The 60,948-nt window shown below is 43.5% G+C and overlaps 1 protein-coding gene across 1 annotated transcript; it reads left to right on the plus strand.

Annotated features, from left to right (window-relative positions):
* Positions 1 to 23,828: 23,828 nt before the first annotated feature.
* YOD1 (YOD1 deubiquitinase) lies at positions 23,829 to 37,303 on the plus strand. The gene is made up of 2 exons (XM_075853700.1): positions 23,829 to 24,327; positions 31,819 to 37,303. Exons 1-2 carry the CDS (start codon positions 24,120 to 24,122, stop codon positions 32,511 to 32,513), a joined length of 903 nt encoding a protein of 300 aa, XP_075709815.1. The 5' UTR covers positions 23,829 to 24,119; the 3' UTR covers positions 32,514 to 37,303.
* Positions 37,304 to 60,948: the final 23,645 nt, after the last annotated feature.

The raw sequence follows: 60,948 nt of genomic DNA on the forward strand, positions 1-60,948 counted from the left end.
TTTTTTACAGTTTTCCCCGTGTACTATAAATGACATTTTACTTTATTCTGCGGGTCGGTACGATTACGGCGATACCATATGTATATAGGTTTTTATGTTTTGTGGCGATTGCACAATAAAATCACTTTTCGATAATATTATTAATTTTCTGTGTCCCCATATTCTGAGAGCCATAATTTTTTTATTTTTCAGTCAAAAAAGCGGTGTAAGGGCTTGTTTTTTGCGGGACGGGTTGTAGTTTTTATTGGTACTATTTTGGGGTACATGCGACTTTTTGATCACTTTTTATTCTATATTTTGGGAGGGTTGATGACCAAAAAATAGTGATTCTGACATTGTTATTTAATTATTTTTTTTGCGTTGTTCACGGTGCGGGAAAAATAATTTTATAGTTTGGGTCGTTACGAATGCGGTGATACCAAATATGTGTACTTTTTTTAACATTTTCATTTTTTTCCTATAATAAAATACTTATTATAGGAAAAAAAGCATTTTTTGTTTTTGTAACTTTTATAACTTGTTTTTACACTTTTATAACTTTATTTTTTACTTGTTTTACTTGAATACCTGCAGCACTGATGGCTGCTACAATACATTACACTACCTAGGTAGTGTAACGTATTATAAACTGTCAGTGTGACGCTGAGAGTCACACTGACAGGAAGGCTGCTGTGCATGGCAGACCCGGGGGCCGTTGTATGGCCTCCGGTTCTGCCTTATAACCGATTGCAGCACCTGCAATCGGTCCCCGGGAAAGTTTGTTGTAGCAACAAACTTTCCAGTTCGTTGTAGTAACAAACTTTCCAGTTCATTGCTACAACACACTCTCCCTGCGATCACATGACCGGGACCTGAACTAATCAGGTCCCGATCATATCTCCGGGACCAGAGGTAGGTGATAACAGCGTGATCCGGGTGTCAGCGCTACTCTGAGACACCCGGATCGTGCTTTTAACACCCACCGTGAATTCACGTCGGCACTGCACAGAGCCCAGCAAGCGCCGACGTGAATATACAGTGGGCGGTCGGGAAGCGGTTAAGGTACCTCTTCAGTTCTGAAGTGGCTTTGAGGGGCCTATGTATTAGAAACCCCCATAAAACACCCCATTTTGAAAACTAGACCCCTCAAAGTATTCAAAACAGAATTTACAAAGTTTATTTAACCCTTTAGGCATTTCACAGGAATTAAAGCAAAGTGGAGGTGAAATATGCAAATTTCATTTTTCTTGCTGAATTTCAATTGTATTAATTTTTTTTCTGTAACACAGAAGGTTTTACCAGAGAAACACTACTAAATATGTATTGTCCAGATTCTGCCGCTTTAGAAATGTCCCACATGTGTCTCTAGTGCGCTCGTGGACTAAAGCACAAGCCCCAGAAGCAAAGAAGCACCTATTGAATTTTGAGGCCTCTTTTTTATTAGAATATATTTTAGGCAGCATGCCAGGTTTGAAGAGGTGTTGAGGTGCCAAAACAGTAGGAATCCCCCAAAAGTGACCCCATTTCTGAAACTACACCCCTCAAGGAATTCATTTATGGTTGTTGTTACCATTTAGACCCCACAGTTTTTACACGGAACGTATTTGAATTGGGCTGTAAAATTTAAAAAATGACATTTTTTCCAATAAAATGTAATTTTTCATCAAAATTTCTTATTTTCACAGGGAACAAAATACCTCATTTTGTTGCCCAATTTTTCCTGAATGCAGCAATATCCCATTTGTGGCGATAAACTGCCGTTTGGGCACATGGGAGGCCTCAGAAGGGAAGGAGCGCTGTATGTTCTTTGGAGTGCAGATTTTGCTGGATTGGTTTTTGGGTGCCATGTCGCATTTGCAGAGCCCCAGAGGTATCAAAGCAATGGAAACCCACCAGAAATGACCCCATTTTGGAAACTACACCCCTCAAGGAATTAATTTATGGGTAATGTGACCATTTAGACCCCATAGTTTCTTCACAGAACTTATTTGAATTGGGCTGGGAATTAAAAAATATAAAAAAATTCCCAATAATATGTAGTTTTAGCTCAAAATTTCTTATTTTCACAAGAAATAAAATACTAAATTTTGATGCCCAATTTGTCCTGAGTGCAGAAATACCCCATTTGTGGTGATAAACTGCCGTTTGGGCCCATGGGAGGGCTCAGAATGAAAGGAGCACTATTTGTTCTTTGGAGTCCAGATTTTGCTGGATTGGTTTTCGGGTGCCATGTCGCATTTGCAGAGCCCCAGAGGTATCAAAGCAATGGAAACCCACTAGAAGTGACCCCATTTTGCAAACTACACCCCTCAGGGAATTGATTTATGGTTGTTGTTACCATTTTGACCGCACAGTTTTTTCACAGCACGTATTTGAATTGGGCTATGAAATTTAAAAAATGAAATTTTTTCCAAGATGTCATTTTTTATCAAACTTTCTTATTTTCACAGGGAACAAAATAACCCATTTTGTTGCCCAATTTGTCCTGAGTGCGGCAATACCCCATTTGTGGTGATAAACTTCCGTTTGGGCCCATGGGAGGGCTCAGAAGGAAAGGACCACCATTTGGCCTACTGGGGATTTTCTGGTGCTAAGTCATATATGCAGAAGCCCCTGAGGTACCAGTACAGTTGAAACCCCCGAGAAGTGACCCCGTTTTAAAACTACACCCCTTAAGGCATTCATATAGAGGTGTAGTGAGCATTTTGACTGGAGACATACACCCCATAAACTGTAAAGTGGGTTCTCACGGGTACGGCAATACTCTACATGTGGCTGTTATCAGCTGCCTGGGCACAGAGCAGGGCTCAGAAGGGAAAGATGATGGGGATAAGCTGTGCGGAGTGCATCAGGGTAAGTAAAACTGGCATAGATGAAAAATCAAGGGATGTATGATAAATTTTAAAACACTCTTTCATACAGAGCCTTAGTTTTTCAGGAAACGTGTCACGTTGATATATTGTGTCCTTCCTTATCCCCCTCTTATTACAGACTTTGCACCTCTTTTGACTTTTTCCCTTCTTGCCAGTTAGGGGAACTTCTCCTGGAAAGTGTTGCCCTGGTACGATGCGTGTGGCCTCGCTTCCAGAAGTACTGGGAGCCCCCCCCCCTTCCTGGTCCCTAAAAATTTGTTTCTTGATAACCACCTCTTGAAATTCCAGGAAAGTTTCCCTCTGGCCTGTACATCGACGTAGCACGTACGTATTGTATAATGCCATCTGTATGATGTGCACAGCCAGCTTCTTATACCACAGCGCATGGCGCTGTAGGGCTTCAGGGCTTGATCTGACAAGTCCACCCCTCTCATGTACCTACTGTAGTCCAGGATGCAGTCTGGTTTGGGGGTCTCTGTACTGGTACCTCGTACAGGTACATGGGTACTGGTGTAGCATCTCTCTTGTCTTGTACTTGACACACAATATGTTGCTGCTAGAATGTGCCCTGCTCTCACCCCTTGAGTGTTTGCCCAAGCAGAGTCTTAGGGAGGCCTCTCAGATTTCTTCTAGCAGTGCCGCATGCCGCAGGACTTCTGGAAGCGAGGCAGTTGAAGAGTGGGAAGCTGGTATAAAAATGATCCAGGTAGAGGTGGTAACCCTGGTCCAGCAATGGGTGCACCAAAGCCCACACAATTTTTGCATTAACTCCGAGTAAAGGGGGGGGGAGCATTCTGGGGGCTGAATACTGGTGTTCTTCCCTTCATATATCCTAAATCTGATGCAGTCTCGCACAGCTTATACATCTTCACGCCATACCTTGCCCTCTTACTCGTCAGGTACTGGCGGAATTGAAGCCTCCCTTTATTTATTTTTTAAACTCAGTTTATTGAAGGAGACATATAAATACATTAACACAGTAAACTGCAGGACCCCCGCACAGCGGACATGTCCATAATATAGGCATATACAAAACTGTTCAATATCGCTTTGAAATATTTAACAAGATTCATAACGCTTTTATGAGATAAAACAAAACAAAATAGAGAAAAAAAAAAAAGGAAAAAAAAGGAAAAGAAGAAAGATACATCTCTTTTATCGAATTCTTGCCAGCTACATTTCTGTCCCAATATAATATGCGTATTCCCAAAATAATCAAATAAAGGAGCAAGGAAACAGAGTAACACCCCCTGTAATAACGATCAATCAATTACCCACGACCCCACCTAGATCAGAATAGGTCGGTAATGCTCATGTGTGAATCCCTCTAATAGCCACTGATAGCTCCGTCCCTGAGTAGGACGTAAGATCCGAGTTGCACCAACTATCCCAGATCCAGTTTAATTTTTCAGGTCGGTTTCTATGAAGATACATTATACGTTCATAAGGTATAGCCGTGTTTACCAGTTGGATCCACATTGCTTTGGTAGGGGGTCGAGCATTCATCCATCTGAGTGCTATTGCTTTGCGGGCCATAAACAGAGTCTCACGAAGACACATGCGAAGGTGTGGTGAAATCAATTCCTCCTCAATCAACCCGAATAAGCAGGTACCTGGCTCTACCAATACAGGGATCGACAGCACCCTAGCAAGCAGGGCAGTAACCTCCGTCCAGAATTGGCGAATGTCTGGGCAGTCCCATATCATATGCTGAAAATCGGCAGGGCTAAAGAAACATCTATGACATTGGGGAGAAGACCTTCTACCCATTTTATATAGTCGAATTGGTGTGAGATAACTCTGATGTATTATATATAGCTGTATAAGTTTGTTATTAATGGCAGGGGATACAAATCGATGCGATTCCAAAAGGCTACTTCTGGACTCCTCATCCATGGATGGGATCAGCTCCTGCCACTTATCCAGCGCCGGGAAGTCTGCCCTACTTGCTTTGGCATGGATGAGATATGAGTATATCGAGGAGATCAGCCCCCCCGGTCCCTGGGATCGAACAATGCCTATTAGAGGGTATGAGGAGATATCAATGTCCCTGCCTCTAAACTGGGCCTGTAAAGAGTGCCTGAATTGCAGAAATTTGTAAAATGCTTGTCTCGGAACCTGATACACCTCTTCCATCTGGGTAAAAGAAAATAGTAAATTATTAGCAAAAACATCCCCAACAATGTTGATACCTAGATTAGACCAGAACCCAGCATCCTGTGACGAGCTCAGCTGGCCCATCGTGTCATTATACCACAAGGGGGTCTCTGCCATTATCTGACCGTTCCACGAGACCTGCATCGCGGTTGCCCAGGACTTTTTCGCCACCCTATGAATTGGTAAGGCATTACTGCCAAGTGGCACTAAAGGATCCAGTATTGGCCACAGTTTCCTTAATCCTAGAAATTTTGCCAGACAACTCTCCAATCCCGCCAGTTCCTCATGTGACACCCAGATATTTAAGTTGGCCCGCTAGATAATATACATATAGGTCCGTGAGAGCCATACCTGCCAGGTCTTTAGGCCGTTGTAGTTTGGCTAATTACAACTTAGATCTGGAGGACCCCCATATAAACCTTAAAAACATAGAGTCCATTTCTTTAAAAAACGTCATGGGAATGGGGACAAATAAATGCTGCAGTACATATAAGCACTTAGGTTGAACCACCATTTTAACGAGGTTAATACGGCCCGCCACCGAGAGAGGTAGAGCCGACCAAATTTTGAATTTGTCCTTGAAGATCGCAGGCAAAGGGTCGACATTCAGCTTCAGCATGTCGTTGTCTGATCTAGCTATCTGGATCCCCAAATATTAAAATTTAGATACCACTTGCAATTCGCAAACCTTCTGGCCCTCCACCGAGTTCCGGAGCGGGGAGAGGTACATCAGACAAGATTTGCCCCAGTTAATAGACCAGAATAATCTCCGAATAGTTCAATAATTGACATTGCTCTGTGTAACGACTCCTCCGGATATGACATGTATAATAACGTATCGTGCGCATATAAGGCAATCCGTTCCTCATCCGTGTTTAAGTATGTACCCCGAAATATCTCATCCTGTCGTATCAGGATAGCTAGGGGTTCTATGGCAAGAGCAAACAATAGTGGAGATATTGGGCACCCCTGCCTGGTACCCCTTTCCAAAGTGAAGTATGGGGAAAGCTGCCCATTCAGGGATATGGCCGCCCTGGGATGTAAATATAGGAGGCCTATCCATTGTATAAAGACTGGCCCTAGCCCAATTTTTTGGAGAATATGCAGTAGGTATGGCCATTCAATGGAGTCAAAGGCCTTGGCCGCATCCAATGAGGCCAAGGCCCAGTCCTGTTTTTGCCGTGAGGCTATTTGAGACACGATTTGGGTTCTACGTAGGTTATCTGATGCACTTCTCCCTTTAATAAACCCCGTTTGATCCGGATCTATAATGGATGGCATAATGGTATTCAACCTATTGGCCAACACCTTCGTCAGTATTTTATAATCCACGATAAGAAGTGCTATTGGTCTATATGACGAGCAGTCCAGGGGATCTTTATCTGGCTTCAATATAACCACTATAGTTGCGTCAGAAAATGAGTCTGGTAGGGCCTTTGCCACTAGAGATGCATGATACGTCTTAAGCAACTCAGGGGCTAACTGGTCCTGATACTTCAAGTATACTTCTAGTGGGATGCCATCCGGGCCCGAGGCCTTCCCCTTGGGCATGGTCGATATTGCTTCCACTATCTCCTCCATAGTAATAGGGCTATCAAGATACAGTCTCTGGTCGTTTGTTATTTTAGGACAGCGAACTTGGTCACAATAGTCTAGCAACTCCTCCTTTGATCTATGAGATCTAGAGACGTATAAATCTTTCTAAAAGGCGTAAAACTCCAATAATATATCCGGTGTAGATGTCAGAGTCTTACCCTCCCTAGTGTTGATTTTCAGTATAGCCGGTGACGCATTATTCTGGTGGATAATATGTGCTAGCATGCTACTAGATTGGTTGCCCTGTTCAAAGTACTTCTGGTTATTAAAAAACATTCTGCGCTTGCTTTTCTCAGTAAGATATAGAAGATACTGTCTACCCGCCTGTAACCATGCCAATCTATTAACCTCCGAAGGATCCGAAATATAAGTGGCTTCTAACTGTGTACAAGACTCAGCTAATTCCTTCTCTTTTTTGACCGACTCTCGCTTTATGTAGGAAATGGTAGATTGGAGGCAACCCCTAAGATATGCTTTTTGTGCATCCCAATAGGCTGAGTGATTAGGTGTTAACGAGTTTTCCCCTATGTAAATCTGTAACTGATCCGGTATGCGGTCCTGATGGGTAAACTGTGTTAGCCAAAAGGAATGTATCTTCCTACTCAACGTTCGTGTCCCCCCCCTGAGCCACCTTCAGACGTACCAATATAGGTGAGTGGTCTGAGAACGTGCGGGGTAAATGTTCTGCAGACTGCAAGGCCAAGCAAGTCTGCCCATTCCCACAGATGTAGTCTATGCGGGACATCGAATTCTTCCCGGGGGTAAAGAAGGTAAACTCCCGAACCCCGGGCCACATGTGTCTCCAGAGGTCATGCCACCCAACCTCCTCCAAGAATAGTGCCAATGGCGAAGGCCTACTACCCGACGAGGAATCAGGAACAATGTCACCTCTGAACTTATCCAGAGCAGGGACAGCTAAAGAGTTAAAGTCTCCCATACAGATAATTGTGGCCGAGGGGTAGGCTGATGCGAAGCCCGCCGCCTCGTATAAAACTGCTAAGGCCTGCGTAGGGGGTATGTATACACACATTATTACATAAGGCTGACACTCAATCCACGCATGTATGAAAATGTAACGACCCTCCGGATCTTTTTTGATTACTCCAGGCTCCCACCTAAGGGACTTATGGACTAGCAGGGAAACTCCTCTGGAATAGGTAGAGTAAGTGGCATGTGCCGCCCATTGTATCCATGACCTTCTGAGAAAACGAACCGTTTCTGGTAGTAAATGCGTCTCCTGTAGACATATCATCTGTGTTCCGCTTGCCCGGATTTGGGAAAATACTTGGGTTCGTTTACCTGGGGTCCCCATTCCCCTGACATTCCATGATAATACATTTAGGACTACCATTCACTGGCAGATATAAGACAAAGAGCACCAAAGAAAAAGAAACAGAACTTAGTAACACAACAAAACTAAAGAAACTCCTCAGAATCTGATATGAAACGAGTCAGATCCTACTATGAAGATTATCACGGGGGTAGTCTGTGATGAACGATCTACCTATCACAGACTATTGCCCTGCCCAATCAGCGTCTCCCAGGCTGTATCAGACAATTATGTGCAACAATATAAAGATATACCTGTATTTGCAGTCGATCAATATATAATATCTCTCCAACCCCCCCTATTATGTTGTATATTATCAATCATATACATTGCATTCCTGCTATAAGACTCTTTACTATGCAGTTATCATTTGTATCATTCTGCACAGATATGCGCACATACCCAAAAGATGCAGCAGGGGTGGCTGTATACTTATTTTAAACATAACTAGGTACTACCAGGTATTTAACACAATGGTACACATCTGAGTATTAAAGTATAAGAATAAATCAATCTGCTCTGAAAAAACGGTACTCAGCCTAGCAGTCCATGTGTGCTCTTCTTGCCAGGATCCATGTCCTGCTTCGCAGCAGATGGGCGTTATGATAAACTTCTTGGCGCCGTGGCATTACGGCTATTCAGCCAGTCTTCGGCCTCTGCCGGCGTATTAAAGAAGAGAGACCTGTCCTGATAAACGACTCGAAGTCTTGCAGGGAAAACCATTGAATATGGGATCTGGAGATCTCTCAGGCACTTTTTAATCCCCACAAACGTGGCACGAGCTTTCTGGAGTACAGCAGAGAAATCCGGAAATAGCATTATGGATGCCGTGTTGTAGGTGATGTGACCTTTTTGGCGCGCAGCTCTCAAAATGGCATCCCTATCTTTACTGCTTAGTAATTTAACCAGCATGGGTCTCGGTGCAGTCCCAGGGGGGGGGGGGGGACGAGAGGGGACTCGGTGAGCTCTCTCAACAGCATAGGCCAAAGACAATTTAGCATCCGGCAGAGTATCCTTAATCCACTGCTCCATGAATGTGCTGGGGTCCGGTCCTTCAGCTCGCTCCGGAAGCCCCAGTACACGTACATTGTTCCGCCTTAGGCGGTTCTCAAGATCGTCGGATCTTTGGGACCACATTTCTGCCGCCCTCTCCAAGGCCCCAAGCTGTCTGGCTACTGGCGCAGCGTCATCCTCAATCTGGGATATTCGGGTTTCCGTGTCTTTCACTCTGTCCCGGAGATTATGAATATCCTGGCGTATCAAGCCAATATCAATTTTAACTTCCTCTATTCTAGTGGTCAATGAGGTAGTCGACTCCCTAAGGGTATGTTCACACGTAGTCAACCAAAACGTCTGAAAATCCAGAGCTGTTTTCAAGGGAAAACAGACCCTGCTTTTCAGATGTTTTTTACCAACTCGCATTTTTACCAACTCATTTTTTTACCAACTCGTTTTTGGAGCTGTTTTCATTGGAGTCTATGAGAAAACAGCTCCAAAAACGTCTGAAAGAAGTGTCCTGCACTTCTTTTGACGAGGCTGTATTTTTACGAGTCGTCGTTTGACAGCTGTCAAACGACGACGCGTAAATAACAGGTCGTCTGCACAGTACGTCGGCAAACCCATTCAAATGAATGGCCAGATGTTTGCCGACGTATTGCAGCCCTATTTTCAGACGTAAAACGAGGCATAATACGCCTCGTATACGTCTGAAATTTGGCCGTGTGAACATACCCTTATAGCCGTCAAAAGCTGTGCTGTGACTTCTTTCAAAGTTGGTTCCTTCTCCCCCTCCCCCTCACCTCCACTCTGCTCGTGTCGCACCTCAGGAACATCGGCGCCATGTTGGCCACCCGCCCTTGCAAACTCCCGGAGCTTGTCTGCAGCAGTCGAGTTTCACTCATGGTAAGTGCTCCTCGGTTCCTCCGTCTGGTATACCTGGTCCAAGAAATCTTTGCGGCAGTATTATTTCAGGATTATGAGTGGAGACGCTGAGACATGGACGGAGCTCCTACTGCATGCGACTGCTCGTGGCGGTAGCTAGCCACGCCCCCCCCCCCCCCCGAAGCCTCCCTTTATAATGTACCAAGGACACATCAATAGAAATACACTTCTCGGGGGTGAATGCTTGGGAAAACCGGGCACTGAAACGGTCTAATAGGGGTCTCCGTTTATACAAACGGTCAAAACTGGGGTCATCTCGGGGTGGGCACGGCTCATTATCAGTATAATGTAAGAAGTGAAGTATTGCCTCATTTTTTATTTTTTTGTAGGTTCCAGTTCAGTTCTGAAGTTGCTTTGAGGGGCCCATATATTAGAAATCCCTATGAAACACGCCATTTTAGAAACTAGACCCCTCAAAGTATTCACAACAGCATTTAGAAAGTTTATGAACCCTTTAGGTGTTTCACGGGAATTTAGAGCAAAGTAGAGGTGAAATTTACATTTTTTTTGGTCAGAAAATCCTTTTTATACAATTTTTTTTTTAACACTAAAGGTTTTACCAGAGAAACGCAACTCAATATTTATTGCCCAGATTCTGCAGTTTTGAGAAATATCCCACATGTGGCCCTCGGGCGGTAATGGACTGAAGCACCGGCCTCCGAAGCAAAGGAGCACCTAGTGGATTTTGATGCCTCCTTTTTATTAGGCACCATGTCCGGTTTGAAGAGGTCTTGTGGTGCCAAAACAGTGGAAACCCCCCAAAAGTGACCCCATATTGGAAACTAGACCCCTTGAGGAATTCATTGTAGTTTTCATGGGGTGCATGCGACTTTTTGATCCGTTTTTATTCTATTTTTAAGTGGCGCGGTGGCTAAAAAACAGCAATTCTACTATTGATTTTTCATTCTATTTTTTTTACAGCGTTCACCGTGCGCTATAAATGACATATTCACTTTATTCTGCGTGGCGATACGATTACGGCGATACCAGATGTTTATAGTTTTTTTTATGTCTTGCACAATAAAATACTTTTTGTAAAAAATCATTCACTTTTTGTGTTACCATATTCTGAGAGCCATAACTTTTTATTTTTCCATCAATAAAGTCGTGCGAGGACTTATTTTTTGAGTAACGAACTGTAGTTTCGATCAGTACCATTTTTCGGTACATGCGACTTATTGATCTGTTTTTATTCCATTTTTGGGAGGTGAAGTGACCAAAGAATTGTGATTGTGGTACGGTTTATTATTATTCTCTTTTACGGCGTTCACCGCGCGGGATAAATAACAAAATTATTTTACAGTTCAGGCCGTTACGGACGCGGCGATACCAATTATGTATAGTTTATTTGTTTGTTTATATATTTTTATTAATAATAAAGGACTGATAAGGGAAAAAGGGGGATTTTTACTTTTATTACTTTTAGGGGGGATTCACACGAGTGTGTATTCGGTCCGTGCGGGCCGCATGGTTTTCACGCGCCACGCACAGACCAATACAAGTCTATGGGGCAGTACAGACAGTCCGTGCTTTTTGCGCAGCGTTTGTCAGCTGCGCAAAAAGCGCGACATGTTCAATATCTCCGCGTATTTCGCGCATCACGCACCCATTGAAGTCAATGGGTGCGTGAAAACCACGCAGGTCACACGGAAGCACTTCCGTGCGAACCGACTGAAACAGCGCACCAGCTGTCAAAAGGATGAATGTAACCAGAAAAGCACCACGTGCTTTTCTGTTTCCAAACATCCAAATGGAGTGTCTTTGAGATCAGCGAACCCGGACAATCGAATCGAACTTCACCGGGTTCGGCCGAACTCGGCAAAAAAAATTCCGGTACGCGACGTCAGGAGATAGTCACTGTCCAGGGTGCTGAAAGAGTTTAACTGTTTCAGCACCATGGACAGTGACTACCGATCCCAATAAACATGAACCTGTAAAAAAAAACGAAGTTCTGACTTACCGATAACTCCCGGCTTCTTCCTCCAGTCTGACCTCCCGGGATGACAATTCAGTCCAAGTGACCGCTCCAGCCAATCACAGGCCAAGCACAGGCTGCAGCGGTCACATGGACTGCCGCGTCATCCAGGGAGGTGGGGCCCGATGTCAAGAGAGGCGCGTCACCAAGGCAACGGCCGGGAAGTTCTCGGTAAGTACGAACTTTTTCTTTTTTTTTAACAGGTTGCTGTATATTGTGTTCGGCATTCACTGTCGAGGGTGCTGAAAGAGTTACTGCCGATCAGTTAGCTCTTTCAGCACCTTGGACAGTGACGGGCGTCAACTAGCCTCATCTCTATGATGGCGGCTGCGCGAAAATCACGCAGCCGCGCATCATACACGGATGACACACGCAGCTGTCAAATGTTTTTTGTGAGCGCAAAACGCTGCGTTGTTTGCGCGCGCAAAAACGCAACGTTCGTCTGAATCTGCCCTTAAAACGTTTATTTTCTTATTTATACACATCTTTTTTTAACTTTATTACTTTGTCCCACTAGGGGACTTGAGGGCAGGAGGCCCTGATCGCTATTCTAATACACTGCACTACATGCGTAGTGCAGTGTATTAGAACTGTCAGCTACTCGCTGACAGCAAGCATACTGGGTCCTGACTTTGTCAGGACCCACTAGGCTTCCGTCGATGGCATAGCCGGACGCCATTGTTAGTTGTACGGTTGCCATAGTCACCATCGCCGGCCGCTATCGTGTAGCAGGCCGGCGATTGTAGCTTAACCCCTAAAAAGCCGCGTTCGGTATTGAACGCGGCTTTTAAGGGGTTAATCAGCGGGGACACAGTGATCGGTCCCCGCTGTAGGAGCTGCGGCAGCTGCTGTACAAGACAGCAGCTGTCACAGCTCCTGCATATGTCGGGAAGACGGCCGTTACTCCCGGAATAGTACGTCGCTGAGCACGAAGGGATTAAATATGGAGACACAAAAACAAATAATTTTGAAAAAAAGTGTTTTTACTGTGTAAAAGTAGTAAGACATACAAAAAACCTACATAAATATGGTATCACCGCAATCGTAACGACCTGCTGAATAAAGTTATTATGTTATTTATACCACATGGTAAACGGTGTCAATTTAAGACACAAAAAAGAATGGTGAAATTTCCGTTTTTTTATTTTACTCTACCCCACCAAAAAAGTCAATAAAAAGTTAATCGATAAATTATATGTACCCCAAAATGGTGCTATTAAAAAATATAACTTGTGCAGCAAAAAAAAAAGACCTTATACAGCTAAGTCGACTGAAAAATAAAAATATATAGCTCTTTGAATGCGACGATGGAAAAACGTAAGAAATTGCTCACGATTTGCTTTGCGTGCATGCTATTCCTCAGTGAAAATTGGAGACTAGCATGAACGCAAAGAAAATGGTGCTGCTATGATGTCTCAAGTTCGGTTGTACCTCAGAAGTCACGGGTTTTGAGGCATCCTATTGGTCCACGACCTCCTCAATGTCCGCGCCGTTGGCTCTCTGCTTGTACTTCAATAGCAGCACGATTTTATATATATATATATATATATATATATATATATATATATATAGTGCAATCCGTTGACCGCATCTCTGATAAAGTTTTCACTGACCCATTCACTTTAGCGGGTGAATCGGGTCCGTGAAAACAAAGCCTCCGATCCGTGGAAGATACGACATATCCTATCTTTCCACAGATCACTGACAGGACCCATCTGGTGCACACTATTGTGTGCATGGGGCATTACAGTCTCTAGATCTAAAGAAGAATGTTTCTATTCACTAACAGTAATCAGAGCTTTTGAAAATTGCGAGCAGAGATAAAATGTTCACCAAATCAGCAAATTTCGCCAATTTCCTATCAAGGGACCGTATTTTGACCATTTAACACAATGTAAGCTAAAATAGGAATCTAATAGCACAAAATTACTGAATCTGCAAAATTTTGGGGGGGTTCACCTTATTTCTAACGGCTCATTCACATTAGCGTGAATCTCTTCCATGTGCTGTGCGGCAAAACAACGCACAGCACACGGCCCCATTGATTTCAATGGGGCTATTCACACATGGGGGAGTGAAAACCACAGACAGCACACGGATGAACATCCATGTGCTGTCCGTGTTTTACGCACTAATTACATTGAAAAAAATAAATAAAAAAGCGCTTGCGAGGGCGTGAAAAACACATGCCACTCGCAAGGCACACTGAAGCAAAACGCAACGCACACGGACAGATTTACGCGTGTAAAATCAATCACGCTCGTGTAAACATACCCTAAGGGCGGATTTTCGCGAACGTGATATACGTCCGTGCAACGCGCGTGTTTTTCACGCGCCTCACACGGACCTATATTAGTCTATGGGGCAGTGCAGATGGTCAGTGATTTTTGCGCAGCGTGTGTCCGCTGTGTAAAACTCACGACAGGGTCTATATTTCTGAATTTTTCGCCCATCACGCACCCATTGAAGTCAATAGGTGCGTGAAAATCACGCGCACCACACGGAAGTACTTCCGTGGGACGCTCGTGATTCGCGCAACAGCAGTCAAAAGTATGTTTGCAAACAGAAAAGCACTACGTGCTTTTCTGTTTACAAACATCCAAACGGAGTGTCATAATGATGCCGCTCATCCTATGTGATGCCAAACGGAGCTGTTAAGTGCCTTTTGCGCATGAAAAAAGGCCACAATTTTGCGTGCGCAAAACGTTCACGCTCGTGTAAATCCCCCCTAACAGGGAGGAATTGAAACACGAATGGCCAGTTGTACTAAGGCTGGATTCACACGAGCGTGTGCTTTTTGCGCACGCAAAAAAACGCTGCGTTTTGCCTGCGTAAAAGGCACTTGACAGCTCTGTGTGTCATCACCATATGATGCTCGGCTGCGTGCTTTTCGCGCAGCCGCCATCATTATGACACTCCGTTTGGATGTTTGTAAACAGAAAAGCACGTGGTGCTTTTCTGTTTTCATTCATCCTTTACACAGCTGTTGCGCGAATCACGCTCGTCGCACAGAAGTGCTTCCGTGTGGCATGCGTGGTTTTCACGCACCCATTGACTTCAATGGATGTGTGATGAGCGAAAAACGCTCAAAGAACGGACATGTCGTGACTTTTACGCAGCGGACTCACACTGCGTAAAAATCACGGACAGTCTGCACGGCCCCATAGACTAATATAGATCCGTGCGACGTGCGTGAAAATCACGCGCGTTGCACGGACATATATCCCGTTCGTCTGAATAAGCCCGAAGACTAGTGTGATCGCAATGAGGTCACGTTACGCCTTGATCTCCATGCAGGTTCAAATCAGGTGGTGGGGGGGTGCGAGCTCGGAGAAGCAAAGACACACTGAGACGTTTCTCAAGGCAAAAATACTTCTGACTTTATTTGCAGAGACACAGAGTTTATATAGTAAAAATATCATATAATTACGTGCAGACACATATACATTCTTGTGGTTTCTTTCCTCATTATTCTTATCTCTACGTACATTATTCTTATTCCTTACATCTAGTTTTTAATCCGGTGTTCTACCCATATCTATCTTGGCTGTACGCCCAGAAACAAACCATCCTGCAAACAAACCCCCTAGTTCCTGGTAGTACCCTCATAACATAATGAATTCGCAATTTCCAGTTTCTGCAGAACATCTGCAGATTATTACATTCCATAACCTTTCAATAATACCCAAAATATAGACTCGTTTATCCTTCTACCTTGAAGTAGTACATACATTACACTTATATCATTGATTATAGGTTGTTCTATACCATCACATACCCAACATATATTCTAATACATGTTCTTCTCTTCAGCATTGCACTCATTGAGGTCCCAGATACATTATACATATATTTATTCCATAACAATCCCTCCTTTTGTGATTTTACCAACACCTAAATTCCAATGCTACTTCTATCTCCTGATAGCAAGGCTTCGATCCATTTCTTCACTTGATTCACACAGGTATGTAGGTGGGGTAATCTCACAACACTCTTTCATCATAATGTATAGGCCTCTGATTGAATGCTTCCCTTATTTTGCAAAATGTATAACAATTGAAACATGTAAGCAATATAAACAATATTATGAAACATATCAAGGGTTGGAATAACACATGCAGTATCTTAGTGGCAGTGGGGGAAAATCCTGTAAATATGTCATACCAGTGATGGGCACTAGCATCTTTTATTGCTGACGATAAATTTATTACTTCCTTAGCTGCTATTGTAGCCAATATTTTCACTTTACTTAGAGTTACATTATGGGCTGCTATCAATTTCTTTACGTCTTTAGACTTTTGTAACACTTGTTTTAACTCTTCCAGTGGCAAACTAAAATTTCCATAGGGCAAAGGTTCAGGTACCCATACAGTGGACATTATTTCTTCAAAAATAGGCAGGAACACTATAGTTTGGTTCCCCCAAGTCAAATGCGTCACATTGTATAGACATCCTGAAAATGGTCCTGTGAGATTAAACTGGCTAAGGGTCTGCTTGTCGTTAGTTATTAAGCATACATGCTGTGGACCTACTTCAATATATACCTGTAGGTTAGCTTCTGGGATTATAGTGAGTGCGCATACATTATCCTGGTGCTGCATTAGACAAGGTTCATATATCCCTGACTGTCGATTACATACATATCCATGCTCTGTTAACTGGCACAAATCTATATTCCTTGTCTTATTTTGAGAATCTATGTGTGTTCCTTTCATTTCTGGCATCCAATATTGTCCTAATAATGTCACCGGATCAATCATTACCATTGGCATAACAATAAATTTGCATAATAGAGTAGGATTTTTCACATTAAATGCTATTAGTCTTCCTGCACACCATCTAGGTGTACACTCAGTATACTCAGGCTGTAACAATAACCACGTATCATTTCTCTTTCCTATGGGCAGAATGTCTGTCCATTACCTAACATGACTCTTATATGTGGCTTAAAACTATCTCTTAAAATTGTTATCAAGAATACAAAATATATTCTATTTCTTATTTGGCTATTATTCATACATAATATCATCCCATCAGTTTCTTTTATTACAATCGTAGAGTTGAGCCTCTCCTTGTTGCATCTTTCATAAATCTTATTTATCATTTCGTTTCTATTTTTACTGGTTGTATATTTCTGTAGATACTGTAAATCTGGTTCATAACAACAAAACAACAGCCGTCTCTTCTTGTATGCTAATGTTGGCTGTTTTGTCTATGTGAAGGTACACAGTCCCTCCATGTGGTCCTTTTTTCCAAGTCCCTTCGGTTGTAGTCACATTTGTAGTATAACACGGGGCATTGGCCTTACAGGTGTAGTTACCCTGCTTTCTATCCACTGTGGCATTCGCCCACCCTGTCCTGAACTGTTCCAGTGATTCTGTACTGATTACGTGTACAGGAGTAGCAGTTCTGCCTTTTTGTATAAGAGCACACGCAACAACCGCCGCAACAACCGCAAAGATCTTCATTCTTCTGGCTGAAGAACCTTTTTACAATGACTGGCGTGAATCCAGCTTGCCTTTCCTTCGAGCTTCACTGAGGTGCTTGTAACGAGTAAAACTTGAAAAGGACTTGAAACGGTCCGTCAAATCTTGGGTCTAGACTTTTCCTCACGTGTCTTTTGACAACGACCCAATCTCCTGGTTCTAGCTTATGCGTCCCTTCAACTGAATCAGGATCTGGAATGGAAACAAAAACTTGTGCATGCACCTTGGTCAATTGTTTGTTCAACGTTGATACATAATCTGTTAGTCTACCATACTGCATTTGGAGCACCTGTGGAAAATAACATCCTAATCTGGGAGCCGACCCAAATAAGATCTCATATGGGCTGAGACCTGTTCTTTTTGTGGGCGTGTATCTTACTGAGAACAAGGCTAATGGTAGACACTCGGTCCATGGTTTCCCGGTTTCTACCATTGCTTTTTGGATTTTCAATTTGAGAGTCCCATTTAGTCTCTCAACCTTCCCACTGCTCTGTGGATGGTATGGTGTATGTAGGGCTTGACTTATGCCTAGAGCTGACAACACATGGTTCATGATTTCACCCGTAAAATGAGTTCCTCTGTCGCTCTCGATCATCTCTGGAACTCCATATCTGCACACCACCTCGTTGATCAGTTTCTTTGTTGTGGCTACGGCTGTAGCTTTGGTGACTGGAAAAGCTTCTGGCCATCCTGAAAAGAGATCAATACAAACAAGCACATACTCCTAGGTACCGACTTTTGGTAATTGAATATAGTCTATCTGCAGTCTCTGGAACGGATATATAGGTCTGGGTGTGTGCTTCTGTGGTACTTTTACAGTTCTTCCAATATTATGTGTTGCACAGATCATGCATCCTTGTGTAAAACTGCTGGCCATCACACTAAACCCTGGGGCATACCACACCTTGTTTACCAAGTCCATCATTGCCATTTTTGACTGGTGTGTCTCTCCATGTGTTATTTGGGCCATCATTGGGAACATTGTCTTAGGCAGGCACAGTTTATTCTGGCATTGCCAGAAGCCATCTTTTCGTAGCGTTGCTCCTTGGGCCGTCCACTTGTCTTTTTCTTCTTTTGTTGCTTGTCCTTGAAGTTTTTGCAGTAGTTCCGGGCTTACAGCTGGTCTTGTTTCCTCTGGATCTTTTATCTGACATACGGCTGCTAACACGGGTAGCTTCTGTGCTGCTTGCTTTTGCGGCTTGGTCTGCCAAAGCATTTCCTTTTGTCTCTGGTGAACTCACCTTAGTGTGAGCTTTTAATGTTTACTACTGCTACTTCTGTGGGTAACATCAGGGTCGCCATCAAATATTTTACAAAGTCTGCATTCTTTACAGGTGTACCTGCAGAGGTCAAAAATTGTCTTGCCCTCCATATGGGGCCATAATCGTGTGCAATCCCAAATGCATATCGAGAGTCAGTGTATATATTTGCTGTCTTTCCTTCTGCATGTTGGCATGCTGCTGCCAGGGCCTTAAGCTCCGCTTCTTGTGCTGAGCGGGACGCTGGTAAGGAGGCTGCTTCTAGGACTACATCTTCGGTGGTTACTGCATATCCTGTAAGAAAAGATCCTTCTACACAATACCTTGAACCATCCACAAAGAGTCTTAGGTCTGGGTTTTGGAGTGGGGTATCTTTCATATGTGCAAAGCCCACTGTTTCCTGGGCCATAAGGGCCATACAATCATGTTCATCAGTTTCAGGCAAAAATTGTGACCATACTTTACCTACGTCTTCTCCCCCTTGCTCCAAAGGCAGTAAGGTAGCTGGGTTCAATGTAGTACAGCGGTGTAAAGTAACCTGCTCAGGAAGAAGAAGAGCACAGGTTAATCTCAAATGTCTTGCAGTGGACAAATGCTTAGGTTGTACTTGAGTTAGAATAGCAGTAATATCATGTGGTGGAAATGCCAGGACCAAATCTGAGGCCTTGTTTAACATTGAATTTACAGCAATGATAGCTCTCACACATGATGGGGAACCTCGGGCCACAGGGTCTAGTCTAGCTGAATAATATGCTACCGGGCGCTGCTGTGGTCCATGACTTTGTGTGAGAACCGCAGTGTCATGTCCATTTTGTTCAGTACAGTACAAAGTATATGCTTGCGTAGAGGTACTCCATGGATTGGTGTCACAAGCCGCTACCAAACACAACTCCTCCTCATTCAGCTGATAATCCAGAATACTTTGAGAATCTCACTTTTATCAGGTTCTGCAAATACTTGATTAATACAAAAACAAATAAAAATAAAACATTCCCAAAAACTTTACATCAAATTAACAATGTCCAGACAAGTTTTGTTTTGCCTTCTCCCTCATCTAAATCCATAAAAACTCGTGTGAGTGACGTCACATCGCCTCCTGTGTAACTTTGCTGGAGGGGGATGGTCTCTTACACATAAACCAAAATTGTACCTGATCAGTTCCTTCACCCTTCCCCCCTTTGTGGACTCTGCGAGAGTGATGTAGCAGAGTTCAAAACTACATCTCAACATAACACTAATTTAACCCCCTGTAATGTACAACAGCCTGAAACAAAAATAACTTTTTCCTGACAAACATTTAATCTTTACAATAACATAACTCATGTGTGAAATCAAAAATAAAACAATTGTAGTTAGTTATTCAATAAAACAGAAAATATTATCTCTGATAACATTAATTACTGCAAACCAATAAACAGTATAACGGTGGGGGCACATACATTTTCAAACCCCCGTGTCTCACCGTATCTGTAGTTTAATACATCTGAATTAACATCAAAACACATGAAATCTGATCACATCATAACACATAAATATCGTAACTTTTATAACCAACAGCGCTTGCGCAAAAGAGAAGAAATGTATTTCAGTTTGTACACATTACTGATATATATATATCTCAGCAGTGCATATTGAAATCCCTTGGTCTCATCAGCCCTGCAGACTGCACCCAGTCAGCCCCCCTCCTCCTCCTCCCAAACACAGCACACTTTAGGGGGGAGGGAGGGGGGTCACAAACTCATTTCTCACAACTTCTCACAATCTTAACACTTTCAATGCCGGCAAAACAACATACGTATCTGCAATCATTCATCACACCATTGTATAAGAATTATCTACGTTAATGTTTAACAGTACAATCTGACGGCCACCATCTCTATATTATGATGACGTGTTGTTTCATCAGTGAACTAAAACTGGAACTTCTGTAAATAGAAAAGACACTACAAATGACAAAATTAACAAGGTGATTATTTCATACTGATTTGGTTGGGCCGGGCGTGGCCACATCAGGGGCAGGGGGGGGCAGCCTCTCCCATTTGAAACAGTGCGCAGGGGGTTTCCCACCAACAATGAGGACACACTCAACATGAGGTACGGACGCCATTACCGGGCGTCTGCTGGTCCTGTTCTCTAATACATACAATACATTTCTTATTCCTAACTTCCTCTTCTGCAAATCTCTCTAAAGCACTTTTCATCAACTTTCTACCTTCCAACTTCCCTTTGTTCTCCAGAATACCTTTTGCCCAATCTGCGGCTTGGAGCCGCCCTCCTCTTTTTCCCTCTGCCAGTTTTCATGCCTTGATCAGGGCAAGCAACTCTGCACTCTGTGCAGAATGTATGACAGGATCAAGGGTCTCATAATATAAGACAGAGGTGTCTGGTGGTTTGGCTGTGAAGGACTGCTTATACATTATTACATTTATCACTTTTCCTGATTCAATCTACAAAATGACACAAAGTCATACAAAATATCTATATCAGCATTTAATGTTGTGTCCATTCATTTCAAGAACAAGATTACATTTCTTATCTCACTAGCAGCTGTTCTTCACCTCCCCCTTCTCTTGTCACACTAGTTGATTCTAAATTATATCGTATGGGAATTTACTATAAGGTCATTTGCAACATTAAAACAACTACTACTTCTGACACTTTTCTCCATGCTTCTGCTTTCCCCTGTAACTTTTTATCTTTCAACCATCCACGTTTTGTGTCACAACATTCATTCCATTTTTCTGCGTCTAACCGTCCATGGGATTCTAGACCACATGCTTTCATTATTTATTTTTTTTATTTATTTTTTCTTCGTTCCCTGCGTTGCCTTTTTACCTTCTCTTTCTGCTACTACCTGTTTGGCGGTTTGTCCTTTGGGGTGCTCATCTCATACTCTTGTTACAGATTCTAGCTACTGACAGATGAATTCCATTCTCATCTGTTTTATACAGTTTCTAGTTTCCGTACTTACTCCTGTTACAGATTTTAGCTGACAGACGAATTCCATTCTCATCTGTTTTAGACAGTTTCTAATTTCCGTACTTAATAGGGACACCAGTTCCCCATTGTCTAGTTATAAGTGGTCGCCTATAGGCAGACCCTAAGTTATGTAGGGGGTAGTTTTCCTGATAGGTGAATTTCTGGATTTACGATCCCCTAGTAAGCTTACACCCTTTTAACAGGTGCTTGCTCACCCATATGCCATACCTCAAACTCTCGTTTGCCGTGACTGTTTCCCATAGCCCTGCTATGATGGAGGGGACTCTTACCCTTCTCTCTCAGTTTTTATCTTCACTAACAAACACTATGGCTATTGGCTGTTAGGGAAAGTCCCACACTACCTTTCTCACCTATTTTATACAGTTACTTATCCCCTCAAAACCCTTTTAAACCTTCTTCTACTCTGGCCAGAGAATTAAATTCCTTTTATAACTAGCTTACTTTCTTCTTATTCACTTTAAACACCACTCAAGGAGATATCCTCCACACCATACCAGTAATATGACAAATATTCCTGATCCAAATAATAAGGCAAACGTAAAATCAAGCTGTTCATTTGACATGCCGGATTATCGGATTGCAGAAAATTCTGGAATTTTGAGCTGAAAATCAGTGCATGATAATCCCCGCAAGTACCTCAATGCTGTACACACATTTTCGGCATTTTTCCGGATTATCAGATTGCACAAAATTTTCGATTTCCGGGCTTAAATTTAGCCTATCATAATCCCCGTAGTCACCTGAAGCATGTACACATGTTTCTGGTAATTTGCCGGATTATCGGAAGTTTTTTCCAAAAACAATTTCCTTATTCTAAAATGCATTTGTGACACAAAACTGGGTTTCTACAACATTCATACAAATACTGTCATGGAGATCAGGCACTTTATCCTGAGGGTAGGATTACATATAGACTTGACCAGATTTTTACACTAAAAATACCCTCATGTGGCCCCTCTATTCCTCAGGAGTACTACCGGGAAGGTGACCTACCAGACAGGAAGGTGCAGAGCAGAGTTTGTAAGAATTAAGTCTTCTTACCTTGCTGCAGCAGTGGTCTGCACGTTCCTTAGTCTGGAGAGTCGCCACTCTAGTCCCGGGAGATCCCCTAGGTGGGGTGCCGTCCTTCTGGTCAAGTCCCTGTTTCGGGCGCCAATTTCTGTGATCGCAATGAGGTCACGTTACGCCTTGATCTCCATGCAGGTTCAAATCAGGTGGTGGGGGGGTGCGAGCTCGGAGAAGCAAAGACACACTGAGACGTTTCTCAAGGCAAAAATACTTCTGACTTTATTTGCAGAGACACAGAGTTTATATAGTAAAAATATCATATAATTACGTGCAGACACATATACATTCTTGTGGTTTCTTTCCTCATTATTCTTATCTCTACGTACATTATTCTTATTCCTTACATCTAGTTTTTAATCCGGTGTTCTACCCATATCTATCTTGGCTGTACGCCCAGAAACAAACCATCCTGCAAACAAACCCCCTAGTTCCTGGTAGTACCCTCATAACATAATGAATTCGCAATTTCCAGTTTCTGCAGAACATCTGCAGATTATTACATTCCATAACCTTTCAATAATACCCAAAATATAGACTCGTTTATCCTTCTACCTTGAAGTAGTACATACATTACACTTATATCATTGATTATAGGTTGTTCTATACCATCACATACCCAACATATATTCTAATACATGTTCTTCTCTTCAGCATTGCACTCATTGAGGTCCCAGATACATTATACATATATTTATTCCATAACACTAGTGTTCCAGAGAATAGTAGCATTAAAGGGGTTTTCCCATGAAGGACATTTATGACACGTTCACGTCATATCATAAATGTCAGATAGATGCGGGTCGCACCTCTGGGACCCGCACTTATCTCTAGAACGGGGCCCCCTAAACCGCGTTCTAGCTTTTTGGGCTCACGCTGCCTCCCGGCCACTTCCTGATTACATGGTCGGGAGTTACGGAAACAGCGCAATTAAGGCATCTTACGTATTTGTCAACATAAAAAACGCGGGGAGGCGAATACAAAAAAAAAAAATTCGAAAAAAATTTACTGTAAACAAAAAGAATCCAGCCTGTTTTGATATCTGTCTGCCCCATACAAGTCAATGGGCTCTGTATACTTTCTTTAATATTTTTTTCGGGCGTATAAGTAGCCATAGTGATTCTATTTCCAATCAGGATATTGGGGGTTATGCTTTCACTTCACAAACTGAGCAGCCAGTTGATTCTTGACAATGTCCTACAAACATACACGACAGGAGAAGAACCACACTCCAGTCAGACGAATGGCGTCAGTGAGGTAACACAACCCCCTGCGTGCAGCTACCTGCAGAAAGCGGCGCTGGTAATGTACGAGCCTCACTAGAAGATGCATGGATTCTGTAGCCAAGCGCCATGGTGAAATCTCGCGAGACTCCATGAGTCAGCGGGCCCAGCCGGCGTCCTCACCATTGTTGTATTATTACCCTGTGTGACTAGTCCCGGTCCTAGCTCCAGTAAAATGCTGCGGCTCCGCTGTAAAACCCGGGAGGGCGCTCACCTGCTGCAGGGCTTGACTGACGTCTCCAGTGTCCGTGAGCTGCAGGAGCGGATTGCTGGCGTGACCGGAATCTCGGGCCCCACTCAGCGAGTTATGGTGGGATACCCCCCTGCCAGTCTCGACCTCAGTGATAGAGATGCCACTCTACGAGATCTACCCATCAAATCGGGTGAGAATTGCCTCGCGGTGCCTACGAGTGGGCTGCTGGGGGGATCTGGAAGGTTATTGAACCTCGTTTATTTAGAAGCGGAATATTTGCTGTATGTGCCCATCATTGCCATCTCTGCAGCTGCACACACACGGGACTACAATACATTCCTCTCACCCTCATGACCGTGTTGTCATTTTCAGGGGGCACTTTTTTTTACTGCAGAAAATGGTGCGTATTTTGCTGCATTTTTCTCCATGCTGGAAGATGGTGACATCTCCTCTGAAAAACGCAGCAATTCAGCCCACTTTCCGCAGCAGGAATTGACATTCTGCGGTATGAAAAATACCCACCGCAGGTCAATTTCTGGTCAGAAATTTTATGCTGCGTGTGGATGAGATTTGTTAAATCCCACCTGCAAAAAAACTCTGTGAACATGCCCTAAAGCTACAGTTCTCCATCCTATAACCTCTGGCCATTGTGGTATATTGCTGCAGCAGCCAACAGACTGAAACGCCAAGGCCTCATTCACACGACAGGGTCCAAGTGTCGGGCCGGGAAAATCTGCCGTTTTTGGCCGATTTTTCCCGGCCAGTTTGCATCCGTTCCGATTCCGTGTCGGGCCTTGTTGCCGTTTTTACCGGCCGATTTGGACCCGATTTCCATCCGTTTTTTTCCCTGTCCGTTTTAAAATCGGATGAATTTCATTTAAATTTGTTGCCACACACAGCCCTTTGTAGGTAATGCCACAGCCCCCCTGGTAGGTAATGCCACCCAGCCCACTGTAGGCGATGCCACACAGCCCCCTGTAGGCGATGCCACCCAGCCCCCTGTAGGCGATGCCACCCAGCCCCCTGTAGGCGATGCCACCCAGCCCCCTGTAGGCGATGCCACCCAGCCCCCTGTAGGCGATGCCACCCAGCCCCCTGTAGGCGATGCCACCCAGCCCCCTGTAGGCGATGCCACCCAGCCCCCTGTAGGCGATGCCACCCTGCCCCCTGTAGGCGATGCCACCAAGTCCCCTGTAGGTTGCACCCATCCCCCCCCCCCCCCTTCCAGGAGAAGTCACTGACTTCAATGTCCATATATGGACAGTGTAGGCACTGACTTCTCCTGAAGAGGAATTCCCTGCCATAGAGTCGGGGATTCCGCTGCAGAAGTGAGTGACTTTGCTGTGTCCATATATGGACAGTGTAGTCACGCACTTCTCCTGTAGCGGCATCCCCGGCCATAAAGTCGGGGATTCCGCTGCAGAAGTGAGTGACATCACTGTGTCCATATATGGACAGTGTAGTCACGCACTTCTCCTGTAGCGGCATCCCCGGCCATACAGTCGGGGATTCCGCTGCAGAAGTGAGTGACATCGCTGTGTCCATATATGGACAGTGTAGTCACTCACTTCTCCTGTAGCGGCATCCCCGGCCATAGAGTCGGGAATTCCGCTGCAGAAGTGAGTGACATCGCTGTGTCCATATATGGACAGTGTAGTCTCTCACTTCTCCTGTAGAGGCATCCCTAATCCCTCGGCCGGGGATTGGCGATTCCGACTCCTACAGGGAGCAAAAAAAGACCCTCCTCCTCCTCCTCACATGCAGTCTGCACTGTGAGGAGGAGGAGAGAGAGTGCGCGACGGTAGACCCGGCCATCACTCGGGACACATTCCGGTGATGGCCGTGTATTACCCGGCCCCATAGACTTCTATGGGGGCCGGGCACCCGGCCGAAAATAGGACATGTCCCGTTTTTTGACAGCCGGTTTTCCCGTGTGAATCGGTTGTGTGAATAGCCCCATTAGGGGTCTATTATTCCTAATGCAGCCGGGTGTCGGCCGATTTATGAACGGCCGGCACCCGGCCGGGAAACCCTGTCGTGTGAATCCCGCCTAACTATGGCTACATGGCTTTATTGTTCTCCAGTTTTATGTATAATGTGAAGTTCTGCAATTTTCTAATCTTTTTGTTTCTGGTTGAAAACATGTCTATACCTAATACTGCTTACATCTGATGTTTTGCTACAATTGTATCTGAGCGAGGCGATCTTCTGTGAGCTAAATAGCCTGGTCTCCGGTATGGTACATGATATCTTCACTGATACATTGTCGTAAAATACCAGGAAGGGCCTAAGGGTATGTTCACACTCAGAATCAAAAATAGCTGAAAATTTTTCCAATGACAAAATGAAAAACGTCTCAAGAAATGACATGGTCCTTCTTTTTACAGGGGGATTTTTTTACGCGCTGTTTTAAAACGGAGGTGTAAAAAAAAAAATTCCCTGCCTGAAAGAAACACTGTTTTTCCCACTGAATTAAATAAGCAGATGTTTGTAGGCGTTTAGCTACCTTTTTTTTTTAAAGAGTCTCTGTCACCAGATTATAAGTGGCCTATATTGTGCATGATATGATCGGCGCTGTAATGTAGATTACAGCAGCGTTTTTTATTTAGAAAAACGATCATTTTTGACTGAGTTATGACCTATATTAGCTTTATTCTAATGAGTTTCTCAATGGACAACTGGGCGTGTTTTACTATATGACCAAGTGGGCGTTATACAGATGAGTGTATGACGCTGACCAATCGGTGACCAATCAGCGTCATACACTCCCCATTCATTTACACTGCACTAGTGATATGGCTATATCGCTATTTGCAGTCACATAAACACACTAACATTACTGCAGTGTCCTGACAATGAATATACGTTACCTCCAGCCAGGACGTCATGTCTATTCACAATCCTGACACTTCTGTAGCGTCTGTGATTTACAGCAAGGCAAACTTAAACTCGCGAGACTACGCTGTAAGTTGTCATCCACAGCAAGATCTCGCTGTGCTGTGCTTTAACCCGTTAGTGACCGCCAATACGCCTTTTAACGGCGGCCGCTAACGGGCTTTATTCTGATGCATATGCCTTTTTACGGCACTGCATCAGGATAAAGTAAACAGAGCAGGGAGCCGTCAAATCTCCCTGCTCTCAGCTGCCAGAGGCAGCTGAGGGCTGAGAGCGTCCCTGCTCTGCCGTGTGAGATCGATATTAGTATCGATCTCACCGGTATAACCCCTCAGATGCGGTGCACAATAGCGTGCACCGCATCTGAGTGGTTTTGGAGAGACGGAGGGAGCTCCCTCTCCCACCGACACCCGTCGATAAGATTGCCGAGTGTCTGTGTCTCTAATGGCAACCGGGGGCCTAATAAAGGCCCCCAGGTCTGCCTGGAGCGAATGCCTGCTAGATCATGCCGGAGGCATGACCTAGCAGATGCCTGTCAGTTTTAAACGGATAGGCAGTAATACACTTCAATACAAAAGTATTGCAGTGTATTATAAGAGCGATTGGAGAATCGCATATTAAAGTCCCTTAGTGGGACTAGTAAAAAAGTAAAAAAAAAAGTTTAATAAAGTTAATAAAAAAAAAAAAATGAAAAACCCACTTTTTCCCCTTACAAACTGCTTTACTATTAAAAAACAAAAACAAAGTAAAAAAAGTTACACATATTTGGTATCGCTGCGTCCGTAACGACCCCGACTATAAATCTATTACATTATTTAACCCGCACGGTGAACGCCGTAAAGTATTTAATAAAAAACTATGGAAAAATTGCTGTTTTCTGTGAATCCTGACTTTAAAAAAATGTGATAAAAAGCGATCAAAAAGTCGCATCTACTCCAAAATGGTACCAATAAAAACTACAAGTCTTCCCGCAAAAAAAAAGCCCTCATACAACCGCATCGGCGGAACAATAAAAAAGTTACGCCTCTTCAAATATGGAGACACAAAAACAAATAATTTTGAAAAAAAAGCGTTTTTACTGTGTAAAAGTAGTAAAACATACAAAAACTATACAAATTTGGTATCGTTGCAATCGTAACAACCCACTGAATAAAGTTATTGTGTTATTTATATCACACTGTAAACGGCATAGATTTAGGACGCGAAAAAGAGTGGCGAAATTTCAGGTTTTTTTCTATTCCCCCCCCCCCCCCAAAAAAAGTTCATAAAAGTTAATCAATAAATATGTACCTCAAAATGGTGCTATTAAAAAGTACAGCTTGTGCCGCATAAAACAAGACCTTATACAGCTATGTCGACGCAAAAATAAGAAGGTTATAGCTCTTATAATGTGGTGACAGAGCCTCTTTAACCTCTTAACGCCGAAGGACGGATATATCCGTCCTCAGCAGCTGCTAGTTCACGCAGGAGGACGGATATATCCGTCCTGTGATGGCGCGGGTACTGACACTGTACCCACGCGATTAGCGGAAGGAGCACGGCTGTTATACACAGCCTGGCTCCTGCTGCAACTGCTGGAATCGAAGCGCGCTCCGATTCCGGCAGTTTAACCCATTAAATGCCGCTGTCAATAGTGACAGCGGCATCTAATGTGTTTGACAGAGGGAGGGAGCTCCCTCTGTCACCCCATCGGCGCCCCCGCAAACAAATCGCGGGACGCCGTCGGGTTTCCATGGCAGCGGGGGGTCTAACAAAGACCCCCAGGTCTGCCTTCAGCATCTGCCTGTTAGGCGATGTCGGAGGCATCGCCTAACAGATTGCCTGTCAGTTTTACACGGACAGGCAATAATGCTTTGGTATACTAAGTATACCAGAGCATTATATATGCGATCGGCACATCGCATAGTGAAGTCCCCTGGTGGGACTAAAAAAAAAAAATGGCAATCAGTTAAATAAAGTTGGTGAAAAAAAATAAATAATAATTACAGTGAAAATCAAATAAAACGATTTTTTTTCCCAAAAAGTGATTTTATTTAGTAAAAGATCACACATACACATATATGGTATCCCCGCGATCGTAACAACTTGAACATTAAAATCAACACATTAATTAAACCGCCAGATGAACGGCGTCCAAAAAAAACACAAAAAACAACGGCAAAATTCTCTCTTTTCTCCCATTCCCCCCATAAAAAATTAAATAAAAATTAATCTATAAGTCCTATGTACCCCAAAATAGTACTAATGAAAACTACACATTGTCCCGCAAAAATCAAGCCCCAATACGGCCACATTGACGGAAAAATAAAAACGTTACGGCTCTTGGAATGCGGCGATGCAAAAACAAGTAATTTTTTTTCTAAAAGGCTTTTTATTGTGCAAACGTAGGAAAACATAAAACCTTTACATATTTGGTATCCCCGTAATCGTGCCGACCCATAGAATAAAGTGAACATGTTATTTACGCTGCATAGTAAACGGCGTAAATTTATACCGTGAAAATCAATGCTGGAATAGCTTCTTATTTTCAATTCTCTCCTAAAATAAAGTTCATAAAAGTTAATCGATATGTTATAAGCATCTAAAAATGGTACAATTACAAAATACAACTCGTCCCGCAAAAACAAGCCCTTATACGGCTATATAGACGGAATACAAAAACAGTTACGACTATTGGAATTCGACCATGAAAAAACAAAAAATAATCCTTGGTCATTAACGTGCAAAATGGCCCGGTCATTAAGGGGTTAAGGCATATTTCGAGGTGTTTACGCCCCAAAATACACCTGAAAACATAGCGTGTGAACATACCCCCAATGCTGATTTACACACACTTGTTTTAAGGCACTTTAGATGGGCCTATGCAAACTGTATAGGGGCCGAAGATTATTTGCTTGTTTGTCGGCCGTTCAGTGCCCTGTATACACGGGCCAATGATCTGAAACCTGTATTCGAAAGTACGCTTGTTTGCCCGATCAGTGGTCGTGTAAATGAGCTTTAGGCTGGGTTCACACGACCTATTTTCAGACGTTAAGGAGGCGTATTATGCCTCGACTTACGCCTGAAAATACGGCTACAATACGTCGGCAAACATCTGCCCATTCATTTGAATGGGTTTGCCGACGTACTGTGCCGACGACCTGTCATTTACGCGTCGTCGTTTGACAGCTGTCAAACGACGACGCGTAAAATGACTGCCTCGTCAAAGAAGTGCAGGACACTTCTTGGGACGTTTTTGGAGCCATTTTCTCATAGACTCCAATGAAAACAGCTCTAAAAACGGACGTAGAAAACGCTGCAAAAAGGCGAGTTGCTCAAAAAACTTCTGAAAATCAGGGGCTGTTTTCCCTTGAAAACCGCTCCGTATTTTCAGACGTTTTTGGTCACTACGTGTGCACATACCCTTAAAGTTTTGGTCTGCTGCTGATTTGTTGAGCTTGCAGAGGATTGTGTAGACCGGAAACAATGGTTTTGACCGCTCAGCTCCGAGAAATATTAGGTCTGTACATGTCATCCTCTTAAAGGGGTTGTCCGGACATATTTTATTGCTGACTTATCCTTAGGATAGGCCATAAATATCAGATTGATGGGAGTCCAACTCCCGGTAACCATGCCGATCAGCTACTGAAGGGTCCCTTCAGTGTTTACCAGGCTCAGCGCTGTACACATCGGTAGCGGCAGTTCCTAGGATTGCAGCTCCGTCCTGTTTACTTGAAGGGGACCGGAATTGCAATCCCAGGCACATTCGCTCCGGATGTGTACGGCGCTGTGCCTGTAAACTGGGAAAAGGCTGTGGCGACTAAGGTTGTGGCCCCTTCAGTCAGTTGATCGCGGGGGTGCCAGCAGTCCAACACCCACTGATATTTAAGGCCTATCCTAGTGGCATCAAAGTGAATGAGAGAACAAATCCCATCCACACACTGCGTAAATAGTGAGCAGAAGAACCGCTCAGAAACTGACATGCGGTGTAGTGTCTTATTCTGCAGCATGCCAATTGTATTTGCGTAAACGCTGCTTGTTTGTTGCGGGTTTTCCACCTTGAATTCAGTGGGAGGTAAAACCCACAACAAATAGCAGTTATTGCGGCGGAATCGCAGAGATTCCGCTGCAAAAACACAACTCAGAAAAAAAAAAGTTACCCAGAAGTCTGTGTTCTTCCTCCAGGCTGGCCTCCTGGGGTGACGTGTCATCCCATGTGACTTCTGCATCGGCAGTCACATGGGATGAAACATTATAGCAGGAGCCCAGCCTGGATGACGTTAGAGGGCCGGCCTCCTGGGATGCATCCCACAAGGCCGGCCTGCTAGCAGGCTGGCTAAATGCTCAGAAGTTTTCCACAGCGGAAATTCTGGATGAAAAACTGCAATATGGTTTGGTGCGCTTATCCCTGCGGATACCAGATACCGCGGCCCGGTACCAAATGATCCGTGGCCCGGTGGTTGGGGATCACTGCTTTGGTCTACTGTATCCTGCTGCAGATTTTCAGTCCACAAATCCGGACTTAAAATTCACAGCAAATCCGCTGCGCGTCTACGTAGCCTTAAGGCCTTATTTACACGAGCGTGTTAAACGTTCGTGGGACGGCCGTTGAAACCGCGGCCGTCCCACGGACCTATGTAATTCAATGTGGCCATTCACACAGCCGTTGTTTCAACAGACCGTGTGAAGGGTCCGTGCGAAAATAGGACATGAACCTATGGATAGTAATACAGGATGTGATAACCCTCTCTCTCTGTTTCACATGTATGCTTGGCTTTATGTTTTCCTTCTGTCTTTTTTTTAACAGGTGACACTCTTATTGTGGAGGAAGATAAAAGTAAACCTACACCTGCCTCAAAATATAGTATTAACGATCGAACCATATTAGAAAGTCCGGAGATTGTGCGTAGGGTAGTACCAGCCGACAATTCTTGCCTCTTCACAAGTGTCTATTATGTGGTAGAAGGTGGCGTATATGACCCAGCCTGTGCACCAGAAATGCGCAGTTTAATTGCGGAGATTGTTGCCAGTGATCCAACAGGTTACAGTGAAGCAGTTCTGGGTAAAAGCAATGAAGAGTATTGTGCCTGGATCCGCAGAGAAGACACCTGGGGAGGTGCCATCGAAGTATCAATACTTTCCAAATTCTATCAGTGTGAAATCTGTGTGGTGGATACCCAAACAGTGAGGATTGACCGATTTGGGGAAGATGCTGGCTACAATAGAAGAGTACTGCTGATTTATGATGGTATTCACTACGACCCCTTGCAGCGCCAGTTTTCCGATTCTGACATGCCACCTATGACCATTTTCCCCATGTCTGATGATGAGGCGTTGGTGCAGGCTTTAGAGCTTGCAGATGATGCCAGGAGAAAGAGGCAGTTTACAGATGTTAATAAATTTGCCCTGCGCTGTATGGTTTGTCAGAAAGGCTTAACAGGACAGTCGGCAGCAAGGGATCATGCCAAGGAAACCGGCCATACTAACTTTGGGGAGGTGTAACAACACCTCAAATCTTAATAGAATTGGTGGAAGCTACCTCACACGTCTGAACCCATGTTACAGAAAAGCCAAATCCTGAACAAGATTTGTCCTTTTCTCTGCTTTGTTCTTGGGTCAGAAAGCAGTAAAACTGTTCGATCTTCACAGGTTACCTTATTGTGCAGTTGCAAGCATCATATCCTCCCATTGCATTCCCTAGTCTGGAAATTCGACCTGAAGGGGTCCACTGAAATACCCATGACCAAGATCAGTATTTCATGGCCGAGTCCTTGAGCTTTTTACCTAGAAGTGACTGTTTACAAGCAGAACAGATGTTATATATTTATTGATTTGCAACTTTGCATGTTTCAGTGATATTGCAATGAAACACATGAAACCGTAGCGTTCTGTAATGCACAGAATTTAAGTTTTTTTTTACTGCATTTTGAAGTAGCCCTTGGGATAAGGCAACTGCATGCAAGTGTCTAAGCATTAGAATATAGCAAATTTTATTGGGCCTGGAAAGTATTCTTTACGTTTTTCATGCTGGGTGAGTTATATTTGACTATAGCCTTTATATCACCATCTTTCAGCTTGATAACTGAGAACACATGCTGCATCAAGTTACACTATTTAGCCGGAATCAAGTGCCGATGATGAGAACTGTACTCCTCGCATATGTTTTCATATGCTACTCATTCTTGAACTTTTTCTTTATTTGAAAACCACGATCTCCAGAGACACGACGGGCATGTTGCTCTTGAGACAATCTATAAAGCGTAGGGTGTGCAGAAGAATAGTACAGCATCTCTTTACTGTTCCAATACTAAATCAGTAATAATATAGACATATCATTTCATGTCTTTAAACATAGTCCTCCAGAGATCTGGCATCTACTTGCCCATTATTGTCTCCATAGAGATAGCCAATGTGAATTGGGGTAACTCCATGGAAGTTATCTGATTGGCATAACAACCCTCAAAATGTGGCCGAACACTGGTCACTCTGCATTGCATTTAGTTTGTCAAACAATAATTTTTTTTTTTTACATTTAAAGACTATGTAAACAACAACAACAACAACAATGTATCATATTTGAAACAACTTTTGTAATTGTTTTTTATTTTAAAAAAAAAAGCAAATAACTTTTTGAGATACAAGCTGTATCTTGCACTCAAACCCAAATCCGTCAGGTCCGCGACACCGACTGGCTCCGTTACAGCGTTTACGCAGGATCGACCTGTTATCGATCACGTCTAAGTTATGAACTTAGATGTGATCGATAACCGCTCGATCCTGAGTGTCAGGGACATGAAGGACCCGCCGTTGCTGATCCAGTCGGTGCTTCAGCGCAAGAGACAGCTGCTCTGTAGACCGAATACAAAGCAGCTGTATCTTAAAAAGTAAAAATAATTTTTAATAAAGTAATTCTAGTTGTACCAATCACACTGATACACTGCTTTATAAAAGAAAATAGTTTTCAAAGGTGTACACAGCCTTTAAGGGGTTTATACTTTCAGGACAACCACTTTCCCTATGCATAAAAGCTGACCATCTGCTATTAACTGTGCACCATTATAGACATTTGCTAAATCTGTCATATAGATTTCATGAAAGTACTCGAATATCTTTCTATTGAAAAAGTTGTCGAACAGTCTGCACTAGTTGTATTACGGGAAGCTCACTAAGCATAAGGGTCTGTGCACACACAAACTCAAACACATCTGAAAATACAGAGCTGTTTTCAAGGGAAAATAGCTCCTGCTTTTTAGACGTTTTTGGAGCTGTTTTTCCAGTGAAAAACGCCTCCAAAAACGTCCCAAGAAGTGACATGCACTTCTTTTTCGCGTGTCTTTTTTTCTACGTGCCGTTTTCGGAAAACGAGGTGTAAAAAAACACCCCTGAAATCAATGGGCAGATGCTTGGAGACGTTCTGCTTCCGAATTTTCAGCTGTTTTTAGGGCCGAAAATAGCCTGTGTGAACATACCCTGAGGATGTGTAGGTAAAACCATTTTACTACCCTAAGTAGAATTCCTTTAATCCAGTATCCTTGGGAACTGGTGGATGCTGGACTATCAGACGGTCGTTGAAAAGTATATAAAACTGGTAAATGTAGAGGAGCTGGTTCTTTCTGCTCAGTATTCTGCTACTCGTCTCATGAAATTCCACATTATATTGTGCCGGATCATCTGACTTCTTGTAGTGCTGGATTAAAGGACAATCGGTGTATATGCATATGATTGAATTAAGACAATTGACTAAAAGCAATTTCTAAAGAGGGGGAACTACTAATTTTTAAATTCGAAGGTGATTTGTTAAAGCTCAAAATGTTCGACCTCAGACCGGATTAGCTGTGTAGGTTTACACCTAGATTTTAGCCCCAGTCCTGCTAACGTTCCAGTATTGAATTAACAGTCCTTTATAAGAACAACGTACAATAAAGCTCCCAACTTGTCAATTTTGAGATGTAGTCACTATTTTGCTATGTATAAACCCTGCAGGGTGTGTATCGGGTCAAGAATGCATCTAAATTAACCAGTATATGATGATCTTCTCAGTATTCAAGTCCTCAACCTCAGCAATCTGTGTAATGTTATGTGATGTAACTTGTGTGACCGGCTAGGTCTTGTATTCTATTCTAAATATAATGGAATGTTTACTGACCCAGTTCCATGTATTTAATATGTTATGATTCAGAAATTCTTTAGATCATGTATTCTTGAAGGTGCTTGAGGCTTGCAGCTCACTATTTTCTATGCTGGTAGTATCAGTTTGTACATGAAAAAGGAGCCATAAAAAGCCTCGAAGAGCCACCAGTTACATAGTCCTGATATAAGCTATAAAATCCTTAACCTCATTGCCTAGTGGTAGAAAGCTATACTGTAGCATCTATAGTTTACAGAAGACCCACAAGTCAGGTTGGGCTATTTGCACACTAATGTTTTTTCTCCCTCCGCTGTCGTTTATGACACTTTATAAGAAAAGATTGGCATAGGTGGCAATGGATAGGGGGGAAATGAGACTGCTTGTAGCTTTATAGGGTTCTTATCACCACCAATAGATAACTTCTTTCATTTAAAAAAAGATTGGCCCCTTAATAAAAAAATTCTGCTCATGGCACGATTGCAATGAAAATGATTTTGAATGGAGTGGCGGTCGCGCATGTGCGCTGCCGCTTTCTTCAATTTCTATGGGATCAACAAACTTTAGGCAACGCACAATAACTAGCGATCTCTCATGTTCAGAGTCTGTTTAGGCTGCCGTGGGGGATTGTGGGAGGATGCAGGGGATCCTGGGAATCGCTGAGCTCGGAAATTTGGACCCAACTCTGTTGGGTCATTTGGATAGCAAAACCAAACCATGTAAGCAGCTTCTTTTTTATTATTTCTAAAGACATGTATTTAGTAAAATTTATATATTTTTATTAAGGGGCTAATGTTTGTTTGTTTTTTCTATAAAACTAGTACCCTATTGGTGGTCATAGGTATTGTTTTGCCTGCCATAGAGTAGATCAGTCAACCTGCTGTTGTCTTGTGTTGTCTTTATACTACCATGATGGTTTGTGTTTTATAAACTGTATTTATTGAACGTTTTTGATGTAATGCATTGTATTCCTGTATATAAAGCACTGATGTCATGAACCAGGGCTGAGTAGCTTCAGTTCACTTTGACAATATATATATATTTTTTCCTTTCTGCATACTAGCATTATGTCAAGGCACCCAATACATAAAGGGTTTCACTAAGATCCTTTGATGCCAGAGTAGTAAATAAAGAAAAGTAAACACGTGGACTCGTCCAAATGTCCTTGGTAAAGCCTATGCTTTCAGCACTTGGGAGCGTTCCACTTGTATCCACTTACATTAAAACTCATTGACTTGAATGAGATTGTTCTTGAAATCCTCTCACCTGCTTCACTGCAACAAACCAAAAGCCAAGTTTTCCCCGGAGTGTTGGTTTTCCGCGCATTTGTGTATGAGCTTTATAGTCAAGTAGGAAAAGATCTTTGCTACACTGTATGAAGAGCCACTGTTGTTTGAAAATCCTTGTTTTTCTCGTTATTTTTTTTTGGATTAGACCTCTATTAATCCTTGGCTCTGATGGAATCTTACATTTATTTTTACAAATTAAAGCTCAAAATTGACCTAAAATTGATCTTCTGACATGTCAAAGATGTGTGAGAAGATCACGTCTATGTTGCCCATAAGCTTGGACCACTATCGGTTTTCAGAATGAAAGCGCTGCAGTGCTCCTTAGAGCCCTCAAACCCATTCAGCACCACTCTGGGGCAGACCCCTTTTTCAAATCCCTGATAACCCCTTTATTGGGAACTTTTGGCGAACACCAACATTTTTTAAATGGCTGATTTTTTATGTGGAATTGGCTGAGTAACCATGGCAGTATTCGGGCTGACCCTTGGATTTCTGCGGCGGTGTAGCAGTAAAAATATCTGCTTCTGTATGGTGATTATCCCCACTTATTGGGGCTAATCTACCTGTGGTTACCTGATGCGGTTTTCTTGGCAGAAACTGCGTCAAGAAGTGATATGTCACTTTTTCTTTCAGCGAGGCGGTTTACATATTTGCCTGCTAGAAAATTCCGTCCTGTATGAACAACTGGGCAGTTCCCCTTTGACCACAATGGGAGGTTAGTTACAAGTGTTTTTCATGCTGATTCCGGGGCGGAAAATGTGTTGGACTCTGCCATGTGAACAGGGTTTTACGTGAAATCATGATCTTGAATCAAGTGTCTTCTGGCTTTCTCTCTAAGGGTATGTTCACACGAGGGCGTCCGTAACGGCTGAAATTACGGGGATGTTTCAGCCTGAAAACATCCCCGTAATTTCAGCCGTAACGGCATGTGCAGGCGCTTGAACGCCGCGTCCATTACGGACGTAATTGGCGCTGCTATTCATTGGAGTCAATGAATAACTGCTCCAATTACGGCCAAAGAAGTGACAGGTCACTTCTTTGACGCGGACGTCCATTTACGCGCCGTCATTTGACAGCGGCGCGTAAATATACGCCTCGTGTGAACAGACAAACGTCTGCCCATTGCTTTCAATGGGCAGATGTTTGTCAACGCTATTGAGGCGCTATTTTCGGACGTAATTCGGGGCGTGTGAACATACCCTTATAAGATATTTCCTCGCACTTTGCCATATAGTCATCTTTCTCCCTGCCACCGGAGAGATAAGTGTCTGTTGTAGCCCCACATCCTACCAATCACTAGAATGTGGGTCCTGGAGCCACATGTTCTTCCTCACTGCAAGACCGCAGTGAATGGAACGGCAGACGATCATGCACGTTGCCGCTTCATTCAATGTCTATGGGACTGACGGAGACCACTGACAGCACTGGGATGTTTCAGTCAGTCCCTCAGACGTTGAATAGAGCAGCAGGGCACATTTTCTCCTCACTGCACTATTGCAGTAAGTAAAAACGGAGGGCTTGGGAACCCCGTTCTAGTTATTGGTGGAGCCCTCAGCGATCAGACACTAATCGCGTATACTCTGAATAAGTGATAAATGTTGATTCTAAAAATACCCCTTTTATCTTCATGATTTTTTGTTATAGTACCAGTCAACCAGATTGTAGTTAACTCTTCATTGCTATGGAACAAATGGATTTCTGCGCTTTTCAACACTAAATTTTACATAGGCTGAGACCCATGAAATACACTTCTGGACAGTCCTATGATTCAATAATCTTGGTCCTTACTTATTTTCTTGATACATTCTTGAATTGTATGCCTTCAGATGGTGCACGATCCCTAGATTATATTGTGAATGTTGTATATAATGTCTGGCATAGCCTTAAAAATCCATAAACCCAACTTTTCTGATCTCATATTACATGTATCTACATTCTCAATGTGTAATCCAAGAACGAGCTGTATGAATTTTCCACTACAAGTGTTTCACCCAGGTTTTGATCATGTAATAGTGTGCCCTCATTCATTGCTATTATTGATTTTTGTTTTTCACCTTAGTGTTTGGTTTACCTTCCTACTTTTCAATTGGACATGTACACGATAATACTGTAAATTATATATGGTACAAACTGCTATGCGGATTTTATGAGGTGCTGCTTTAACTGCTTGACAATGAATTCTACCTTGAACAAATTTTGATAAGTAAAAAACAGACAGTGACTTGCTTTGTGTGTTTGGTTTTGACCTTCTATAAATAAAGTCACTATTTAATCGAATGTGTATGAAGTTTTATTATATAGATATTAATAATGCTGCTCCTTTGTGGGAAGGAAATTTCACTAAAGGCTGAGTTTTCGATTGTGTTTATTTACTAAATATGTTTTAATTTCATTTTTATAAAGTATTTCTGTTTTTCTAAAATAATAAATATTCCAACTCCAGGAAAACGGTCAATACAAAAAAGTCCAATGCCTATGGACTCCACTAAGTGGGATGGCCCCTAACACCTCATTCCATTCAGTTTCCTCATTAAAGAGGCTCTGTCACCAGATTCTCAAACCCCTATCTCCTATTGCATGTGATCGGCGCTGCAATGTAGATAACAGTAAAGTTTTTTTTTTTGTTTTTTTTTTTTGAAAAACGATAATTTTTGGCTAAGTTATGAGCTATTTTATATTTATGCAAATGAGCCTTTCTAATGGACAACTGGGCGCGTTTTCTCTTATTTCCAACTGGGCGTGTATTGTGTTTTAACCCCTTGACGTAACTGTACGTCGAGGTGAGCAGTAAGTTTGCGCACCTTGACGTGCAGTTTTGTCTGTTCTTTGACAGTTAACCGCCGCGGGGTGCTACACCGCAGCGGCGGTTAACTGTGCAGGGTGTCTGCCCTGCATTCCCCGTTGCCGATCAGCGGCCCATCGTCGCTGATTTCGGCAGTTAACCCCTTAATTGCGGCGTTCGATTTTGAATGCCACAATTAAGGTGTTTAGCGACGATCGCCAGCCCCCACGTGAAATCACGGGGGCTGGCGATGGTACCGATGGCAACCGGACAATGGCTTCCGGGCTGCCATGTACAGAAGCCTATGAGGACCAGCCCGGAGGGTGGTTGTCGTAGGCTTCCTGTCAGTGTGACTGTTACGTCACAATGACAGTTGGAATGCATTACACTTCGTGTGTAGTGTAATGTATTCCAGCAGCGATCAGAGCTGCAAGTCTAAGTGTCCCCTAGTGGGACACGTGGAAAAAGTTAAAAAAAGAATAAAAATCTTTTAAAAAAAGTGTAAAAATCAAAGTTATAAGCGATATAAACAAGAACTGCTTTTTTTTCCTATAATAAGTATTTTATTATAGGAAAAAAATGAACATTTTAAAAAAAGTACACATATTTGGTATCACTGGGTTCGTAACGACCCCAACTATAAAACTATAATATTATTTTTCCCACATGGTGAACACCGCAAAAAAAATAAACGAAAAACAATGCCAGAATCACTATTTTTTTTTGGTCACCACCCCTCCCAAAATATGCAATAAAAAGTGATCAAAAAGTCGCATGTACGCCAAAATAGTACCGATACAAACTACAACCCGTCCCGCAAAAAACAAGCCCTTGCACAGATTTTTTGACTGAAAAATAAAAAACTTACGGCTCTCAGAATATGGTGACACAGAAAATAAATTATTTTCTAAATAAGTAATTTTATTGCGCAAACGCTGCAAAACATGAAAAAAAACCCTATATACATATGGTATCGCCATAATCGTACCGACCCGCAGAATATAGTATAATGGTCATTTATAGCCCAGGGTAAACGCCGTCAAAAATAAATAAAAAATCAGTCAGAATTTATGGTTTTTGGTCACCTGGCTTGCCGAAAAATGGCATAAAAAGTGATCAACAAAATCGCATGTACCCCAAAATGGTACCAATGAAAAGTACAGATTGTCCCGCAACAAATAAGCCCTCACGCAGCTCCGGTGGTGAAAAAATAAAAAAAAGTTCCGGCTCCCAGATTATGGCGATGCAAAATGTGCAGAGCGTTCCAAAAGCGGATAGGATCGAGTGCCATTTATAAGTGCAACAGTGGGCACATATCTGTGGATTATTTATTTACCACATTATTATACCCTCTTATTATGCCCTGATGTACTCTGCCAAGCCTACATGTGCCCCCACATTATAAACTGAAATGCCAGCAAAACGCCAGAGCTACTACCAAGCAAAATCTGCGCTCCAAAAGCCAAATGGCGTCCCTCCCTTCTGAGCCCTACAGCGTGCCCAAACAGCCGTTTACGTCCACCGATATGGCATCGCCATACCCGGGAGAACCCGGTTAATATTTTATGTGGTATTTGTGGCACAAACTGGGCACAACATATAGTGCACTAAAATGGCACATCAGTGGAAATTGTAATTTTCACTCTGCACCATCCGCTGCGCATTAAACCCTTCGCGCACCATGACTTAATAGCATGTTGTGGTGTGGGGGATGATATATGGAGCGTCTCACGCACTGAGCCCGCACCATACGCTGCGGGTGTCAGCTGTGGGGGGACTAATAAAATTTCTAAAAACAAAAGTAAATAGTTATTAGTGGAAAAAATTTAATAAATATTTAAAGTCCAAAAAGAAACCCTTTTCACATTTTTTCTCTAAAGTAATGTAAAAAAAAATACACAAAATTGGTATCGCTGCGTCTGTAAAAGTCCAAGCTATTACAATGTACCATTATTTAACTCACACGGTGAAGGCCGTGAAAAATAAAGAATTTTAAACGGCAAAATCTCAGTTTTTTGGTCACCTTGGCTCTACCAAAAAATTTAATAAAAAGTGCTCAAAAAGTCTTATGTACCAAAAAATGGTACCAATAAAGACTACAGCTCGTCCCGCAAAAAATAAGCCCTCACACCACTCTATTGACGGAAAAATAAAAAACGTTGTGGCTCTCGGAAAGCGGGGAGGAAAAACGAAAAAGAAAAAAGCAAAACATGGATCAGTTCGGAAAGGGTTAATTACTTTCTAATGAAAAAACATTTATGACCACATGTGGGGTATTGCCGTACTCGGGAGAAATTGCTTTACAAATGTTGGGGTGCATTTTCTCCTTTATCCTTTGTGAAATTGAAAAAATTCAACTTTTTAGTGGAAATAATGTTGATATTAATTTTCACAGCCTAATTCTAATAAATTCTGCAAAAGACGTATGGGGCCTAAATGCTCACTATACCCCTAGATAGATTCCTTAAGTGGTGTAGTTTCGCAAATGGGGTTGCTTTTTGAGGGCTTCCACTGTTTCGGTCCCTCGGGGGCTTTGCAAATTAGACATGACACCCAAAAACTATTCCAGCTAAATTTGTGCTCCAAAAGCCAAATAGCGCTCCTTCCCTTCTAAGCCCCGGTGTGGATCCAAACGGCAGTTTATTACCACATGTGGGGTATTTACGTAATCAGGAGAACTTGTTTTACAAATGTTGGGGTGCTTTTTCTCCTTTATTCCTTGTAAAAATTAAAATTGTCTAAGTTCTTACAGAAAAAAAGTAGATTTTTACCTTTACAGACTAATTCCAATGAATTCAGCAAAACACCTGTGGGGTCAAAATGCTAACTCTACCCCTAGAAAAACTCCTTGAGGGGTGTAGCTTCCAAAATGGGGTCACTATTGGGTGGTTTTCATCCCTCCAGTGCATTGCAAACGCGACACGGCACTGAAAACTATTCCAGCAAAATCAGAAATCCAAAATCCAAATGGTGCTCCTTCTCTTCTGAGGCCTGCTGTGGGTCCAAACAGCAGTTTATTACCACATATGGGGTATTTCCGTAATCGGCAGAAATTGCTTTACATATGTTGGGGTGTTTTTTTTACTTTATTGCTTGTAAAATTTAAAAATTTCTAAGTTTTTTCACAAAAAAAGTAGATTTTCATCTTCATATACTAATTCAAATAAATTTAGCAAAAAAACTGTGGGTTCAAAATGCTAACTAAAGCCATAGATAAATTCCTTGAGGGGTATAGTTTCCAAAATGGGGACACTTTTGGGGGGGTCTTTACTGGTTTGGTACCACAAGACCTATTCAAACCTGACATGGTGCCTAAAATATATTCTAAATAAAGGAGGCCCCAAAATCCACTAGGTGCTTCTTTGCTTCTGAGGCCTGTGTTTCAGTACATTACCGCACTAGGACCACATGTGGGATATTTCTAAAAGCTGCAGAATCTGGGCAATAAATATTGAGTTGCATTTCTTGGGTAAAGCCTTCAGTGGTACAGAAAAAATTTATTACAAATGAATTTTCGAAGAAAAAAAATGAAATTTTTAAATTTCACCTCTACTTTGCTTTAATCCCTATGAAACGCCTAAAGGGTTAAAACACTTTGTGAATGCTGATTCGAATACCTTGAGGGGTGCAGTTTTCAAAATGGGGTGATTTCTGGGGATTTTCTAATATATAAGGCCCTCAAAGCCACCTCAGAACTGAACTGGTCCCTGAAAAAATAGCCTTTTGAAATTTTCTTTCAAATATGAGAAATTGCTGCTAAAGTTCTAAGCCTTGTAACGTCCTGGAAAAATAAAAGGACGTTCAAAAAACGATGCAAACATAAAGTAGACATATGGGAAATGTTAACTAGTAACTATTTTGTGTGGTATTACTATCTGTTTTACAAGCAGATACGTTTAAATTTAGAAAATGCAAATTTTTGCAAATTTTTTCTAAATTGTGGTGTTTTTCAGAAATAAATATCAAAATGATCGACAATTTTTTTTCACTAACATAAAGTACAACATGTCACGAGAAAACACTCTCAGAATCGCTTGGATAGGTAAAAGCATTCCAACGTTATTACCACAAAGTGACACATGTCAGATTTGAAAAAATTGGCTGGGTCCTGAAGGCCAAAACAGGCTGAGTCCTGAAGGGGTTAAGTTCCAGGTCACCCTTCCCTTAAATTAGATGGGAATTTGCATAAAGATGTATCGAATAGATACCAATACAAAAGAAAGATTACCCCTGAGGAAAAGCTAGAGTGACCGATCATTTCCATAGATGAATTAGTGGAGACCTATATGGGCTTAGATGCAACTTTTGCATTAAAAGCATCTCGCATGTAAGTATTTAAAACAAATAGCATATCCCGACCGTAATTGGGGAAACTGATAAAAGAAGCACTCCAGCAAAAAACGTTTTTTTTGCTCATTTAATGCTAACGCAACGGCAATATTCTAGCGGTGTCTTTTGTTTCTTCTAAGCTCCATTGCATCCATGTATTTTTAACCCCTTCATTATGAGCAGATGTTTCATATGACCACCAAAATAGGCCATTCTCTCATGTGTTAGGCAGGAGATCAGTTTCTCCTGTATGGCTGACTTCCTGTGAACTACAGGATTACTTCACCTATCAAAGTCCTCCTGGCAGCCCTGATACCCCTCCCCACCCAGCTCCACCCTCCTTGTTCCTCCGTATGTCTCCATACATATAGTGCTGCTGAAGAGAGAATTTCTGCCCTAAGGGCTTATTCAGACGAACGTGATTTTCACGCACCTCGACTGACCTATGTTAGTCAATGGGGCCATTCACACAGTCAGTGATTTTTACGCAGCGTGTGTCCGCTGCATAAAACTCACAACATGTCCTATATTTGTGCGTTTATCGCGCATCATGCACCCATTGAAGTCAATGGGTGCGTGAAAATCACCCGCAGCACACGGAAGCACTTCCGTGTGACGCGCGTGATTCGCGCAACAGCAGTAAAAACTATGAATGAAAACAAAAGTACCACGTTCTTTTCTGTTTACAAACATACAGAGTGACATAATGATGGCGGCTGCGCGAAGATCACACAGCCGCATCATACGCTGCTGACACACGGAGCTGTTATGTACCTTTTTCGCACGCAAAACGAACACGCTCGTGTGAATCCGGCCTAAGGTTGAGTTCACACATCGCAGATTTGTTGCAGATTTTACCCATTGCAATGCAACAGGGTGACGTGTAAAATCTGCAAATTATAAAACTCACCTGACTCACGCGAAGGGTAAGTTTACACGTAGAGTAAATACTGTGGCTTTTCCGCAATGTATTTAGTTGTGGAAAATCCACAGAATAATAGAGTAGCAGCAAAGTGGAAGAGATTTGAACAAATCTCATCCACAAGCGGTGTAAATGATGAGCAGAAAAAACACTCAAACTGACCTGCGGTGCAGTTTTTGAATCCACAGCATGTCAATTGTATTTGCGTAATAGCTGCTTTTTTGTTGCGAGTTTTCCCCCATTGAATTCAAGGGGGAGGCAAAACCCACAACCAATAGCAGATGTTGCGATTTTTGCAGAGGAAAAGCTGTGATTGTGCCGCAAAAATCACAACTCGGAAAAAAGAAAAATCTTACCCAGAATTCTGTTCTAATTTATCCAGGCCGGCCTCCTGTGACGTTTGGCTGCATCGATCACAGGGGATGAAACGTCACCCCAGCAGGCCGGCCTGCAGAACAGCTGAGGGACGCGTCGCCATGGCTAGATAAGTATGAAACTTTGTTTTCCGCAGAAAGCAGCAGTAAAAAACTCCTACTTACCAGGGCCGTTATGGCGATCCGTCCCTCCTGTGTAGTCCGATCCGGCCTCCCTGGATGACGCTGCAGCCCGTGTGACCACTGCAGCTGCGTTCACATGGGATGTAACAGCATCCCAGGAGGCTGGCCCTCTGACGCCATCCAGGCTGGCCTTCTGGGATGGCGTTTCATCCCGTGTGACCGCCGCTTCAGCCTGTGATTGGCTGCAGCGGTCACATGGGATGCCGCACTGGACGGAGAAACAGACTTCTGGGTAAGTATGTTTTTTCTTTTCTCCATAGTTGTGATTTTTGCGGCGGAATCACTGTGAATATGCCGCAAAAGTCGCCACGCAGCTTTTTGTTGCGGGATTCGCATCCCCATTGAATTCAATGGGTGAAGCCCGTAACGGAAAATCAACTAGGATGCAGCATAAATTGGATTTAAATTCCGCACCGCAGGTCAATTTATTAACCTTTCCGCTGCATAGAGCAGCGCTGAAAAAAAACCCACAGCGTTACCCCCTCCCTCTCTTCTGCGCGTAGCCCAGCCTCCTAAGAGGACATTGCAGGCCATGTGATGCTGCAGCCTGTGATTGGCTGCAGCGGTCACACTGGATAAAACGTAGTTCCCAGGAGGCCGGACTGCTGGAGGAAGCAGGAAGTTCTGGGTAAGTATGATACCGCTGCAAAAGTCACTATGCTTGGCTTTCTGTTGCGCGTTTTGCATCCCCACTGAATTCAATAGGGAAAACCCACAACGGAAAATCAGCAAAAATGCAGCATAAATTGACTATGCTTCATATAGGCTCCAGTATCTTGCGCGGTATGTTTTGTTTTTTTCGGGATCCCTCAGGATGGAATAGCGTAGTATACTACGTTGTTCCATCCTCAAAGAAAAAAGGTATACCGACTTATACCAGCCCGACAGAGACCAAAAAGCACAACCTTTTGGACTCCGTCAGGCTAATGAGTCCCTATGGTTAGCGTGTACATAAATAGCTTTCCCAACGTGCATGCTAAACGTAGGTCCAATACGTGATATAATGCCCAATATAGCTTAATGCCCCACAGCTGCCCCATACAGTATAATGCCCCCAGCCGCCTTTATACAGTATAATGCCCCCAAAGCTGCCCCTAGTGCCAGTGCCGTTGTAGATAGTACCCCTATATTGTGCCACCATGTCCATGTTGATAATGCCACACCCCCTTGAAGATAGCGCTTCCCCCCTGTAGATAGTGTCATTGGGACGCACTCTAAGAGCGGAATCCCCAGCCAGAGCATAGGCCAGGGATTCCGCTTCTAGAGGGAAGCCCTGTTGTTGCTGTCCATATATGGACAGTGACATCAGTGGCTACTCCTTGAGCAGAATCCCCGTTGCCGACTCTGGCTGGGAATTCCGCTCCAGGAGGAGCCCCTGACGTCAATGTCCATATATGTACAGTGACCTCAGGGGTTTTCTCTAGGAGCGAAACCCCCAACCTGATCATCGGCAATGGGGATTCCGCCCAAGTCGGCGAGTGGAGGAGCTCCCTCTTCTCCTCCTCTCTGAACTAATTCTAAAGCAGGGAGCTGATGGTTCCCTGCTTCAGCATTGGGTTATACTCTATCTGTGTCCTGGGGATGCAGATACAGTTGATTGCCGGACATACCCCCGGCCAATGTTCCCTCTAAATCTTTGCAGCTCCTGAGCGGAGCAGTTAGGGAGCAGGGCGAATCTCCATCAATGGTGGGCGATCTGATGACCTAAAGTAATAACTGCAATAAATGCTAATATAGCGACTAAATAATAGTTAAATTAGTTTGAATTACTTTTTTAAATACTAAAATATTACAAGTACACCAGTAAAATAGACCGTTATAAACACCAATTATCGGTATCAAAGAAAGAATCCCTCTGTTACACCACTGTCCCTATTGATAGCGTCACACAGACCCCCCATAGATAGCGCCACACAGTCCCCCTGTAGATAGCGCCACACAGACCTATAGATAGCGACACAGTCCTCCTGTAGATAGCGTCACACACAGACCCCCTGTAGATAGTGCCACACAGCCCCCCTGTAGATAGCGCCACACAGCCCCCCTGTAGATAGCACCACACAGCCCCCCCTGTAGATAGCGCCGTACAGCAATCCCCCTCCCCATGTATATACTGCCACACAGCAATCCCCCCATCCCTTGTATATACTGCCACACAGCAATCCCCCCTCCCCTTGGATATACTTTCACATAGCAATCACCCCTCCCCTTGGATATACTGCCACACAGTATTACCCGGTCCCCTAGTATATACTTCCACACAGCAATCCCCCCTCCCTTTGTATATACTGCCTCAAAGCTATCCCCCCTCCCCTTGTATATACAGCCACACAGTAATCCTCCCTCCCTTGTATATATAGTGCTACACAGCAATCCCCCCTGTATATAGTGCTACACTACCCCCCCTTGTATATAGTTCTACACATCAATTCCCCTGCCCGTGTATATTACCACACAGCCCACTAAAAAAAAGATTGTACTTACCTTGCCCCGTTCCCACGACGGACGGAGCGCTACACTGCCTCTCGTGTGGGATGCATGCGCAGAGCGTCGTGATGATGTGACGTCATCACGCCGGCCTGGGCAGGAAGTTTTCCCAGTGCCTTTTAGGCTGCAGGCCTAATGTGGGATGCAGCCTATAGTATTAATTTGCATCTGCGTCCTGAAGACGTATCTGCCCCCTCCGGTGCTAGCGACACCACTGCATCCACCCAACGCCCGTGACAGTGTGCAGACTTTAAACATTAGTGAGCTGGCAGACTGTGGGAGTTGTGCAGCCACGCTGCCACGCACCTTATAGGGAACATTGCCCCCGGCCGCCAGGGACAGCGGGACACCGCCCGGAATCCAGGACTGTTCCTGAATGCAGGACGGTTGGGAGGTATGCTGTCACTTCCTGGTGCGAGAATACATCAGGAAATGACTACAGGGATGTTCCAACGCTAATACAATCACCAGTCTCCTTCAGTTAATCTACAAACAGCAGACTACACATGCACCAAATGTAGATTTACATATAGGGAGGAGACATGGTAAATGGATGGAGGAGAAAGTCTGCAGCTTAGAAGCTCCGTGCGTGCGCCACCCCCCCCCCCCCCCCATTCCCAGCCTCTTCATCCCTGCACGGCTGTTCATACTCCTTTTCAGCAAATCAGTCAAATGTTAGGGCGGCGCCGAGCCTCAAATTCAATGAAGAAAGTGGGACATACAAAGACCATCATGGGACAGTGCTTTAAATCAAGGACTTTCCCGCTGGATCCAGGACGATGGGGGAGCTTACAGAGGGAGCCCCGGTCGCTAACAACCGCGGCATCTATGAAGTTAAACAGCCAGGATCAGAGTTCTCACCGATCCTGGCCGTTGCAGTACAGTGTCAGCTGTATATTACATGTAGATGTACATGTACACCATTTCGTGTTTAGGCCCACACGCCTATGATGTATATATACGTCATGGGGTGCCTTGGGGTTAAGTGACTGAGCTAAATTCGCATTGAGAGTGCAGAGAAAAAAAAAGAACTTGTAGCAGAAGAGGACAGTGGGATTTATATTCATCCCAGGACTGAAATAGCATTCAGGAATACCAAGTAAAATTGTGTGGGTGCATAACAACATAAGTTACTCCATAACGTTTCCAACCCAGTGCGACAGAAAGGGGATGAGGTGATGAAGTGTTCTTCCGGAGAGCTGGGATACTTGGCTGCACTGCATTAATGAGATGATACAAAATGGAGGTGACAGGCCACTAAGATGTAAAACGGCTGGGGATTTGTCCACATTGAGGTTAACTATATGCTGTGAAATCCTGTGAACCCTGTTCCAAAAGGATGAGAGTCTGGAGCAAGAACAGAAAACAAGAAATTAAACAATTGGAGCATTCGTCATGGGTCTTGGGGTACTGGATCTGAGGTTACAATTCCCGGCACCAAAGCCAGTGGTCAGATAGCAGGAATTGGGAAGTGCATAACTTTCCGTTGTGATGGTAATCCCTAAAAGAGCAATCTTGGGACATCAGATTACCGAGAATAGGAAAGGTGGAGAGGGTGAAATGTTGGAAACACCTTCTCTCAGGGTACAGCATGTGACCCGCGGCAGCAGTTTTAACATGGAGGGGTATGTAGGTATTCTTTATGTAAAGTTTTTTTTTCAGGATGGAAACATATTTTATTAAGTTACTTTTCATATATTTTAAATTTACAGGAAAAAGAGTTCTCAAGTTGTATGCAAATACAAAGTTCCTTGTGGGGTTTGAAGGAAGCGTTGACTTCTCAAAAATATGTCACTACAAAAATGTTTTACAAAATCGATACTTCGAATAAACAAATCTCAGTATAATGAGATGCTAATGGTTAGGGAATACAGTGCCACACATCCTTTAGTAACGCTTCACACTGCAAAAGCAGATAAATGATAAAAACAAGGTGGGGTCTTGGTTATTTAGTTACTCTTAACTGAACGGTGCGGTGTTGCCATTTATTTGTTTCAGGAGTAGCAGAAAGGTTCACACTGTTCGAATATCATGCGGATTGCCGCTCCGTAATTCATATTAAATCTGCCTGCTTAATTTGAATTAACCTGTACAGACGTTGCAGAAATTTTCTGCGCAGATTTTAAATCCACGTTAATAAGTGACATCCGCACCAATAAGAAAAAAAACCTGGTGGATTTCTACAGTTGGATTATCCCCATTGAATAGGGCTAACCCTCATGCAGATCCGCGGCACATCAAACAGGAAATCTACATAAAAATCCAGGAGCAAACTGGAAAATTTCCTTGAAATCGGTAGAGTTATGTCGTCTAAATCCTGGCCTGTATGAACATACCCTTAGAGAAAGATGAAGGGGCTCAGCTCACGCAGTGCATGGGTCGTTACAGTATAGTTATCTGTCTTGTAGTCAAGTATCCATGCACCTGTGTGATCATCGCATGACCTGGACAGATTTAAAAAAATTAGAAAATTAAAAAAAATATGTGTCCCTTTTGCATTCACCACTGAAACACAGCTGCCTGGAAATACTCGTTTACTTCAAGGAAAATATAGTACCTTATAGCAGAAAATTGCATAGCTTCATAATACAATACATAGGCTTTATCCCCATAAACTGGAATACTCCTTAAAATTACAATACTCCATAAACATAAAAATCCTTGAGTTCTCGTGTGAAGTAATTACATATTTTTTTTTTAACATTTCTGAGTTGAGATTGAATTCTCTAAGATCTGATCACATATAAGATCAGTTTATTTGATAAAGCACTAGAATGTTTAATTCTTGCGCCACTGTATGCTGTTGATATTTGTACTGTCTGATATTGGTATAGTCTACCCTGTGAGAAGAGCCGGTGATCTTATTTGCCTTTGACAAATACATATTGATAGAAATGTCCCTCCATTGAAGCTGATCCCATGGTGTCATACTGCTGGGACTCCCATTGATCAATTGTAATCTCTGAGAGATTCTGGTAGCAAGTTTTGAATTCCTTTGCAGCGCCTCCGCAGGGGAAATTCAGCATTACATAGTGCCTGTTGAAAATAATAGGATGTCCATATAATGCACAGATGGGCCAGGTCCTCCAGAGACAGAGGTGCCCTTTGTACCAGCAGTTTGTTACAGTGAATATTGTTACGGCCGTGGTCACGGACCGCGATCTTCACTTACCTGCCTCCCGCAGATCTTCCTTTTCCTGCTGGCGTTTTCCTCTCCAGAAACGTCGGCACGCGTCGGCACCCGCTCTGTCCCGTACTGATCACTAGAGGGCAGCGCGCGCTGTTTCCCGGTCTTAAAGTGCCAGCGCGCGCATATGTAAATAATTAATTATTCCCTGATCACCCTGAACTATAAAAAGGGCCCTGCCCTTCTGATCCTTGCCTGAGCGTAGTTAGTTAATCCCATGTTAGTCTTTGCAAATGGTTCCTTAGTGTTATCCTGTTACCGTTGTTTCCCGTTCCCTGCTACCTGTATCCTGTATCTCATGCTGTGTTCCTGATCCTGTTTAGTGATTGGAGTCGTGTCCGGCTACACCCGTTGTCATCCTCTACGTCTGGCGCAATCTGCTGCACCTACTACCATCCATGCCAGAGCCCCTGCCACCATCTGGACTATTTCAGGTACCCTTGTGCTACAAACTTGTATAGACTCTTGCATAGACTGTGACTTGGCCAGTTGCCTCTACACTACGGCGGAGCGGCCTAGTGGGTCCACATACCCCGGGATCGTGACATATATTAACACAGAATTCTCTAATAGGGTATCTGAAAATGGGTTTTCTAAATCAGACTATGAAATGACTTGTGAAAATATTTCATTATACATTTGGTGTTCATTATGACTTTGATGTCATGCTGATCTCGATGTCATGCTGATCTCGATGTCTCTTACTAAAGGCTATAGCAGACACATATTGTATATGCTTTTGACTTCAGAGTAAAATCTAGTTCAGTATGCAGTATTCAACATGATATATGTAGCTCACTTCTCTCGCATTACTTAAGGAAGTGAGTGGTGACTGTTAAGTTTTATACGTGTTAAGTTATTGTAATGCCTTTATGTATGTGTGTAGAGCGCTACTTTTTGTCTCTAGTGCGCAACAGTGTTCAAGCTGTGAATAATGGAGGAAATAAGAAACCTTATAAATACACACAGATCCATTAAAGGGGTTATACAGGATTTCAAAGTTTATTGCCTAATTTTAGGTCTTATTCAGTCGAGCGTGTACGTTTTACGTCCGCAAGAAAACAAAGCGTATTTCATGCATTTCAGTTCTCTGTGGCATCCATGTGCTTTCCGTGTGGCATCAGTTTTTCACGTTCGTGTTTCTGCACTTTTTTTTTTCTCATTTCTTTAGCAAAAGATGCGTGAAAAACAGACCGCACACAGATGTCATCCGTGTGCTATCCGTGTTCTTCACGCAACCATAGACTACAATGGGTAGCGTGGTCTACAAAAATGGACCAAAATCGGACATGCAGTGAGTTTCATGCAACGGACACATGCTGCGTCGAAAAACACGCATGTGTAAATAGCCCCATTAATTTGCATAGGACCATGTGCTGTCAGCTATTTCAACGGACAGCACACAGACATAAAATACGTGCGTCTGAATAAGAAAAGTGTTTTCTACTAAAATTAACATTTTTGTACTGTATTAAAGGGGTTTTCTGGGATTAAAATGTAGCTAAACGTTTGACAAACTTCTGACATGTCATAGAGACATGTCAGAAGTTTGGATTCGTGAGGGTCCAAGCACTGAGACCCCCACCAATCGCTAGAACGAGGCAGCTGAAGCCCTCGTGTGAGCGCTCAGCCGCTTCGTGTTTGTTTGGCTTTTTCTGGAAAGCCGATGTATCGGTGTACGCGCTCATAGACTTTCTATTGAGTCCGTACACAGATACATTAATTTCCGGAAATAGTCGAACAGACACGAAGCGGCTAAGCACTAACATGAGCGCTTCAGCTGCTTCGTTCTAGCGATTGGTGGAGGTCTCAGTGCTCGGACCCCCACTAATCCAAACTTCTGACATCTCACCATGACATGTCAGAAGTTTGTCAAACGTTTAGCTACACTTTTACTTTATTTTTAGCATTGGCCTTAAGTTGACAGGTTGCGAAAAGTAAAAAACGTTCTAATGCAGTTTTATTACAAATTCAGCTCCTTTTATGCAATCACAGCTCCTCCCTGTTCCGTACATGCAGGGGTGGGATTCAAATCTTTAACAACAGGTTCCTTGTTTCTCCGACAAAGGCATACGTGCCACCGGGGGGGGGGGGGGGGTGGGGTGCCACGGTGTTTTGCGGTGTATCGTGCCATTGAAAATTATTCTAATAATAAAATAAAACAATTACGATATTCCAAATACCCCCTACATTAATGTGGACTCTAAATAAAGAAATTCCCTGTCCAGAATGCTTTAGTGTGGATTGCCACACTATGTATATAATTACATAAGCGTACAGACCAACTCACACATTATATTAAACTCACCCATTACGTTTAGGCCTATATGGGCACATTCAATATCCTAAGCATGCTTAGCCCATTTAGTTAGGATGGAGGACAGTGCGGAGTGCGCAGTAAGCCGCGACAACTCTCCCGGCTAATGCACAGATACGGTGCCTGGATCAAGCTCAGTGTAACGGCTGCCGCGCCATTCCCCGCCTTCCCCACGGCCTCTGCTTCGGTTCCTGCACCCTCCATTACCTCATGCTCATCCTGAGCTCCACTTATCAGATCCGGACGCTCTGCTGGCCCTGGGCGGCGTCAGGTAAGTGCATCCCTTACCTCCCTCCGCAGCTGTCATCCTCGATGTGCGGCTGCAGCCACTTTCAAATTCAAAAGACTTCCTATATAAGGATCCTCCTTCCTTTAATCCATGCTTGTTCAACCAAGTTCCCCGTCAGTTTCCCTGTACCCTGGTTCTCTGTTTCCTTCCTTGCTGCCTTTGTCTGGATTTCTCATTGCTGACCTCTGCCTGAACTTGACTATCCTTGCCTGCCGCCTGCCTTGACCTATTGCTATCCATACCCGTTACGACGCCTGACGCCTGCCTTGACCTATTGCTATCCATACCCGTGACGACATCTGCTGCCTGTCCTGACTTCTGCCTTACCATCCGACCGCCTCTAACCCGCTGTGCCAAGCGTTGCCCTGGGTTCCAAGCACCATCTCCCAGACGACACAGAGGATCCACAAACAAACCGGTGAGAACCGTTATAGTTTGAACAAGCCATGGATCCCCTTGACACAGCCCTGCCTGACATGGCTGACATGGCTCAGGAGCTTTCTAGACAACGAGTCCGCCAAGATCAGCTTTTTCAGCTGCTGCAAAATCTGTCCACTCGTTTGAACAAACTAGCGCCTCCGGCGCCTCCGATACCACCACCTCCACAGCAAGCTCCTGTCTACAGTCCAGGACTACATTTACCTACACCTGCCCGCTATGAGGGAGACCCCAAGACCTGCAGGGGATTTGTTAATCAATGCACCATCCATATCGAAGTCATGGCGCATTATTTTTCCTCAGACCGGGCTAAGGTGGCCTACATTCTGTCCCTGCTGTCTGGCGTGGGCATCGCCCTTGTGGGAGAGAAACGACCCCATCACGTATAATATTCAGAACTTTCTCTCCACTTTTAAAAGCTCCGGCAAGGAACCTCCACTGTAGGACAATACGCCATTAAATTTCGCTCCCTGGCTATAGAACTCCAGTGGAATAATGAGGCTTTGGTATCTACCTTCTGGGAGGGTCTGGCGGGCAGAATCAAGGATGAACTTGCTGGCCGAAACCTTCCAATGTCCTTGGATGACTTGATTACTCTTGCTAATCGGATTGATATTCGTTTCCGTGAAAGACAACAAGAATCTGCTCGAGGCAATCGGACATCACGGTTGGCACCAACCTTCCAAAGAACTCTTCTTGCCTCATCTTCCTCTCGGTCGGACGAACCCATGCAGGTGGAAAGAACAAGATTCACGCCTGAGGAACATCAGAATAGACGCAAGTTGAACTTATGTTTATATTGTGGTGGAAAACGCACTTCCTCAAAGACTGTCCAGTGAGGCCGGAAAACTCCAATGCCTAGGGCAAGTAGGAGAGGCTACCCTAGGTGGAATACCTTCCTCTCAAAAGATGACCATACCAGCAAAACTGTCCTTTGCAGGAACCGCTTTCTGCGTCCAAGCCTTCCTAGATTCCGGATCCGCTGGGAATTTTCTGTGCCAGTCCTTGGTAAATTGCTGCCAAATCCCAGTGCAAAAATTAACCAAACCTTTGTCCATTGCTTCTGTGGATGGAAGGCTTCTATAGGAGACTATCTATCTCGTCACCGAGCCCATTCTCTTGTTAACAGCGGCACTGCACCAGGAACATATCTCCTTCTATGTTTTAAAGAACTCTCTGAACCCTTTGCTACTGGATCTACCGTGGTTGCAGAATTACTCTCCTGTTATTGACTGGACTGGAGGTCAAATTACCCGCTGGAGTGACTTCTGTCACCAACATTGTCTACAATCTATTCTCCCACCTATGCCTCAGCCTACAGAACCTAACTCAGCAGGACTTTCTACTCCATACAAAAGTTTCTCTGATGTTTTCTGTAAACAACAAGCTGAATCGCTGCCTCCTCACAGGCCATACGACTGTGCCATAGACCTGGTCCCCAATGCCACGCCTCCCAGAAGTAGAGTCTACCCTTTGTCTTTGCCCGAGACGGAGGCCATGTCTCGGTATATCCAAGAAAATCTGGAGACAGGATTCATCCGGAAGTCCTCCTCTCCTGCTGGCGCAGGGTTTTTCTTTGTGGGGAAAAAAGATGGCTCCCTGCGTCCTTGAATTGATTACTGTGGATTGAATAATATCACGCTAAAGAATAAGTACCCGTTACCATTGATCTCTGAACTCTTTGACCGCCTACAGGGGGCGAGAATTTTTACCAATCTAGACCTTCGTGGAGCTTATAACCTCATCCGTATCCGCGAGGGAGACTAATGGAAAACCGCATTCAACACGTGATGGGCATTTTGAATACCTCGTCATGCCCTATGGACTTTGTAATTCTCCTGCGATTTTCCAGGCTTTTGTTAATGACATTTTTCGGGATCTGTTGTACAGCTGTGTGGTGGTATACCTAGATGACATTTTAATCTTTTCTCCCAATATTCAAACGTGTGCATGTGCGCCAAGTGTTAAAGCGTCTGCGAGAGAACTCTCTGTTTGCCAAACTAGAGAAATGCCTCTTCGAGAAAACTAGCCTGCCTTTCCTGTGGTATGTCATTTCCGACCAGGGACTTCAAATGGATCCAGCCAAGCTATCCTCAATTCTCAACTGGCCTCGTCCGCAAGGACTCAAAGCTGTCCAACGCCTGCTGGGATTCGCAAATTATTACTGCCAGTTTATTCCTCACTTCTCCTCTATGACAGCTCCTATTTCTGCTCTGACCAAAAAGGGGATTAATGCCAAAGACTAGACCACGGAGGCTGAAGCCGCATTCCAAGCTCTTAAAATTGCCTTCTCTTCTGCTTCAGTCCTACATAGACCGGATTCCACCAAACCCTTTGTTCTGGAGGTCGATGCTTCATCTGTGGGAGTCTGAGCTATTCTTTCACAAAAGACTTGTAGAGGAAGACTGGTGGCCTGTGTTTTTTTCTCCAAATCATTCACATCCGCTGAGAAAAATTATGGTATTGGAGATAAAGAACTTTTGTCTATTAAATTGGCCCTGGAGGAATGGAGACATTTGCTTCATCATCTACACAGATCATAAGCGCCTCCTATACTTGCAGACTGCTCAACGCCTAAATTCTCGCCAAGCACAGTGGGCATTATTCTTCTCCAGATTTGATTTTCAGCTGCACTACAGACCCGCTGGAAAGAATACCAAGGATGACGCCCTATCTCGCTGTTTTGACCCCACAGACTAAGAGCCCAGCCCTCAGTTTATAATACATCCTAAACGTATTATGATTGCTGTTCCAGCTGAAGGTGTACACATTCCCCGAGGACAGACCTACGTACCCCCTAAACGAAGGGATTGTGTTCTTCGCTGGGGTCATGCCTCCAGGGTTTCTGTGCACCCTGGCATCAAAAAGACTCTCAATTTGATTGGCCGTCAGTACTGGTGGCCTTCCATGTCCCAAGACACTAAAGACTTTGTTTCAGCCTGCTCCACCTGCTCTCAGAATAAAGTTTCCCATTTAAGACCTGCTGGCCTTTTGCACCCTCTACCCATGCCTTACTCTCCCTGGTTGCACATTGCCATGGACTTCATCACCGATCTGCCTAGTTCTGCTGGGTGTACCGTGATCTGGGTAGTAGTGGATCGCTTTTCCAAGATGGCGCATTTTGTACCCCTCTCAGGCCTTCCGTCATCTTCCCGACTGGCAACGCTGTTTATCAAGCACATCTTTTGCCTACATGGTCTTCCTAAGCATATTGTTTCTGACAGAGGAGTACAGTTCACATCCAAGTTCTGGAGAGCCTTGTGCAAACTGCTGGAGGTCAAACTAGACTTCTCTTCCGCTTACCATACTCAATCCAATGGTTAAGTAGAGCGGATAAAACAAATACTTGAAAGGTTCCTCAGGTATTTTGTGTCTCCACGACAAGACGACTGGGCAAGTCTACTTCCATGGGCCGAATTTGCCTACAACAACCATACGGGGGAATCCACCCGCTCTTCTCCTTTCTTCTTGGTGTATGGCCAGCACCCAGGAATTCCCCTACCAGTCTCTGTGCCTTCTGAGGTTCCAGCTGCTAACATGGTCCACCGTGATTTTGTATGGATTTGGCAGAAGGCCAAGGACTCCATCCACAAAGCCGTAGCAGGTTTAAGAGAGACGCGGATAAAAGACGCAGGATACCGCCGCAGCTCTTTCCTGGGGATAAAGTCTGGCTGTCCCTCCGGTACATACGTCTGAAGACCCCTTGTTACAATCTAGCTCCTCGGTTCCTAGGTCCTTATGAGATAACAAAACGAATCAATCCAGTAACTTTCAGACTTCGCCTTCCTCAGTCTCTGAAAATCTCTAATTCCTTCCACATTTCTCTGCTGAAACCCACTATACTCAACCGATTTTCAAAAAAAATTCCTGTCCATCCTGCGACTGATGCCAAATTTGAGTTTAAAGAGATCCTGGATGTCAAACGAACACGGGGGAGATTATGGTACCTAGTGGACTGGAAAAATTATGGTCCTGAGGAGAGATAATGGGAGCCCGTGGAGAATATCAACGCCCCAGCTCTCATCAAGGACTTTGAACGAAGGTTCCCAAGCAAGCCAAAAAAGAAAGAGCGTAAAGGGGGGATACTGTAACGGGTGCCGCAACGTTCCCCGCCTTCCCCACGGCCTCTGCTCCGGTTTCTGCACCCTCCATTACCTCATGCTCATCCTGAGCTCCACTTATAAGGATCCTTCTTCCTTTAATCCATGCTTGTTCAACCAAGTTCCCCGTGAGTTTCCCTGTACACTGGTTCTCTGTTTCCTTCCTTGCTGCCTTTGTCTGGATTTCCTGTTGTTGACCTCTGCCTGAACTTGACTATCCTTGCCTGCTGCCTGCCTTGACCTATTGCTATCCATACCCGTTACGCCGCCTGCCGCCTGCCTTGACCTATTGCTATCCCTACCCGTGACGACATCTGCTGTCTGTCCTGACTTCTGCCTTACCATCCGACCGCCTCTAAACCGCTGTGCCAAGAGTTGCCCTGGGTTCCAAGCACCATCTCCCAGATGACACAGAGGATCCACAAACAAACCGGTGAGAACCGGTATACTCAGTACATATATACAGCACCAGAACCAAGCTCAGTACATATAAAAAGCACCAGAACCAAGCTCAGTACATATATACAGCACCAGAACAAAGCTCAGTACAAATATCCAGCACCAGAACCAAGCTCAGTACATAAGTAGAACACCAGAACCAAGCTCAGTACATAAATACAGCACCAGTACAAATCTCAGTACATAAATACAACACTAGAACCAAGCTCAGTACATAAATAGAACACCAGAACCAAGCTCAGTACATATATACTACACCAGAACCAAGCTCAGTACATATATACAACACCAGAACAAAGCTCAGTACATAAATACAGCTCCAGAACAAAGCTCAGTACATAAATACAGCACCAGAACAAAGCTCAGTACATATATACAGCAACAAAACAAAGCTTAGTACCTAAATACAACACCAGAACCAAGTTCAGTACATATATACAGCACCAGAACCAAGTAGAAAACTTATATACAGCACCAGAACCAAGCACAGTACATATATAGAGCACCAGAACCAAGCTCAGTACATATATACAACACCAGAACCAAGCTCAGTACATATATACAACACCAGAGCAAAGCTCAGTATATAAATACAGCATCAGAACAAAGCTCAGTACATAATTACAGCACCAGAACAAAGCTCAGTACATATATACAGCACCAAAACCAAGCTCAGTAAATATATACTACACCAAAACAAAGCTTAGTACCTAAATACAACACCAGAACCAAGTTCAGTACATATATACAGCACCAGAACCAAGTAAAGAACGTATATACAGCGCAAGAACAAAGCTCAGTACATATATACAGCACCAGAACAAAGCGCAGTACATATATACAGCACCAGAACAAAGCTCAGTACATATATACGACACCAGAACAAAGCTCAGTACATAAATACAACACCAGAACAAAGCTCAGTACATTTATACAGCACCAGAACAAAGCTCAGTACATATATACAACACCAGAACAAAGCTCAGTATATATAATAGTCCTTCTCAATGAATTAGAATATCAACAAAAGTTAATTGATTTCAGTAATACAATTCAAAAAAATGTCTCTCATATATTATATAGATTCATTACGCACAGAGGGATCTATTTCCAGCATTTTTTTTCTTGTAAGGTTGATGATTATGGTAACAGTTAATGAAAACCCAAAATTTAAGTCACTCAGAAAATTAGAATATTATATAAGCCCAATTTCACAAAAATGCTTTTTAATACCGAAATGTAGGCCTATTAAAAGTATGTCCAGTATCTGCCTCAATACTTGGTCGGTGCTCCCTTTGCATGAATTACTGCATCAATGGTGTGGCATGGGGGCAATCAGCCTGTGGCACTGCTGAGGTGTTATGGAAGCCCAGGTTGCTTCGATATCGGCCTTCAGTTCGTCTGCATTCTTGGGTCTGGTGTCTCTCATCTTCCTCTTGACAATACCCTATAGATTCTCTGTGGGGTTTAGGTCAGGTGAGTTTGCTGGCCAATCAAGTGCAGTGATACTGTGGTTATTACACCTGGTATTGGTACTTTTGGCAGGGTGGGCAGGTGCCGAGTCCTGCTGGAAAATGAAAATTGCATCTCCATAAAGCTTGGCAGCAGAGGGAAGCATGAAGTGCTGGAAAATGTCCGGCTAGACGCTGCGCTGACTCTGGACTTGATATAACACAGTGAACCAACACCAGCAGATGACACAGCCCCAAACCATCACTGACTGAGGATACTTCACACTGGACCACAAGACATTTGAATTGTTGAAATGGTAGGAAAGGGGAGAGAAGGAAAAGGAGCGTGGTGGGTTAAATGTCGCCTTCAAATATTGTATTGATACCGACTGGAATAAGAGCAGAAAGATTATGTTGTGCAATGTCCCCTTTTGTTATTGCCACATTGTATATTGTTAATAAATTGTATCAATGTGTAATTGCGACTTGTATCTGATTCAACAAAGTAAAAAGTCTATTAGTTACTTTCACTACTTCGGTGAGATTAGAAGAGGTAGTGCTGCAAGGATAATAGGTATATGTAAGATTTCTTGCATAAGCACTCCGCAAGAGGTTGTATTCAGACTCCGTGAGCAACTGCGTATTATCTGAATGCGTTTTTGGTGTCGTTCCAATTGGTTGGTTAGTTATACTGTGGTGCAAAATAGACTGCAATATATGTTGGTAAGCAGTATATTTGCTAGTGCGTTTTATATACAACGCTAATGATTCAATCCTAATTGGACATGCACCTTGGTCAGCAATGTGAACAGATAGTATCTATCGTAATAGACTGCTGGTTCATAGTCTATTATATATTATATTCAGGTGGTAGTGTGCACAGGTAGACAGGCTCTTATTAAGTTGTGAGCATTACTGATAAATTCCGTTATAAGACTTGCTGGTTATTTGCGCCAGCAAATTATCAGGGTTTGAGCTGTCAGAGCCACAGCAGCTCAGTAGCCTGTGATGATATTATTACCACCTTCGTTCGTTCCCCCTTAGTGCAGGAACGGACTGTCAGCTCCAATTGGTTGGTTAGTTATACTATGGTGCAAAATAGACTGCAATATATGTTGGTAAGCAGTATATTTGCTAGTGCGTTTTATATACAACGCTAATGATTCAATCCTAATTGGACATGCACCTTGGTCAGCAATGTGAAC

This window comes from Rhinoderma darwinii, chromosome 2 (assembly GCF_050947455.1).
Source record: "Rhinoderma darwinii isolate aRhiDar2 chromosome 2, aRhiDar2.hap1, whole genome shotgun sequence".
Taxonomy (NCBI): Eukaryota; Metazoa; Chordata; class Amphibia; order Anura; family Rhinodermatidae; genus Rhinoderma; species Rhinoderma darwinii.

Bases quoted from the DNA above. Each gene is read 5' to 3' on its own strand.
- YOD1 (XM_075853700.1), top strand. From the start codon at position 24,120: ATGCTGCGGCTCCGCTGTAAAACCCGGGAGGGCGCTCACCTGCTGCAG. The intron at 24,328-31,818 runs GTGAGAATTGCC...TTTTTTTAACAG, and splicing joins AGATCTACCCATCAAATCGG to GTGACACTCTTATTGTGGAG.